The 72089-nt window shown below is 40.5% G+C and overlaps 2 protein-coding genes across 6 annotated transcripts in view; one reads left to right on the plus strand and one right to left on the minus strand.

The window, feature by feature from the left end:
* Nucleotides 1-2878, plus strand: part of LOC131235154 (transcription factor TGA2.2) — a 15540-nt gene extending 12662 nt beyond the window's left edge. For all 5 annotated transcript variants that reach the window (XM_058232292.1, XM_058232293.1, XM_058232291.1 and 2 more), the window contains one exon: nt 2563-2878. In XM_058232292.1, the coding sequence (XP_058088275.1) occupies nt 2563-2650 (88 nt within the window). In that variant the 3' untranslated portion in view covers nt 2651-2878. The remainder of the gene's footprint in view (nt 1-2562) is intronic.
* A 6089-nt stretch (nt 2879-8967) lies between these two features.
* Nucleotides 8968-38793, minus strand: LOC131234813 (uncharacterized). The gene is made up of 3 exons (XM_058231789.1): nt 38522-38793; nt 20546-21132; nt 8968-9358 (listed from the first exon to the last, which is right to left on the minus strand). The coding sequence occupies exons 2-3, from the start codon at nt 21081-21083 to the stop codon at nt 9132-9134; spliced, it is 765 nt and encodes a 254-aa protein (XP_058087772.1). The 5' UTR covers nt 21084-21132; nt 38522-38793; the 3' UTR covers nt 8968-9131.
* Between the last annotated feature and the right edge of the window lie 33296 nt (nt 38794-72089).

Genomic DNA, 72089 nt, shown 5'->3' on the forward strand with positions numbered 1-72089 from the left:
TATATATATATAAAGAGTGGGCCTTGAATTTTTTAATAATAAAGATGGTTTGTGTATCCATCACCGTTCGGTCAATGTGTCGTGTCATGGCTAAAAAATTCAATATTTAATGGTTGCTTGGGTAGGTTAACCGAAACTTCCATTCTGTCCGTTGCGATACACTGAATGCTATTATTATTATTATTTAATCACGGGAAGGTCTCAAGCCTAACCAGTTAGACCGTAATTCATGGTCCACCAAGCTGATAACTTTTATTCTATCGTGTGCATACGACATCAAACCCTTCCAATGGGTGGACCATGAGGATCAATTTGTGCAAAAAAAAAAATCAGATATATCCATTCATCAGGTGGGCCATGTAATAGAAAGCAATTTCTATCCATTGATATGTAAAAAAATTACAAATGATCTACACTCCATGAGAGGATGTAGCTGATTTTTGCACAAGGTAATCTTCGCGATGTGGACAAGCTATTGGACGGGTTGGATGCTGAATACACGTGAACGGTACGGTGCTTGAAGTTAGTTTGTGTGGGGTACATGGTGAGTCATCCAATCCATTGATCCGGTGGTTCCCATCAAGGATATATCACGCCACCAAAATCTCCGAAACTGGAGGATCCTAGCCGTCCAATCTTTGTCCTTTTTTATTCAATTGAATGTGGATTGTTGGTATATCTCTTGTTAACCATGTATCCGCATGCCGGCAATTGGATGGTTGGCATTGTATGATGAAGTACAATCTCAACGATCTGGATCGCTAAACCATGGCTGCATCACAAGCTAGCGTACAGCCGGCTGCAGGTGATTTTTTTTCATCATATACTTCATCCACTTCCAAGATTACTACACTAGTATGTAATTGAAGAGAGAACCTTTGATACTCTGATAGAATGTGATAGATGATGCACAGCAATTTAATTAGAAATTTATTGCATGTCAGATGCAAGTAAGTCAAGTTAAACTTTCCACGTCATTGTTACCGGTTCAGATGTACCATGGAACAAGGATTAGCTTTATTTAATGATCTGACTATCAGATCGGTAGACATTTATTGGACGGTTGAAAATGAAAAAGATCCAATGCCTCTATTTCCACCGACAAGAGTTAACGAATCAGAGGCTAGGATCGTTGGACGCGGATTAGGTGGTGTTGCCAACACCACCAGCGGCAGCGTGTTGATCCGTTGGGTGCTGTGGGGCCTAACATGATGTATGTGCTTTATATCCATGCCGTCCATTTGTTTTTCACCTCATTTTAGAGCATTAATCCAAAAACGAAACAGATCCGAAGCTAAAGTGGACCACACCACAGGAAATATCGGGGATAATGACACCCACCGTAATTGATAAGGTCACTTTTGTGGCCCCAAGAAGTTTTTAATGGTAGGCATTCAATCACCATTATTTCCTACCGTGTGGTCCACTTGAGCGTCCGATCTATTTCATTTTTGGGCTCATGCACTAAAATGAGGGGGGAAAGCGGATGTACGGCGTGGATATAAAACAAATACATTGCTTTGGGGCCCATAGCGCCCAACAGCCTAACACATGGACACACCACCGCTGCTCTGGTGGTGTTGGCAACACCACCTGATCGGCGTCCAGGATTGTTCAAGCAATCTAACATTAGGACATTGAATTTGCGACAGTGGGTCCCACAAGATGGTTGGATTTGAATTAATAGATACCACGTGTACAATTTCGGTGCCTGTGTGTCAAAGGTGATAATCTGACTGAGTATCATAAACTTCTCCATGGTTCAAACTCAGTTTTACGTGTATGCATGCATGCATGCATCTGTATATATACACATGTACGTATGTACTTACAATTTTCATGGCAATGCAATTTCTCAGGAGATTTTCAAATGTTGATGTTTTTCTCGGGATGATATTGGAAAAATCTTACTGAAAATAAAATATAAAAAATATTTATTAAAAATTAATATAATAAATGGTTTCAAATTTTATAGGTAGAAAATTATGTGTTTTAAATTTTGAAAAAATTTGTGTTAAAAAAATATAAAATCATGAAAATTTAAAATTTGTCTAGATTTTGAAAATCTCGTGATCTTATCATAAAATCTCGTTATTTTTATATAATATTGTTTGATCAATTTCATGTAAAAATATCACACAATATTTTTAACATATTAAAAATATCAATATTATTTTTAATTGCATATGGCCATTATATGGTTCAAGTGAACTCATAAGTGCTTTTCCCACCTCTTGCTCGTATTATAGCGACATCATAAGGTGGGCCTGGTTGTACATCCATGGCTCCATTCATGTGTGCTTTTATATTCGGAAGATGCTATCGGTGGTCCTCTACCTTGTTATAATTAACCCATAAAAATACAAACATGCATGTATGCATATAATCATGTCCACAAGCAACCATCTATCAACTTATTCTGATTATGGTGCACCAATGGAATTGATATACACACCCACCTTATTTGATAAATACACCCTTTCCTTTCTACTTTTGGAAATAAAATGCACAAACTTTGTATCATTTGAAGCTAATAATATTTTTTGCTCATATTCTTCTCAGGAGCATGATCGTTGATGACAATGTGTGCCAAACATCCACGGATTTACAAATGGTCCAATCTGCCCACAATCATTTTTCGAGCTTTTGATCAAAATCTGATGAGATGACAATAGGCATGCACAAGAAATCCAATGGCCCACCGATCTCCGGCCCACCCCATTTCTTCGAGGATATAGGAAGTGGGCCATGTTGATATCTTACCATTTGATACAATTTCATGTGGGGCCTAAAGAAGCTTTGTACCTAAAGATGTTGAAAAAAAGAAAAAGAAATGATGAAAATATATATACATACTTAGGAGTGTAGTGTTTTCTCATGGGATTTCGTATTATGTATGTGTGAGAGAGAAAAATAAAAAGGCTAAATAGGTTTGTTTACTATAGGCGCATTGTTGCAGGATGCGTAGCGACTATAGCGGCTGGATATGGGGTCTGTTCATTGATCCAAACCGTTAATCTGGAGAGATACCCAACCAACGGTGGCTGCCTCAAAAATCTCCGACATTGAAAGATCCTAATGGTCCGTTTGGATAAGGTATCCTGCAAAATCACAATTTTGGTGGGCCTATGCCATCCAAGTAGGTTTGGCCGGGCTAAACCAACTCTTTCCTCCTTATAAACAGAATTAGCAATGTTTTCTTCTTCTTCTTTTTTCTAAAACTTCTTTAATTGCATTTATGCAGAGGAAAGAGCGGCTTTAGTACAATCAATCCCATGTGGAGGGCATGGCCCATATCTAATCCCTATTTTGCAGGATCCCCTATCAAACGAATCCTAAACTTTCAATAAATTACCCAGAAAATAACAGTTATGGAAATGATAAAATGATTAAAATACCACCTATACTACAACAATAAATGGGGGCTATTGTAGCAAACCTTAAAAGGTCGTGGTTGCTTTTCATTTGTTAGTAGTTTTAAATGAAATTATTAAAATGTAGAAAGGATAGAGAAGGCCAAGAGAAGGAAGTTTCAAATCTTTCTTATTTGTGTGTGTGTGTGTGTGTGTGTGTGTGTGTTCTCTTGTCAATAGACATGTTTGGATAGACAATTTGCAAGTTGAATAGATACATGACAAAATAGAGCAGTTGGACCCCTATATTTAAATGGATACAATAAAGGTGTGGCTAAAACCAATTCCAATTTCCTAAAGACAAGAAGATTATATAATATGGACCTGTCCTCCCAATAGAAAATGAGAAATGGTAAGTGGGGCGGATGCTGATCTGTCATCTTTACGGTGGGATCTGGTATGCTCATCATGTGGGACTCTCCATGAGCATGCCCAGGCAGAAATCAAGATTGCTAACTAATAAGGTGGTGAATATATATACATTTAACATTTAACATGGAGTATCTATATATACATCTTTTTACACATGTGGCCCATCTAACAAGCGTAAGCAAGGGTAGCCTTTCACCTAAAAAGTAACCTAATTCATGTACACCATAAAGGAATTGAAATTACCTTCATTCCCTACTTGCCAGATGTGCTATGGAAGAATCATTCAAAGTCATAACACTCCGTTTTTTTTTTTTCCCTTAAGAAGTGTATGGTACCACCCATATTTATTAATATAGAAAAAAAAAATAATAATAATAATAATAAAAAAAAAAAACCAACCTAACCGTAGAAAACTAGAACAACAGGGACTCAAAAAGAATAGTCATCTTACTCTAATATAAACAAAACCATTTCTTTTGAAAAGCAAGGGACAACTTAGTCGACTATGGAGGTTCTTTATTTTGCGACATGGTCGCAACTATATATATATATATATATATAGTCGCAACCATAATTGGCCAATCAACCTGATTGCTTTCTCTACGTAATATAATATGGACTTTTGCTAAGGCCACACGCACATACAAGTCAGCTAATGCACATGACACTGAAGATGCCCGAATGACTAAACATAGCAATGTATTGAATTCAAGTTAAGTTAGGGTTAGACCAAGCCCTACCTATTTACTAAATGAGGTTTTCAAACCTAGCCTATGACCCACATTACCTTAGACATCGTGCCCTTCTATGCTATATTGACCTAATGTATTCATTGAGAGCCGGGATATATTATACATAATGTGTATATTCTACTACATTTTGGAGTGCAAGTTTTTAAGTTCAAAGAATCATTTGATCTGCATGCTACATAAAGAACATAAGCTAGATAGAATAAGAGAAGACCTTGTGCTATATGACCTGAATATAAATGTATCTAATGTATCTCTTTCATAAAGGATTTCTCCATGGCTATCATGACATCATATGGTTCTAACAACAACTAAAGCTGCGAAAAAGACCCTGGTGAAGGACAGTTGCAATATTGGCCATATGTACCTGGCCCCACCCTGGCCAATCCATTTCACTGTAAATGTGCAGACCCAACTAGCCCGACCTACCCCATTGAGACCAAACTTAGGTTTTTTTGGGAATGGAATATGATGCTGAGGCTATATGCAACCTAGCCTAGTTATAAATATAAAATTGGTTTTCTTTATTTTGTTTTGGGTTTTTGGGTCAGGTTAGGTCATCTCTCCTAACTCATTCATTAATAATCTATATGGGCAGGTTCAACTCAAGCCTGGTCCGTTTACTTACATGGGTTACATTCTAAGCCTGACCCACTATCCATTTAGCTTGGCCTGAACTCACCTCACAAGCGGTTTGGCCAAGTTGACCGGTGGGCCAACCCCACCCATCGCCGCCCCTTAAGTGTGCCGGACAACAGAAATATCCAAGCCATCCATCACATGGATACCATTGTATGGATTCCTTATTCCATTAATCATGTGGGTCTCACTTCTAACACTTGAGCCCAGTGAGGACACTGTGATGTCTGTCTTATATGCACTCCATCTATCAGTTGCGCCAGCTCATGTTACATCACGAAGATTGCGCAGATTCAGGACTCAGGTGAGCCAAACCATAAGAAACAGTAGGGATTGAACACCTGCCATTGAAACTGTCCTCAGGGACATAGAAGCTTCGGATAGGGCAGTGGGCCCGGAAAGGTTTCAACGGTGGGAATCCCCATCGCCACAGTTCTTTGTGGTGTAAGCCACTTGAGTTTTGGAGCTGAATTATTTTGTAGCTCATGTCTTGACTCGGGGGATTGGGTACTGCCCCCACCAGGACCTTGCTACAGTACAAATGGTTCTGACAGGGGATCTTTGGGCCTACTGTAATGTATATGTTTTATCCACGCCGTCCATCCATTTTGAAAAGTCAATTTAACGAATTAGGCAAAAACCGAGGCAGATCAAATGCTCAAGTGGACCATACCACATGATACAGTGATGATTAAATAACTACTACTGAAAACCTCTTGGGGGCGGAAGTTTTGGATTTTTCACTTTATTCAGGAAGGTTTCAACGGTGGAGGTCATTGTCACTACTTCCTCTAGTGGTGTGATTCACTGGAGCCTTCAATCTACCTCCTTTTTGGAATTATTCTCTAAAATTATCTTTAAAAATGGATGGACGGCTTGGATAAAATAAATATATTATGGTGGGCCAACAGAGCCCCTGACAGGACCGTCCATCTCTAACTGGGACCTGGCGGGGGTAGTACCTAGTCCGCGCCCCGCGTTTTCAGGTCCTTTCCGTCCTTCATGGGACCAGGGGTGTGCTTCTATCACTGTTTCGTAAATGGTGGTGACTCTTCTACCATCCATATGGCATGCATACAAGCCCATCAGAAACATCCAAAATCATGGACTGTTCAATCTAATAATGTTATCCACCATGTTCTATCATCCGTTCAATCTGTGAACCTGAAATTTTTGTTTTAAACCTTCCAGGGATGGAGGCACTTCTTGGATTGTTAGGATTAACCGATAAATACAAATTTCATGTTCACCAACCACATTGGGGTATGTACGGTCTAGATTGATGGGACGCATTCCATGTCTAGCGGATGGGCTGACTACCGTCCAATAAATTGCTTAAAACGCACACAAGTCTTTCAGTAATAGTCGTGGCTTCTCCCGTAATACGTTGGGTCTATGCTAAGCAAGTACTTGAAGCTGAGTTATTATCCGGTGCTCTCAGGCCCAGCAATCATACAGTGCTCTTCGGGTTTATAATTTTATAAGTAGGCCCATTGTTCAATGATCCAAAGCGTCCATGTTATGGCAGCGGCATCAATACTTACCTACCAAAAATTTACAGAATGAAAAAATTATAAAACCATGCATGGGTGGACAACAAAAAAGGAAAGAGATAGCAACGGTTCACATCCAACTCAATAAAAGGCTAACCATTCTATAGTTAAGATCTTCCAATCTAAGGAATTTTAGGTGCCTCCCACAATTAGTCCCATTATATCAACATTTTGGATGATGGAAACTGCCTGTTTAGCAGGCATTTGGATAGTAACTTATGCCTTAAATAGCTTATTTTGGTTTTTACTTATTCAGCCCATAAGTATGTTTGTAACACTACTTATCAACCAAAAAGAAAAGAAAATTAAAAAAAAGCAAGAAACTCAAGTTTGTTCAGTCCCTCATATCCACCATCCATCATGTGAGGCCAACCTTTTACGTGGACTATTCATTGTGTGGACCCCACCTTTGATGTGTAGGGCTGTCCATCAAACGGGGCCACCTTGGATGTGGGTCGTTCATGATAATGGCCTGACCTTTAACGTGCAACATTCATTATATAGGTCCCACCTTCAATATCCACGCCCATCATGTGGAGCCGGCCTTTGATGTGGACTGTCCATCATGTAGGGCCACTTCAATATGAACCATCGGAGCCCAGCTTCAATTTCCACTGCCCAACAAGTGGAACCAACCTGTGATGTGGACCATCCATCATGTAGACCCCACCTTTGAAGTGGGTTGTCCATCATACCAACTCGCTTTGGATGTGGACTTTTCCTCATTATGGGCGTACCTTTGATGTAGACCATCCATATATGGGCCCACATTAATATAGGATCATTCATCAGGTGAGGCCCGCCTTTTATGCAGACCATCCACTGTGTAAGCTCCACCTTCAATGTGGACAGTCCACCAGGTGGGGCCTCTTTTGATATGATCTGTGAGAGAGAGCTTCCTTTGACCGGGACTGCCAGATAGGAGTAGAAAAGTCCTAATTTAAAAAGCTAAAAATGACGACTTATCAAGGTAAGTAGCTTTTGGCTGATAAGTTACTTTTACCATGATGCTTGCCGAACAAACTTAAGTGAAAAAAAAATAATAATAATAATAATAATAACTTAATTACTTAACATAAGTTAAAAATTAACTTATTTGGTGGTATCCAAACGGGCCTTAGCGAGTGGGCCGCGCCAATCAACATCACTACCCTTAGCACAAGGGCGTGACCAATCAGACCTGATATAATGGTCGCACCAAAAACAAAAGAATGTAGAGTGCAGTTCACATTTTCAGTTTGTAGAAACCGGACCGATCCAGGCAGTTGATATTATGGGCCCCCATGAACATAAGAATCCTAACCATTAATGAGGGGTGAGAAACTAGGCGATTAAGAAAGAAAATGCAGCAACAATTCACAAGTCCAAACAAGAAAAAGACAATATCATCCCGATCTGTGATCACTGGACAATGGAACCTGATTGTGAGGCCCATCATTTCAACGGCTTGGATCACTTAACCATGTCCCCCACTTGTACCAACTGAAAAACCATATACTGGACAATCCAATCCATCTAAACTGTCCATTAAGTGCATAAATAACACATTCCATAAGCCATGATGCAAAAATCGCACTGATCAGATGGACCAAAACTATCCTTTATTTGGCCTTATTTTTTAATAGCTATCCATTTCCCAAGCCATAGATGGCTAACACAAGTGATTCTTTAGAATCATAAGCATTTCATGATGGGTTTTAACAAATGGATCAAATTGTCTTACTGGACCGACTTTTGTGCAAATGTTCTTCACCCTCTATATTACAGGCTACTGATCAAATGGCAATATTCGTCGAATCGGCGTGATGTTCGCATAGTAGCCCATGAAATGTCCGCCATGAAATGTCCATCATGCATAATGAACGGTCTAGAGTGATGGATTGGACTGTCTAAGTGTCCCAATCCAGCTAAGAGCATTTTACTATAAAAATTATTAAAATTAATTATTAAATATCAAGTAAAGATTCAGCCGAGCCTTTGAATCCACCCGACTCGAGCTGAACATCCAGTCAAGTTTTTGAATTACTTGTTAAACATTAGAAATTTGCCATATATTCGAGCTGTGGGGCCCACCACTACAGATGCATGGATATGCACATGCACATTCAACAGAAATTAGACAATCATGATCCAGGAGCTGCAATAGGCCATCACATCAATGGTTTGGATCACCGAACCACAGTCTCGTGCTAACAGAATTCTGCATTCGTTCTCAACGAGCAGGATCCTCATGAAAACAAATTGGGAAGACTGATGACTTTTTATTTTTCAAAAGAACTTCAATAACTGATAGCTGAGAAATAACTGAGAAAAAACTGAATAGTTTCTCTTTCGAAAGAACATAAGATTTCAATATGGAAAAAAGAAAATGCCACTTGCCTTCATTTTTCCAACATTTCTTACTGTCAATCACGCGAAGCACTGGACTGGATCACCGAACTCACACCCAACTCTCCATTTGCTTTAGGAGAAAGACGGAATTTTGACCACTCTTCCAAGGTCTTGCGGTGGAGAGCGTTCATCCGAATACAAGGCCGCCGTTCTCGTATGATCTTCTCAGCTTGTTTCCAGTCCTCAGCCACAGCCCATGCAACTAAAACCGCACACGTTACTGCAACACTTCTCCCATGACCTGTGACATGTTAAGGAATGGTGAGCTTATCACTGACAATCAAGCAATTCACGAGCAAAGGACCATTACTGCTCCCTTGATAGATAGATTCATTGCATGAAATTACCAAATCCAACAAAGACACAGCTGATGGCCCATTGAAATCAAGGACAGGAACATTGGGATAAATATACGTCTAATCAAGCAATTCGATCAGACCAATAAAATGTGGGTGCAGAGCCTATGTTTTGGCCAATCCAAACCGTTCATACAGTGGGGCCAGTCACGGATGGAAGACCAACCAAATGATCCTAACAGCCTGAATCAGCCTTCGATGAATGCAGATCATTTGCTGTATTTGTATATTTGCAAGCTATCAATCAGATGGCTAGTCTCATGTGGGGGAGGGAGAGAGACTAGTTCTCCTAGTAGCGAATATCTTTAGAGGATGGATACGCATATGACGTGCAGATCTGAGCTGCAAAAAGGCAGGCGCCATCACGAAGATTGCCTGGCACGAAAATCAGGCAGATCCATCCATCATGTGGACAACATCATCAAAATCAATGGGCAGCTGAACATATGACCCAACTACACTTTCTGATTTCTGCACCATTCGATGTTCATGACGGTTCTCACCTTTTGCATGCCTAGGATGTCCAACACGGGCCATGTTGGTGGGGAAGCAGTATAACACTGTAAGATGAGCAAGACATGGTTGTGTTATATGCAATCATTCTCTCAATGAGAATGTATGATAGTATGTGATGATGATGATGATGATGATGATTAAAAAGAAGAAGAAACAACATTGGTCGAAAATTTAGCAGTTTGAGGAATGATCTACTGAGAATTGAATATATATGTATAGATTCTTGGGAATTTATTCAAGTCATTCAATGGGGATACAAATGAGAGATCATATGCAATGCGAAGTATGTGCATGCTACACAATGCAGGTATTTACCAAATCATCATCATCATCATCATCATCTAAGCCTTATCCCAACTAATTGGGGTCGGTTACATGAATCCTTTTCCGCCATTCCATTATCAAGGGCCAAAACTTCAGTTAGACCATATAGGTCATCAAGTCTTTTCTTACTACCTCCACCCACGTCCTTTTGAGCCTTCTCATTGCCCTTTTAGAGCCTTCAACTCATACAAACTCACTCTTTCTAACAGGTGCAATCCTTGGTCTCCATTGCACATGACCAAACCATCTAATGTCTACTTTTCCTCATCTTGTTACCTATTGGTGGTACTCCTAAATTCCCTCAAAAGCATTCATTTCTAATTCAATCCTTGCTTGTCTTGCCACTCATCCATCTCAACATACTCATTTCAGCTCTCCACTCAACCTATGGATATGTTGTTCCTTAACTGCCCAATATTGTCTAGGCATGTACCAAATCAACTCCTAGTTGTCCATTGAGTGTGGACTATAGTTATGCTTTTTCCTTGACAATCCATTTGCAGGATGCTAATTAAGGGTTTGGACTGTCCATCCACAGTAAACCAAACCATGAGTCCCACTAGTACACACTCATCCTCAGGCTAATAATGCCTCTTTGGGTAAAGGCATTGCTGCAAATTACAGAGAAGAATGTGAATAGATATTGCTAGTCTTAATATATTTTGGCAAGATGGAGAAACAAAATGGTGAACAAGCACAAGAATAAACAAGCGCTGGAGTGACCATAAGTGTAGGTTGCATACAGATGATCTGAAATTGAATAGAAACAGATGGGAAAATAGAAGGTATGAGAAATCGAATCCGATCTTAAATCATGGGATTTTTTTTTTCTTGTATTTTTAAAATAAAAACGTATAAAATATACTAAAAACGTAAATTAAAAAATTAAATTAAAAAAAAAAAAAGGTAAATAACATCATTGTATTATGAATTAGGAAAGGAGACACTATCCATTAAGATACGGATAAAAAATAAAATACAATACGGCCAGATAAAATATTCTATAATTTCACATAAAACCTTATTAGTCCATTGATAAAACTGCATTCCCATCTAGTAATGAACTACATAGAACATCCAAAGAACTAGACACTGGAAAGTAGGAGTGTAACTTGGGCAGATTGTATCGGGTTGAGGGTCAACCCAACCCAAACTCAAGAGGACCAAATGCGCAACCTGGCCCAAGCTGCATCCCAACCCAAGGCGCCCAACCTGAATTCCTCCGTATTCAACCCAATCCAACCTGATCTAAACCCAACCTAAATACATGTGATTATTCCCAGCACGAACTAACCCAACCTGAATTTGCTCAACCTGAACACAAGCCGATTTCAAATTGGGTCAATTGGGCTGGAAAGAGGTCAGTACATTAGTTGCAAGTCTATTTCATCTCTTTAGCCCAAAAGAAATAAAAAATGGAGGGGGGAAAAAAGACTGCATTTGACTGCAAAACCGAACAGAGCTGTGAAATCCCATTCACTACTGAGAAATGACATTTCCTAGCATTCACAATGAGGACGTACCCCTCAAATTGCAGCTGCAGTCCTTTCAAGTCCAACTTGTTAATAATAAAATTGCAATTTGGAGCCCACTGCATGCACAATTTGATCATTTCTTCTCTTTTGAACAAAATTATTGCAAATTCAATCTAGTGGTACATCAAAAGTCAAAACACAATCTTGACAACTTCAGAAACCATGAAACCCTGTGAAATTCCATGTTTGAGCTAATCATGCATTTCAGGTATGAACTCTATCAAATAGGATCACCCATTACCTGCGTATGGATGAACATTAAGCACCATGGCGACTAGAGGTGCGACTTGGGTTGGGTTGGATAAACCCGAGCCTGACCCAATCAAACTCATTTGTTCACCTAAACGCAAAATCAAACCCAGCCTGATCAAAATTCATGGGTTTGGGTAACAGAACTTGATCCAAAACATTGTTATGAAGATCCCAACAGCAGATGACCCAAAACTCTTCTAGATTGGAGTTGCATTGAGATTGGGCTGAGTAAGCATGGGATACTTGAGTCAGGTTATGAGGCAACCTGAAGTAACCTGAAGTTGACCCGAACTTAAATCGGGTAACAGAAATACAATCAGAACCTAACAAACCCAACCTGACTTGGGTAGGGCCATCAGGTTCGGGTTGAGCCCAGGCCAAGTTGCATATTTCTAGCAATTCTTGTGTGGTAGAATCTACCTAGGCACGTGATGCAATTGGAATGTGAATCTAATAAACTAATCTGCAAAAGAGAACAAAACCAACTTATCAAGAACTAATGCAAGAGAAGAGAGGCAAGCAACAAAATAAGGGCTTTCTACTCCGTATAGCATAGTTCAAAAACTAGAAAAATCAAATTGATGTTCAGCCGGGTCAAGTTGACTCAAAGACTTGGACAAGTCTTTACTTGACTCGATATGCAATAATTACTCTAATATTTTTTATCAATATTTTACGTAGTTAAGGATGAAATGTAAAATATTTGAAGAAATACCAAGTAGCAGTGCTTGCATTCTGGTAGTCTCAGCTTCGAATCCTCCCTCTTACTTTTTATTTTAACCAAAAAAAAAAATTTCAAGCAAGTGACTCGGTTCTAGTCATGGCAAATCGGATCAAGTTGAATGAGTCATCGAATCAACTCAGTGAGTCATTATGAGTAAAAATGAGTCACTCTCACAATCAAGTTTCATGGTGACTTGGCTTGAACTCTCATCGAGTCAAGTTGACTCAACCATGTTTCAAGTCAAGTCACCGAGTTCTATAACTATGCGATGGAGCAAAAACCAATTCAAGATTTCATCAACTTTATAAAGAATTCTATTGCAAAACCTCATTTCTTGGATTGCGTAGTGTGCCACACACCACCGACCTCGGTGGTGTGTTGACATGGCAAAGTGATGTGGGCCCCACCATGATGTATGTGTTATATCCACACCATCCATCCATTTTGCCAAATAATTTTAGGGCATGAGCCCAAAAATGAGGCAGATCCAAAGCTCAAGTGGACCACGCCACATAAAGCAGTGAGGATCGAACGCCTACCATTGAAAACTTCATGGGGGGCCACATAAGTTTTGGATCAAGCTGATATTTGTGTTTTCCCTTCATCCAGGACTGTGTGACCTTATGAACAAATTGGATGTCAAATAAACATCATGGGGGGCCCAAGGAAGGTTTCAAGGGTGGGCATCATCGTCCCCACTACTTTCTATTGTGTGGTCTGGTCCACTTGAGCTTTGGATCTGCCTCATTTTTGGGCTCATGCCCTAAAATGATCTGGCAAAATGGATGGATGGTGTGGAAATAACGCATACATCATGGAAGGGCCCATAGAACTTTGCCACATCAACACACCACTGAGGTCGGTGGTATGTGTGACACCACGCAATCTGCATCCCAAAGAAACTTTTATACTGCGACCAAAGTATTTAAAAATGGTTACATATAGGCCATAACGATAATGGTGATAACTATTATGTGTTATGGGGCTGTAACGGTCGTTACGGAAAAGGTTGCATGTGACGGCTCATAACAACCTGTTATAGGGCAAAACAGATTTATTTTCAGGAAAAAAAAAAAAGTTTTAATGGTCGTTGCAGCCTATATCGTAATGGTAATGGTGGTAGCCATTACGCCACCATTACCATTATGGAAACCTTGACTACAACGTAAACCCTACAACTAATTTAAACCATCAATATTGCTAAACCTAATAACTTATAATCCTAACCATTAACAATTCCAACAATGTCTAGACTACCTTCAGAAATCCAAAAAATGAAGAAATAGAAAATAATAACTGTGATAAAAATAAAAATCTATCATTAACCTCTAGGGTCAAGTTTGAGGCTCCAAGGTCAATTTTGAGGCCCAAAACGATTGAATTTGCAAAACATATAGAAACAGCCTTCATGGATCTTGAAGAGGCCTTAAAACGAGCCATTGACATTCCAAATGGACAAACACACAAAGTTATGCCTCTTTGGAATCAGTCAGACACACGCATCCTTCGGGTTTGATCGAAATGTTCGTCTTCTGCACACTTCCATGACCTTGGATCCTCTTCATTTCCAACCCTTCAATCAGCATTGACCAAGTGTTGACCATTTTTGGCCCGCGGTTGACTGGGACCCACTTCTACCTTTTAAGTTCCTGTCTCATGTACCTTTGAAACCCATATTTGTTTGATTTATGGGTTTGTTTTGGCTTCCAGTCCTGTTGTTGGGCTTGTGGATTTTATCAGCATCAAATCACCATATAAGGCCAAGATGTCAACGAAATCCATTGTTGGAGTGTTAAGGTCCCTTAATATACATTGTCACACCATCCTCTGACAGCTCAAGCTTTTAGAGCAAGTGGTTGTTTGACATGGTATCAAAGAGGAAGGTCAAGTGTTCGAATCCTGGAAGTATCAAATATGCCACCGGAATATATTCTCTCACAAATCCTCATGTGGAAACGTGCAAATAGGAATGATACGTAGATCTTCTGCATTAAACGTCAGACAGTTTCACTCCTCGAGTGGGCCACAAAGTAAATTGACAGTTAAATTTTTTCTTCTAGCCATACATATGTTTTGATATTCTGGGGCCCACCTGAGGTGTGAAACGGCCTGGTATTTATGCCAGATAAACAGTTTAGAGCACTGCACACCTGATGGAAAGCTCAGATTCCACACTTGTGTCACGTTATGACACATGCGCCCAAGTGAGGAAGCGTAAGGCTCCCTTGAGTGTGGAATTAGAAAACCTCCACATTCTAATTGGCGATATATGAAAGCCTGGCAAACAAGATATAGTTATATTTTCACCTCCCATTTACTTCATCCCCCGTCGACAACCAAGGTAACTCATGCTACAGTTGTGTGATCTGCTAGTCATTGTTACATATATTGTCGAGATTTCGAAAATCTTGCGATATTTTCACAAAAAATGAACTGAATGATATTGCTATGATAATATTGTGATATTTTCAACATCTCTGATTTTATTTTATTTTATTTTGATATTTTCCCTAAATTATACTGAATTCATAATAAATACCTTTCTTTAATTTATTTATTTTTTAGCTTTAGAGAGATTTTCATAAGAAAAACTTCAAATTTTAAAAATCTCGCATGAAAATCCTGTGATTCTAAAAATTCGTGAGAACAACAGTCGCCTTAATAACAGGCAGGGAGGGGACACCCTGTTGTCATCAAAAAGAAAAAGAAAAAAAAAATCCTGAGAACAAGATTTATCTCTATGCTTCTGGTCATTGCATTGCCTATTATGAGTATATGACTCTCATTGCAGACAACTGCATGTTAGCATATTGGTGATTGCACAAGATATTTAACTGTGGATGCACTAAGATGACCACAGCTCGATCATCAAAATTCGGGAGCCATAAGCTGACCTGGTGATACTTTATTGGTTGTATCTCCAAACAGTAGTGTGCTTTGCCTTTTTGTTCTTCAATCAGTTACACAAAGTGTCATCAGCATTCAGCAATAAAGTGGTTGTTATCTCTCAAAAAAAAATAGTGTCATCAGAGCCCAGTTTGGGTGTAGGGGAGCGGCCATCTTCAAAATGAAAGGACATGCAAATTCCTAGGAGGGGAGCACGTGAGTGGGGATTCTGATGTAGGAGAGTGAGGGGAGCAACACTGGGTAGAAGGATCTCACAATTGCAACTAAGGATTTTTCACATAATTGATGAAAAAAAGAGTAAGATGGTCATAGTTAATGATACACAACACTTTCCATTTTCTAACCATTTCTCTTCTTTGCAAGTCTGGTCCATGTAATGATTTCTTAAAGTCAAAGGTTTGAGGAGTTGGGTGCCATCATTTTCAAAAAACACTTTCCATTTTCTTCTTCTTCTTTTTATTTTTCTCAAGGTTTGCTCATATACATCCTGATGTATTGCAATATGATACATCAAGAATTTAGCCTGTGAATCTAGGTCGTCTTCCAATGATCCAAACCATTTATATGATGTTTATCACCTTATATGGTGGATGGACAACCAAGAAAATCTCTCAAACTTGATTATTTCAACCATTTGAAATTGGCTCCTTTTGCTTTGAAAACGGACAGTCACCATGACCTTTGTATAATCAAATGGTTGAAATATTCAAACTGAAAGATTTTTGAGAAATTCCTCATCCAAGGAAATTCCTATCAGATTACTGGTCAGATCATTGAAAATAACCCAAGTCCAATGACTAAAGTCCCAAGTTATCATATTGCAATACATCGGGCTGTATTCAAGCAAACCAATATTTCTCCTTTTTTTTTCTTTTGAGATCCTTTCACTCATTTAGATGAACCACTCCACATGTTCAATAACATGCACCAAACACGGAACAAGTAAGCTGACAAAATCATCAGATCATGTTCTATCCACTAATATTTCAGCTAGCTTCAATCTTGAGTTCTACCTTGCTAAATCACAGACGATTGTTCTTCAAAGAGAAAAGCCCAAGATTGGTCTCAATGACTAAAGCAGCCACATATTACATACAAAATAAATGTCAACTAGAAATGTTTCACTGAGATATGTGAAGATCCAAAACTTGTCACAATATGAGAAACCATGGGCATATAGAAGCTTATCCTAACATTAGTCAACCAAATCTTTCTTTCCCTTCTTTTTTTTTTTTTTCTTGAACACCAGCAATGAATACATGCATGTCAAGCTAATGAATAAGATGAACCGAGACAAACAAGGTTTTAAATAGCAGTGTCAGTCGGCATATCAGCCAGTTCCAAAAACGATATGACGCAGGGCATATCAGATCGTATCAGACCTGAATCTGATGATAAAAGCCCGTATTGGCTGAGTTTTTTCTCTACCCAAAATAAAATTAAAAAAAAAAAAATTACAGAACACTGGAATCTATATTTTTCTACAAGTTTTTAACATGTATTCAGTAGTGTTTTAGACCTTTATTTAATAAGAATGTTGTCTGTCGGCTTGAACTACTGAAAGTCAACCAAATATGCCCTAGTCGAACACAAATCAAGCATTGTTTTATAAATTAGGGCCCATTATCATATTAAAATACAACAAAAAAGGAACAAAATATGAAAGTTTTCCCATTCTTTTAATTTTTCCCACAATGGTTTATTCCGCTTCAATTCATTGAATATCATTGAGATGTTGTGTTTTAATCCCCAAAATAAGCCTAAATCTAGTAATAAACTGAGGTTTTTAAGCTTCTTCCGAGAAATAAGTGAAAAGAAACTAGAGAAAAGTTTTTTAAAAATAAAATGGACCCTTTATGGCCGTATTGGCATTTATCAACCATATCAGCCCCATATCAATCCCAATACTGGCGTAACATCCTGTATCGGCCGATACAGGCTGTTGAAACGGACCAGTTCACTTCCCGCATCACATAATAGGTGTATTCAATATGGTCACAATACAACTGATATGGCTGTAACATTACCGATTTGATGCTCCTTCGGCAATGGTGATGGCCAAGCTATTTGCCTCACTAACCCAATGGAAATATACTTCAAAATCCATATTACCAAAACTCATTAACAAGAAAGGACTACCTCCATGATTCCTTGTTAACTCCCAAAGCCCAAACAAGGAAACAAAATCTAGCTCATTAACAAGAAAGGACTACCTCCATGATTCCTTGTTAACTCCCAAAGCCCAAACAAGGAAACAAAATCTAACTGTCTTTTTTTTTTCTTTTTTTTTTTGGGTGGGGGGAGGTTTGAAAGATGAAACAAAATCTACCTCCTCAAGCTACCCTAAAAGATAAAAACTGTATGATGATCACTTGTAACCATCCATGCGACGATGATTCGTGAATTCAACAAGGTAAGAAGAACAAAGAGAAGCATCCTCTTCCCTAAGTTATTTCCATTTTTACCAAAGTGCCAAACAGGATACTCCAACCATCTTCGAGCAGATAACATAGCAATTCAATAGGAGAGAACGGAATGGATCTCAAGCAATTCGCGACAAAAGAACCATGGTAATGATTCAAATAGGAAAAGAGGAAGAGATTTTTTTTTTTTTTTTTTTTTTTAACAAAACATAGAAAATAAGCAGTAGAGGAGCTAACAAGAATAGCGAACCTCACTTATTATCTATAACATATATAGTGAGAGCAGTTTTTGCACACTTTGCCTCGAGGTGGAGACCTTTGGATATTGGAAGGACATAGGAGGACATTTAAAATGAAAGGGGTATTTGGGGAACTAAAAATGTAGTTGTTGTCAATCAAACAGTTCAGATTTCCCCATAAAAGGCCTACAACAGCTTAGATTTTACCAACAAGAAGCACCCTATTACTCGATGTGAGTAGCCTGCTCCCATCTTCTTTGCATTTAGCCTGCCCCGATGGTACTACCAGTGTTCGAGTTGTCGGTATCGCTACAAGTTTCGCTGGCCGGAGATAAAGATATAATATCGTTATCACCGATAATATCGCCGATAATCGGAAATGCAGGGAAAAAGGGGGAAATATGGGGAAAATGATGGAATTTTTCAGTGAAACTTCAGGACATGCCTAAATACACATATTTACATATTCAGGAAAGAAAATTTTGCAAAAAGAATGCATTAAATTAGAAATTTTCATTTAATAGGGGCCAAAAAGTATGCGTTGTCGTAAGAAATCACTTAAATAGTAACCAAAATTAGTTTATATAATACAAATGCAGCTGGTATACAGTAATTAAGACATGTAAAAGTAAATGAACTCAAAGATGCCAAATCAAGGATGGATTAGATTATCCAATCAGTGTGGTATTTGATACTTTGGCTGTGTATGACGCTTGATACCTAACATTTGAAAATGGTACATGTGGCAAATTTTAACATAATCTAAACAGTGTTTTCGCTTCATCAAGATCTGTGTAACCTAATCAAGAGGTTGGATGGCAAGAAAAAAAAAAAAAAAAAAACCATTACAATGGCCCTATGAAGTTTTTAATGGTGAGCATTTAATCGCCACTGTTTCCTTTAGTGTGGTCCACCTGAGATGCAGTCATGCAGATCTGTCTCATTTTAGACTCATGCCTTAAAATTATCTATCAAAATAAATGGACAACATTGATAAAATATTTATCATTATGATGGCCCCACATAACATTGACCCATCAATCCACGAATACAAACAAGTGACACGTGCGCACCCTATAAATCAGTACGCTTATCACTGTGTGGGGCCCATCGTGATTTATGTATTTTATCCACCCTGTCCATCCATTTTACAAGATAATTTTAAGGCTTGATCCCAAAGATGAAGCATATCCAATGCTCTAATGGACCACACCACAGGAAACAATGTGAATTGAACATGCCTACCATTGAAAAATTATTAGGGGCCACAAAAGTTTTGGATCCATGTCATTTTTGTATCTTACTTTCATCCATCCCCGTGTGATCTTATGAACAACTTGGATGACAAATAAACACCACTGTGGGCCATGGCGCCTAGGAAAGTTTCAACGGTAAGAATCATTGTCCCCATTGCCTTGGCAGTGTGGTCCACCCTAGCTTTGGATCTACCTCATTTTTGGGTTCACTACCTAAAATGGTCTCGCTAATTGGATGGACCATGTGGATATAACACATACATCATGGTGGGGTCCACAGAACTTGGTGACGTCCACACACCACTTATGTTAAAAGGAAGAGCGGATTGCGTACCGAGTAACTCAATAGGTTAAGCGTGCTGTGTAAACTTTGTGGGTCCACCATAATTTATTATTCATGAATAAAATGAATTGGGTTCAGAGTTCAGTCGACAAAACTGTGGCTTGTCATTCATGATAATGGATGGTTCAAATGACATGACATGACATGAATTATAGGGTCTTGCAGATCAGCAAACATACAGTTGGTTTGTGCAAAGATTCCATACATGTGGATCCATGGTTCAGCGATCTACACCATTGACTGGATGGACCCAAATGAGGATGGGAAATGCCAAAAAAATCTCCCAGATTGGAAGATCCAACCATTTGATCTTTGGGCTATTTTCTGTTCAACATACCTTTCTTCTTTTTATCTTTTCTCCTTAACCATATGCTTGTAAATGCCATCAAGCAAAAGTCTGGAAGATTTTGTGAAACATACCCCATTCACGGCATTGATAATGAATCATATGAACGGTTTTGATTATAGAAACATGGGCTCCACATCTATCCAATCTTGCTGGTCAGCAAGATGAAAATCAAGTAGTTTTCCACAGGAAAAAAACCATACTTACCATATGCACAATGGATGTATACCGGCTTTTTCTGAGATCTCTTTCTGCAAGCCCAACGAACTGCTGATTCAATTTCTGATAGTTTGGGAGCCCTCGTATCCCAAGTAGGAATGCACATATAAGCATTCTGCGATAGAGCAGAGCTTCTCGGAAGCTCGCACGTACAATCAATGATCGCAGGCTCACCGGGAGGCAATTTATCCAACGAAGACGGCCATCCTCCAACATACAGACCTTCACAAACCTCATTATATGGTGGCTCCTTGCTCCTCAATCTCCTCACGAACCCAACCATTCGAACACCCATTAGAAACGGACCAAATAAAAGCATCGACCAAAGCGGAAACGTCCCGTCGGAGGTCTTCCCCAAGAGGAGAGGAAGATTCAAAGCAGGAAGAGATGCAATAGCAAGCAGAAAGCCCACCAAAGAGCCATGTAAGAAAGGTATTGAAATCAATGTCATGCCATAGCCTCTGAGGCAAACAAATGCTGCGAACGAAATAGTGGAAGCCAAGCCGACGAATAAGGATACTCCCATGGTCGTATCTTCCGATCCTTGATTTGGGTCTTCTAAGAAACACTTCAACCTTAAAATAAATAAATAAAGGCTGAAACCACCTTAATAAGCAATGAGGTATTATGCAAGAGATGATTGAGTACTCTGGGAGCACTATAAGTCACAATGCTCCTAACAGCCAAATTGATTGATCTGAACTGTCCATTAGGTCCAGCAAACATTTCATGCGCTATACAAAAATCACACTGATGAACAGTTCTAACCATCCAATCAATAGACTGTAAAACAGATTGTTGAGATCTTTAATATAAAAATATGTCCAAGGGACAATTTGAGGCATGCATTTGTTTGGGTCCATCATGAGCTTATGCTTCTGAAGAATCATTTTTCTCACACAATCCTAGTCATCCGATTCATGACTTGAAAAATGGATGCTATAAAAAGAAGGCCAACATATGGACGGATTGGATCTTCCAATCACTGTGATTTTTTCCCCGCAGTGCATGAAATGAATGTCGGACCTGGTGGACAGAATTGATCAACTGGACTTTCCAAGTGTCTGAATGCAATTAGGAGCATTGTTATTTTTATTTTTGATACATAAGCTGAGCTCGAGCCCAAGTCCTAAATGTTGAAATGCCTAGTTTATTGTTAAGCTATGGGCTCGAACCCACAATTAGGAGAATTACAACTTAGTGTGTTTTGAGAGCAGCGGATCATTCTCATTATACAATGCTCAGCTGAGAACATTAATAAGACACGTTTTCAGCTCATATGTGGTTTGCAGTTCAGTGATCCAAGACATTGGTATGATTGGGCCCATCTACTAAAAATCTCCCATGTGGCAAAATCATAACCTTTCAATTAGTGGCCATCAAATAGACAATTACGAAAGAGAATACAACAATTGACAAGATTAAACCCATTAAAAACAAAAACAAAAAAAAAAAAAAAAAGCCTGGGGAGGAGGGGGGATTTTTTGTGCTTGAGCTATCCATGGTAGGACCCATGACATCAACTTTTTGGATCACTGAAACATGGGCCCTACTTGATGTTTAAATTAGTAAATCTAATTTGCCAATATTCCCAAGAAAAACGAAAATCTATAACTGGAATGGAGAATGGAGAAGAAAATATTAATCAAGCTCATTATAAAGAAAAAATACAAAATCTCTAAAGCCTTCAAAATCTAGCAATAACACAGATTAGCACCATGAGAAAAAGAGCAATATAGGATCCTCAAGCCAGGCTTTGCAGAATATATTCAGGCTTTCAATTATGAAAAGTGTGGGCGATGGCTTGGTAATCAAGGCCATTAGTCTATTGCCTCATTTATCTGTTGAATTTCTCTTCTTAACTATCTGTTGAAGGCCACAAATCGAAAGGTTAGGATTATCCGATCATGGAGATCTTTGGGACATGTTGAGACGTAGACTGTTGGCCATCCATGGTCGGTGTAACAGACCAATAGTCTCAATTGTCCTAAAATAGACAATAAAGAAAAGAAGTAAAGATAATGATGCAAGACATGGAAATTAAATATAACATGCAAGATTTCAGACTTTAGATCATACTAATTTAGAAACATTCACAAGAATTCCACATCCCACACAAAGTCAAGCATTCAACAAGGGAGGATCTACAAGGGTCTAAGCCTACACATGCTAGGGCTGGATCAATTAAAATTATAAGCCAAACAATGAATAACGGAGAGTAGATTCATCCACACATACAAAGGAATATTTTCTCAATCCAAGGGATTCACATGTTTCAATTCGAGAAGCCCTAGGGTTGTAAAAGGGGAATAGAACTTGGAATTTAGGATAATCTAGGGTTAGGGTTAGGGAAATAAGGTGATAGAGGAGTGAAAGAGATGAGAAAGAGAACCTGTAATCAGTCAACACGTGTGGACAGCAGGCTGGCCTGACGCACGTGCGTGAATTGCTGCCCGCACGTGTATGAGGCCCACGAACCCAAAAAGGGCCAACTAGGGGTTGGTCGGCCAAGGATGGGTCATCCACACACCAAGTTTCAGGGCAATCGGATGACTGGTTTGAGCACGGTGCTCAGCCGAATTTTTGGCCCTCCTGTAGAGCCTAATTTTGGAAATCTGTTGTAGAAAAGGATTGGCTGCAAAATAAAGGTGGATTTGAAGAGTATATGGCTGTGAGAGATGATGGATATAGAGGGTGGGAGGTGGGAGCGAATCGGAATGGGTGTGGCTTCGCACCACGGTAGTTAGCCCTTCAAAGAAGGGAGGGCTTCGCACCTAATTAGATTTCCTCAACTCAAAGAATTAGAGAAGCAAGAAAACGCATAATTTTATTCATCATCTTCATTAAAAAAAAAAAACTTACAAGGGGTTGCCTATTTATAAGAAAAACCTATACCCCAAAAGCCGCGCTATGTGCACACCCTATTACTTAGAGACGAAGTAACAAAAATAACAACTAATCAAAGCAATCTAAACCATCCATGATATTCCCAATAACAATAATAAGCAAAACTCAAAGTACTAGATCATCTAGAGTAGTGGGCCACGATCATGAGATCCAATGGTTGGATCCACATGACGATCGGGTCCACTCCAAGGAACCAAAACACCGTCCTCTAACTAAGAGGTCCTCCCTAGACGTCGTCATCAATCCAGATCGATGGTTGGGCCCTCCTCTTCCTTGCGTACGTGAGTAGGGGGCGTGTGTGTGTGCGAGATGTCCCCATCAACTCTCCCCGGCTGCGAAGATTTTACCACTAGCAAAACAAAACTCCCAAACCGCTCCAAAATGCTAGGATCAACTCGTTGAAGCTCCTCCTCAGTGAGCCACGTACTATCTGAAGCTGGGCGTGACTTCCACTTAACCAGGTACTTTTGAAACCCGCCGTCCGACGTTGATACTATTTGATGGTCCAAAATATCCTCTATCTCCTCTCTGGGTATAGGAAAGATAGGTATGGGAGGTAGAGGTTGGGAAAAATGGTCGGGGAGAGGCCATGGATCAAAGGAAAGGTCTGGAGAATCAGGATGGTTAGGAGAAAGGCTAGACAATGTATCAGGGGTCCCTTGAAAAGCAACTAGATCCTCTACATTGAATGTAGAACTAATTCTCATGGAAGGTGGAAGATCTACCACATACGCATTGAGACCGTTTCGTTTTATAATTTTGAATGGTCCAGCGCTAAGCGCGTGTAATTTACGAATAGCTCCCTGAGGGTACTGCTATAGCCTGATGTGGACTATCACAGTCCCCTACATTGAATTCCTTGAAACGTTTATGTTGGTCTACAAAAAGTTTGTAATGTTCATTACTAGTAGTGATCTTTCACCTAATTTCTTGATGTAATGAATGAATGTGATGCGCAAAAGACTCCACAGACTCTGATGGCCTATGGGACAATGACATAGGGACAAGATCAATAGGCTTCCTAGGTTTACAACCAGTAACGACTTCAAAAGAACTTAAACCTGTGGACCTATTGACAGAACTATTAAATGCAGACTCAGTTATAGGTAGTACGGTGTCCCACGTCCTGGTGTGCTCTCCCACTAAACATCTAAGCAAACTCCCTAGGCTCCTATTGACCACCTCAGTCTGACCATCAGTCTGAGGGTGGTGGGCAAAAGAAAATTGAAGCCTAGTTTTCATCATATGTCATAGTGTCTTCCAAAAATAACTCATGAATAGCACGTCACGGTTAGACAATATGGTTTTTGGTAACCCGTGAAGTTTAACGACCTTACTAAAGAAAGCTTGGTAACATGAGATGCGTCAGAGGTCTTAAAACAAGGAATGAAGTGGGCCATCTTAGAAAAACGGTACACGACGACAAATATGGAATCGTGTTTCCGAATAGTCTTTTGGGGAGCCCAAGCACAAAGTCTATACTGATGTCCTGCCAAGGGATGAATGGAAATGGCAAAGGTGTGTATAGTCCCGTATTTTGCTTTTTCTGTTTTGCCAGTTGACAAGTACGACATTACCTTATAATTTTGGCCACATCCCGCTTGAGACTTAGCCAATAAAACCTATCTTCCACTAAGGCAATGGTCTTGTCTCGACCAAAATGACCCGCGACCTCTCCTGAATGTAACTCCCGGACAAGAAAATTGCAGAGGGAGGTGCGCGGTATGCATAAGCGATCACTCTTAAACAAGTATCCGTCTAAAATCAAGTACTCACTACTAGCTCCTGACGAACTCTCTAACAACGATGCGTACACAACTCCAAGATCTAGGCACTCAGAATAATCATCTCTGACGCACTCGAGGCTCGTGACTTCAACACTCATGGAATTAAGTAACGCGACTCGACGACTCAATGCATCGGCTGGCTTATTCTCTACACCAGCCTTGTACTTAAGCACAAAAGTATACTCTTAAAGGAATTGAACCCATTTGTCGTGCCTAGGGTTTAATTTCTTTTGAGAGTTCAGATATCTCAAGGCCTCGTGATCTGAGAACAAAACGAATTCTTACGGCAATAGATAATGATGCCAGTGGCACAGTGATTGCACTACCGTATATAATTATTTGTCATAGGTAGAATATTTTTGCTTCGCCTCATTCAGCTTCTCACTAAAAAAAGACGACAGGATGCCCTTCCTGACTAAGTACTCCTCCTATGCCGACTCCTGACGCGTCGCATACGACTTCAAAAGCTTTTGAAAAATCCAGAAGTCGCGTGACTGGAGCTTCGGTCATCCTGACCTTTATCTCCTTGAAGGCTTTCGAGGCTGCCTTCGTCCATTGAAGCTCTCCTTTTTTTATACAATCCGTAATGGTAGCCATAATGGAACTGAAACCTCGAATGAACCGCCTATGGATGGTGGTCAAGCCGTGAAAGCTACACACCTCGTGAATATTGCAGGGTTCAGACCAATTGACAATGGCTTTGACCTTCTCGGGATCCGGCGACACACCCTCAACTAACACAACAAAACCTAAGAAGATAACACTACTAGACATAAATGCACACTTCTTTAGGTTGGTGTACAATTTCTCGGCTTAAAGGATCCCACGAACTTGCCTCAAATGGTTAAGGTGTTGCTCCTTGGTCATGCTATAAATCAAAATATCGTCAAAGTAGATGACCAGGAACTTCCCCATGAAGGGTCTCAACACTTGGGTCATCACACGCATAAAAGTACTTAGGGCATTAGTCAGCCCAAAAGGCATGACTAGTCACTCGAATAGCCCATCCTTCATCTTGAAGGTTGTCTTCCACTCATCACCAAGGCGTACACGGATTTGGTGATAACCACTTTTGAGGTCAATTTTTGAGAAGATAGTAGCGTTGGCCATCATATCCAACATGTCATCAAGACGCAGTATAGGAAACTGATACTTTACTGTGATTTTGTTGATGGCCCTACTATCAACACACATCTTCCATGTGTCATCCTTCTTAGGTGTAAGAAGGGCGGGCACGGCACACGGGCTCATGCTCTCTCCAATGAAACCCTTTTCTAGGAGCTCATCAATCTGTTTTTGCAACTCTGCATGCTCCTTTGGGTTCATTATGCAAAGAAGGAGGTTTGGTAAAGTCGCCCCAGGGACTAAATCAATGGCATGTTGTATATCTCTCATAGGGGGAAGCTTATTCGGTAGATCCGCAGGAAAGACATCACAGAACTCATCCACTACCGAAATGGCTTCAATGGATAACTCTACACTAGCCTCTAGCACACTCCCTAGCCACAAGGGCGTACACCACCGAGTCCGACTCAATCTCTCGTTCAAAGTCTTTGGCATTTAGAATATGGAGATGCTTAGACTTGGACTTCAACTCTTTCAATTCCTTCGAGCCGTTCGCACCACTCTTTGTGGTAGACTCCTTTCTAGTCGTGTTCTTGGGTGGAAGTGGATTTAGCTTGACTTTCTTGCCCTCAAAACAGAATTTACACACATTTGAACGACCAAATATGGTGACATCTCTGTCATAGAGCCAAGGCCTATCCAAAATAATATGGCCAACATCCATGGGAACAATATCACACCAAATGTGTCTTTGTATGATCCAAACTGAATAGGAACAAGATAACGGTGCGAGACTGGAATGAAAGTTTCATCAACCCAAGACACTCTATAGGGTTGAGGATGGGCTTCAAGCTTCAAGCTTCAAGCCCAAATGGCTCACAGTGCTAGTTGATGCTAAGTTGGCACAACTACCACTATCCACGATCATCTTACAACTTTTTTCACCACATTTTGTGTAAGTATAGAAGATCGTGTTGCGGCGCCAATCATCAGTATTCTTGGCTTATGCAAAGGCGCAACGCACAATTGCGAGAGTCGCAGACTCTTGCGCTCCCTCTTCCTCATTACTAAGTATTTCTGATGGCTCATATTCTTCGCCTTCGCCGTCACTTTCTGGGGGCACTACTTCTACATGCCCATCAATAAGGAACACCTTAGTGCCCTCTTTTGTGCCACACTGGTGGGCAAAGTGACCAAACCCCTAACATCTAAAACACCTAGTTGCCTTACTTTTGTACAAACTAGACCCGACAACCTCTTTACCCTTATCATCCTTGGGCCTAGACTGAGAACCACTGGAAGGCTTGTGTTGATATCCAGTGCTTGGCTTAGCCCCAGATGTGTTGGCCTTAGCGCTAGAATCAAGAAACTCAAACCGCCTTACCACAAATGCTTTGAGGTATTGCTCGACCTCTAACACTACTTGATACATCTGTTCAAGAGTATATATCTTTGGCGAGCAACTTTCTCCTAATGTCAGAGTGAAGGCCCGTCTTAAATCGAGCAAGAGAGTACGGGGTCCTCATCAACTTCACATTGGGTCAAATACTCTTCGAACTTCTCAATGTATTCTGCAACATCCATGGAAACTTGTTGAAGAGACTGCCATTTCTCAACCAACCTCAAGTGATAAAGAGAAAGGGAATGATGAGGACATCGTGCACACGCACGCCCGCACACCACCACCCCTACGCACATACGTACGCAGAAGGAGGACCCCACCATCGATCTGGCTCGATGACGACGTCCAGGGAGGGCCTCCTAGCTAGAAGACAAGTTTTGGTTCAGAAAAGTGGGCCCGATAGTCAAGAAAAGCCCATCATGGGATCTCATGATTGTGGCCCACTCGTCGGATTGATTTCATATTTTAGGTTTTGCTTATTGTTATTATTTAGAACATTGTGAACGCTTTAGATTTCTCTGTTTGGTTTTTATTTTAGTTTACTTCATCGCCAAGTAATAGGTTGCGCACATGGTGCGAGTTTTGGGGTATAAGATTTTCCCTATAAATAGGCACCCCTTGTAGTTCTTTTGATTCATTGAAGTTAATAAAAAATTCCTGCTTTATTTTTCTGCTCTCTTCGTGAGTTGTGGAAGAATTCAAAAGTGGGTGCGAAGCCCTCCCTTTTCGAAGGGCTAACTACCGTGGTACGAAGCTACATCGATCCCAATTCACCCCTATCTTCCATAATCTTTTTTTCCATCTTCCCCCACCATCCGTACTTCGAATTTGTCCTTTTGTTGCATCAGATTTCTTCATTACAGCAGGTTTCCAAATTTCGGCCCGCAGGCGAGCTGAAACTTCGGCGGAGCACCATGCACAAACCATACATCGGATCGAGCTAAGATTTGAAGGTTTTGGAGTCCATCCCTGGCCGACCAGGGCCAAGGTAGCCTTTTTCTGAATAGTGGGCCCCACACACGTGTGGTCGGGATCACACGCACGTCCATCTAGGCCATTGTTGCTGTCCACACGCGGGATCATCTTTTGGCTCAGGTTTTTATCCTCTCATAGCCGTTTTTCATGAATCCTAACTCTAGATTACATGATCCTTAATTGATTTACCCTTTTTTATCACCTTAGGGTTCCTTAAATTGAAATTAGGGAATCCCTTGAATTAGGGACTGATTTTTATGCATAAGTAGTTGATTTTATTTCCCTTTGACATCGTTTGGTTTATAATTTTTATTGGTCCAGTCGTAGCCTGTGTCGGCTTGGACCTGCATAGATTCCCCTTTTTAATTGTATGTTTGGATTTTCATGTGGGACGTGGAATTTGTGTGATTGTTTCTGAATTGGTAGGATCTAAGCCTAAAATCTTGCATATCATATTTAATTTTCCATGTCTTGCATCAGGGAGGTATTTTTCCTCAAGAGTTTCTTTCATTTCTCCCCAATGGGCTATTGGGAGCTCTCTCGACCTTTCTTTCTTTTGCTCTACAGTAGTCCAAAACTTCTTTGCTTGGCCCACAAGCTTCAACTTGGCGAATCGGACTCGACGAGCATCCGACATGTTATATCAGTCAAAATAGTGGTCCATATCCGCCAACTAATCTAGAAAAGCCTTAGGGTCCAAGTGGCCATCAAACGTAGGGGCCTCTACTCTAACTCCCTTGAGGAGTTGCACATCTGGGTCATAATGATCATGATGCCCCTCGCGGCGTGGGTGCACGGGCATGCGCCCATGATCAATTCCTTGGCCACCTTCATTCCTTGGTCTATCCTGTTGACCACCTGCCTGAGATTGGGCATCATCCTCAATGGTGGGGTTTGCCCGGGCGGAGGTCTCTAATTGGGTAACGCGCACATTAAGCTGTTCAAAGCGTTGGTCAATACGTTGTTCCAAGAGCTTACCCAAAGACTCAAACTGTCGGGTTATATTGTCCATTGATTCTTGCAATTGCTACATGTTTAATGTAGGGTGCAAGCCAAAACCACGACCAATACATGTAGGCATACAACTACTCACTCAACTCAAAGACCCTCCAACACAACTATATGCACCTAAATGGGACTAAATGATCCTATTAGACTCTATATGAGGGGAACTACACAATGCTACTAAAATTCCAACAACCTAACTGCCCAAAGAATCTGTCAACAGAAAATTCAGCCAAGAAATTTGGGGATTTTCAAACAGTAGAAAATTCAGCAGCCCTTAATGTGAATGATGGGTCCTAAATAGCACTATATAATGAGATTTAATGCAAATTAAACATGAGTAGACTAAACCCTAAACAAGCAATGCAATCCCCTATGAAAAACCTAAGCTCTGATACCAAATTTGATGCAGGACATGGAAATTAAATATGATATGCAAGATTTCAGACTTTAGATCATACTAATTTAGAAACATTCACAAAAACTCCACATCCCACATAAAGTCAAGCATTCAACAAGGGAGGATCTATAAGGATCCAAGCCTACACATGCTAGGGCTGGATCAATTCAAATTAAAAACCAAACAATTATCAAAGGAGAGTAGATTCATCTACACATGCAAAGGAATATTTTCCCAATCCAAGGGATTCACATGTTTCAATTCGGGAAGCCCTAAGGCTATAAAAGGGGAATAGAACTTGGAATTTAGGATAATTTAGGGTTAAGGTTAGGGAAATAAGGTGATAGAGGAGTGAAAAAGAGAAGAGAGAGAACCTTTAATCAGTCCACACGTGTGGACAGCAGGCTAGCCTGACGCACGTGCGTGGATTGCTGCCCGCATGTGTGTGGGGTCCACAAACCGAAAAAGGGCCAACTAGGAGTTGGTCGGCCAGGGATGGGCCATGCACACACCAAGTTTTAGGACAATTGGATAACTGGTTTGAGCACGATGCTCTGCCGAAGTTTCGCCCCTCCTAAAGGGCCTAATTTTGAAAATCTGTCGTAGAAAAGGATTAGCTGCAAAATAAAGGTGGATTTGAAGAGTGGATGGCTGTGAGAGATGATGGATATAGAGGGTGGGAGGTGGGGGCGAATCGGGATGAGTGTGGCTTTGCACCACGGTAGTTAGCCCTTCGAAAAAGGGAGGGCTTCGCACCCAATTAGATTTCCTCAACTCAAAGAATTAGAGAAGCAGGAAAACGCAGAATTTTATTCATCATCTTCATTTTAAAAATAAAAAAATTTAAAAAAATAAAAAACTAGAAGGGGTTGCCTATTTATAAGAGAAACCTATACCCCAAAAGTCGTGTCATGTGCGCACCCTATTACTTAGAGACGAAGTAATAAAAATAACAATTAATCAAAGCAATCTAAACCGTCCATGATATTCCTAATAACAATAATAAGCAAAACTCAAAGTACTAGATCATCTAGAGTAGTGGGCCACGATCATGAGATCCAATGGTGGGATCCACATGACGATCGGGTCCACTCCAAGGAACCAAAACACAGTCCTCTAACTAGGAGACCCTCCCTAGACGTCGTCATCGATCCAAATCAATGGTGAGGCCCTCCTCCTCCTTGCATACGTGCGTAGGGGGGGCAAGCGTGTGCGTGAGATGTCCCCATCAGATGATAATGATAATAATAAAATGATGGCCATACATGGTGTAAATGCAACAGATGACTTGTCTAAATTACCAAACTTGGGGTCTCACTTGTCACAACTAACAACCCAAGTATATTGTTCAAAGCCTCAGGTTGATTATTATAATTCCTCAGGAAACAAACCCATAAAGCATCTTAAAGCCCCCAAACATAACTCGAAAGTACTATTAAATCTTAGCCCTATGTCTAGTGTCATCTTAGCCACATATTTTCATATAAAATAAATCTAAATAGACCTTAAATAAAGAGGTCTTTTTCGAACTTTGACTGATGTATCACAATAGTCTAGTGGTACTACGACATTACTCTTTTTGCGAAAATAAGTGATGGGCCTCGAGCCATACACATGATCAGTATTCAAATTATCTCCAATATTACCGAAATATCTCCGATATTATCTTTATCTCTAGCTCAGCAATACCGATAACACTGGTAGCGATACTGATAACGCTGGTAGTATCAAAAATTCCAAGTATTAGCAATGTATCACTAAGTATCACCAACGTATCGATATGGCTAATGTAATCGTCAATATTTTCAACTATGTAAATTCTAGGTGTCACTTGTATTGGCAATGCATCAATAATGGCAATGTATCGCCAATATTTTCGACTAAGTAAATTCTAGGTAATGATTGTATCATAAGTGTATTGATGATATTTCAATAATATCGCCAACGTATTGATATCATCAAATTTTGGTTTATAGGGAAAAAAAAAATCAATTATTTTTCATGCACACATGGTTGTATGTAGTGTTCAATTTATCATTGATAATATCTCGATATCATCAATATCGCAATATGCAAGTAATTGAGACCACAATCTTTCATTTCCTTTCCAATTGTTGATGATTTCTTGATGAAATATCATGTGTTGTTGATATTTTACAATGTGAATGTTTGGATGGTTAAATATGTTGGAGGGCATGGTTGGACTAATTTCTTACAACAACACATGCTTTTAATGCCCCATTAAATGGAAACTTGTTATGTATGTATTCTTTTTGCAAATTTTTTATTTCTAAATATGCAAATATGTACATTTTAACATCTCCTAAAGTTTCACTGAAAATTCCACCGTTTTTTCTATGTTTCCCCACATTTCCGGTTGTCACCGATATTATCGACGATATCGATATTGTTTCAGTATCCCTAGCCAGCGAAACTTGTAGCGATACCGATACTTCGAACACTGCACGTGATTAGATGAAAGTCCATTTATAGTTGCATCCAATGCATTCAGTATCGACAATATCGACTGATATGTCCCACGATATATTGTGCATCCCACTTGTACAAAACAAAACGCACAAGTAGTACAGATATATCTCACCTGTTCAATCTAGTGAGTATTTTCGATTTTCAATTCTTTTATATATATATATATATATATATATATATATAGATCATGTTAAATCAATGTCAAATGGTTACAAATCCATGATTCTTCATTTTTTGCATGAAAAAACATGGATTGGAGCTTTGATTTTGAGATTTGGGGGGAGATGGGTCGAGTTGCGAAAAATTGAGAAAAATCAAATTTTCCCAATTTCTCACAAATCGATTGCAATCTTTCTATCCAAACACAAAAATCAAACATTTATATAACCTAATCTAGTGATTTTTCATAATTTGGAAATTTTATTTATTAATTAAAAATTGTTAAAAATATTTTTTTTCAAAATTAGCCACACCATGTCAGAGTATTCAGAAGTGCTTGATAAAATCATCATCACATATAATCTAATTTTGGGATTTAGGAGAGATTAGCCGATTTACAAAAAATTGGGAAATTTTCAAAAAAAAAATCCAAATTGTCTCAAATCAGAGAAGATGAATGACAGCTTTATGTTAGAAAGTATCTTCACTAGTATCATTCTACTAAAATATGGGCATAGTATTGTCGATTTATGGAGCAACAATACTTTGTCCAGCCCCCCATCAAAATGGAGATGATGAGATTTGAGCCACCACATAGCTTTCAATGAGTCTGAGCCATAGCCACACATTATTCACAGGCATATTTCTAGTTTTCTACTTCTTCTTTTGCTTTTAAATATATTGTTTGTGTTTCTATACATGTCTTCTTACATTTATAACATATATGAATAGACTTTGAATATACTTGCATCAGTTCAATTAGACAGTGCATAGATTAGGACCCCATACAAAAGAAACCTATTATGTGCACTTGTTTTTTGTGATGTTTTGATTTCTAAGTGTGCATTGATGTACTTTTTAGCAATCCCTGAAGTTTCATTAAAAAATTCGACTAATTTCCCAATGCTTCCATGTGTTTACCAACAATAGTGACACATTACATGATACAACTAATATATCACATGTGATAATCAATATGTATCCATATCCCAAGGGTGCGATACACCATGCGATAACGATACAAAAAACATTGGTTGCATCAATATCTTTTGTTTGGATTTACTAAAAATTTACATGTAGAAAATCACACAAAAAAATTTGTTGTTGAGTATATTAGGGAAAAAAATAACTTATTCACTATTCACCCAAGCAATTAATCATCATCATTATCCACATCATCTAAGCCTTATCCCAACTAATTGGGGTTGGTTACATGAAATTTGTTCTGCCTTCCACTCTATCAAGGGCAACCCCCTAGCATGAGTTTGGAATTTCATATTGTTGGGATTCATGATGAAAAGTCTTTAAATTATTGTTTTTAGTAGTTAGACCAAAACTCTAACATGGGTTTCTGGCAATCTATTCTTATTTTCTTCTACCAAAAATTCAAGAGAAAATAGAAGGTTAGGGCTACTTTTTATCCAAGAACTATGTTGGGCTTTAGAGACTTCTTATTCCCCCCCTCTTCAAAGGTACTCAAAGAAAAAATAAGATTGATTCCACTGGTTAGACAAAATCCAATGGAAGGAATCATTCTAATCCATGTTTTAAATATCCTGTAATATGACTTGGTCTGAGTCATGTCAGTTTCAGTCTGCAACAAAACAAGTAGAGGTGGGAATGGGCTAGGTTTGTGCCCGGCTAGGCTAGGCCGAGGCCCGACCCGACCCTTAAGACCGAGGGTCCAAACCAAACCCGAGCCCAAAAAAAAAAATTTGATTGGGCCTGAGCTCGACGAAACCTGAAAAATGATATATAAAAAAAAAAAAAATCATATTTCCTAATTGAATGTTCCTAATGTATCCATGGATCAAGTGGGCCACACATGCATAAAGAAATAGGCATTTTAGAGGAATGAAACCAAGGGTCTAAATTCAAGATGGGTGGGTTGCTTAGCCAAAGATCGGAATGGCATATTTGTAGGACATAAGGCATGTACATATGAAGTCGGGTAGGATCAGGCTAAAATGACTTGAGCACAAGCCCGACTAGAAGATTGGTCAGGCCATGCATGCAAGGCCCAATCCTGGCACCCGGATCAAGATGGTAGATCCAAGCATGGCCCAAAGCCAAGATGGGCCACCCAAACCATTACTATCTTTAGGAATGAGTCACCACACTGAGATGAGAGCAAAATCAACTGATGCTAGATCAAAGCGGACACATTGAAGCAAGTCATACTGGTTTTGGTCGCCGGGTATGTCGCACTACAAAACCTATATTTAAATCCTTGCTCTGATAAAGTTAGCCCTCTTAAATATGCCCATTTACTTCACAAGAATCATTCTAAACAAATTAGCCGTCCCCAACATGCCTATTCAGTTCACGTCATTTTGGGAAGCACAGTGGAGAGACTGAAGAAGCTTAGGAGGTTTTTTTTTTTTTCTTATGTGGAGGGGAAAAGAGTAAAAAGGTAAGTAACATCTAGTGGGACGGAAAAAGGTGTGCAAATCTAAGAATTCAGAAAGCATGGGTATCAGAAATACCAAGCTTATGAATGCGACGTTTTTGGGCAAATAGTTGAGCTTCTTGCAAGAGGAAGACAGTCTCTTGAAGAGAAGTTGATTGTAAAATACGGGGTTCGGACTGATGGGTGGGAGATGAGTCCTTGTGAGGGCATGGACAACCATTCATAGAGCAGAAATCAACTTCAATCTACCCATCAGAAATGGCCAGGTGAATGGATCTATAATCCATTCTAAGAGGATACACGGTGTGATGAGCATCATCTTCAAATTTGGTCTGGATATCTGTATGGTCTAGCGCTGCACAGGACACCACAGCAAATCATTGTTTCTAGTGAATGGGAGGCAAGCAGTCGAAACCCTCCTTGTAGAAGAAATCACAGATCTTGTCAACCTTCTCTTGTTAATTGAAGGTGTTTTCTTCACTGAAATGATGAGGGATAGAACTTAGACAGATATGGAAGTGAGATTTAAAAGAAGCTTTTCAGTGCAGTCACTTTATTTGATGCTCCAACGCAGTTGGGAAGCTCTTCCCACTCCAACAAGGAAAGTGCAAGACTCGGTTTTTCCATAGTGAATATGCTCTTTGGGTTGCATAAAAGTTTGTTGTGGTGGGCCTCAAACTGAGCCTAAGTCATCATTTCCAAATGCCTATTTAAGAAAAAAAAAAAAATTCTACAAAATCACGATTTTGGTTTGTTAAACAGATGAAGGGATAGACTTTCAATCAAGTGTTAAATAGACAACTTTCCCATTCAATGCAGGTCATTGCTATACTTCTCTCTTAAACCATCTACTTTCAATCAAGGGTCAGAGTTTGTGACATTGGGGAGATGTATAGGCCATGATCATCCCTGGTGGGGCACATCTAGGGGTGGCAATTGTCAGGCCCGGCCCAATTTTGAAGTACAGGTGTGAAGCTTGTCAACCCGGGCCTATTCAAAATTCGTCACTTGCTCAGACTGGCCCAGCACATCGACAGCTGTAAGCAAATCAGATTTTTTTTATTTTATTTTTAAATGCCTTGGGCACATAAGATCAACATTATACATAATTAGCAGCAAGATGGCTTCGACAGAATCGATTAAAAGACAATTATGTCTCTCATCAAGATGGTTGCTGTCTTGGTAAACCCTAATCTGTCTGAAGTGAATGGCGTTTGTTGAGAAATGATGGAGGGATCCTAATGGCTTAATCCAGTCCATAAAGCAAAGTTGGTTCTAACATGGCAGAGATTGTAGCCCTAAGGGAAGGTCTATGTATTATCGCAATCTCTTTTTAAAAGAAATCCAGTCGTCAAAGGCGAATTATGTACAACCATTTCACCAGTTTCCAACGATGACAATGGTCCTTGGAGATTTGCTTTTGGTGCTTCCAAGTTCCATCAGATCCATTTTGGCTAACATGAAGCTTCAACTCGCTAATGTCCCAGGGTTGGGGTAAAAGGCCGTTGATTCTCTTCCAAAGAGGAAGTGACAAAAGGGTCAGTCAATATCAACTCCTTGCCTTCTTTTGAGTTTTTTTTTTCATTTTCTTCTTCTTTTCTTTTATTAAAATTTTCAAAATAAATACGGATAATTGTACCAAGGATCAAGTTGTATGGATTGGGGCCCCCGGTCTATTATAGATATCTTGAGCCTCAAGACATAAATGTATGACTTTCAACAGGAAGGGTCCACAGTTTGGTGATCTCTAATGTTGGTCTGACAGGCCCCACCATCGATGCCCATGCCACGAAATTGTCCTATGTGAAAATCCTAACCCCTTAATCAGTAGACTGCAAATATCCAAGTTACTTAAAAAAGAAATAAATAAAATAAAAATGCAGCAGCCAGCAATGATCTACTTTCAACCTACGAATACCAAAAGGCAAAAGATTAGATGATTAAGATCTTCGAAACCAGAATATATTTCGAGCATGGTCCATGTACCTCATAGGCTATCAGATCAACTGTCCGGATAACTGAATGGCAGGCCCCATTGAAGTAAACTCAGGAACCACACGTAATTTGCAAATAATAATCTAAAAACAAAAAAAAAAACAAAAACAAAAACAAAAAACAAAAACAAAAACAAAACAAAACAAAACAAAAAACAATTCGCCTAACAACCAAACACCCTCTAAATCATCAAATTACATTCTAAAACAGCAAATCTAGTACTGTAACGATTTGGATGTCTCTAAAAAAAAAACTCTTCTTAATCTTTTTTCTATGAGCCATTGATTAAAAACGTAAAAGAAGATAAAATATACAACTCTATTCTCTACCAAAAAAAAAAAGATAAAAAGGGGGAAAAAAAATCCAACAGCCAAAAACTCTTCAAATCATCAAATTACATCCTAAAACAGAAACTCTACTATTATATTGATTTGAATATTTTTAGAAAATTCTTCCCGATCTCCTTTTCTACAAGCTATCAATTAAAAACATAATGGAAGAGACAAAATACAACTCCATTTTCTACTAAGAAAAAACTCCCAATTCACCAAATTACATCCTAAAACAGCAAACCTACTATTCTATAGATTTGGGTGAGTTTAAAAAAAAAAAAAAAATCTTCCTAATATTGTTCTCTATCAGCTATCAATTAAAAATGTAAAAGAATAAAAGAATAATGCAACTCTATTCTCTACCAAGTATTGGGAGCTGCACAGGGAGATTTCCAGCGAGCTGAGCAGGTATGGGGAGCTTCAAGATTTCCGGCGACAGAGAGAGAGAGAGAGAGAGAGAGAGAGAGAGAGAGAGAGAGAGAGAGAGAGAGCAGGTAAGAAAGCTCTGGATTCCGGCGATTTTGGAAGAGAGAGAGAATGTCGTGGGGATGAGAATACCCTTTCTAAAGGAAACACCTTCAATGTAATATTTTTAAATTTTTAAAAAAAATAAAATAAAATGTAGCCATTGGAGGGGATTCCGATTCGCCCAATTCACGGGTTTTAGAGAGGATTCCAGAAATCCATATTTTCAAGGATTCCAATTACTTCCAATTCCAAGCTTCCAAACGCCCCTGATTCTCCAATTCCTCCCAATTACTTCCAACTCCAATCTACCCAACGACTCCTTAAAAACATCAATAGAAGATACCAATTACAACTCCATTTTCTACAAGAAAAAATTCCCAATTCATCAAATTACATCCTAAAACAGAAAATCTACTATTCTATTGATTTGGGTGTCTCTAAAAAACACTCTTCGTAACCTCTTTCTCTATAAACTATCAATTGAAGAACATTAAAGAAGATAGAAAATACAACACCATTCTCCACCAAAACAAAAATTAAATAAATAAAATAAGATAGAGAGAGCATACCTTGTTATGGTTCTGAAAACAAGCAATTCCCACGAAAATCTACAACTCCCAGATCCTCTCTCCCACAGGACGCTGTTTTTGTAATGTACGAAAACCAATATATTTTCAAGGACAAGATGCCGCTCTCTCTCTCTCTCTCTCTCTCTCTCTCTCTCTAGTGGCCCTGACACCAGCCATCTAGTGTCAAAGCTCTTTGGATTATTTTTTTTTACGGATCATCTCAGGGCATATCCCAAAAACGAGGCAGATCTAAATCTCAGGTGGACCGCACCAAAGAAAACAATGTTAACCATTAAAAACTTTCTAAAAGATCGCTATAATATCTATTTTTCATCCAACTAGTCGATAAGGCAATAAAAACCTGCATAAAGTATTGAACGAGGACTTTCATGGCCTCCAAAAAGTTTTGGATGGTATGATTTAAATCTCTACTATTTCCTTTGATGTGGTTTACCTAAAATTTAGATTAACCTTGCGTTTTTAACACGTCCTTAAATGAGATAGACAATGTAGATTTAACATATACATCATAGTGGGACCACATAACTGATGTCAGTTAGCTGGTTGGTCCATGGGTCACCATTCAAACGTCCTTAAATGAGATAGACAATGTAGATTTAACATATACATCATAGTGGGACCACATAACTGATGTCAGTTAGCTGGTTGGTCCATGGGTCACCATTCAAACTGCCTCCCAGAATTTAGGGTGTGTTTGGTTAGTGGAATAAAACCGCATTGATTTGTATTAGATGGGATTAACATTGTTATTGTATTATAATTGTATGTCTAGAAATATAATAGTATTTTATCCATCCAATCTCATATTTGAGATAAATTTCTTGTTAAGTCAAGATACTGAATTAAGCAAAATTTTGTTTGGTGGACTGTGAAATTGTAATTAATGGACTAAATTCACAATTGATGTCATTTACTTGTACACATATATAACTAAATGGTGCATGTAGATGGACAGCATGAATAAACACATGCATTAATGAGAGGCCCACATGTATGGTGGATTTCAAGATCCACGAAATCCCACATGCCACCTAATGCAAATCCATGCGACTAAATACAATTCCATGCCACCTAATTTCAACCTTTCTCATCCTCCCTCAAATATTGAATGGAATTTGCACGGGACAAATTTCTCCCACTTAATCCCATCTAATACCCTGCACCGGCGGGGATTAGGCACCACCCCAACCTGTTTTGAGCTCAGGCCCCCATGGGCCACCATGATGGATGACTTCTATCTGCACCGTTCAGCCATTTTTCCATAACATTTTAGAACATGGAATAAAAAATACAGTAGATTCAAGGCTTAAATGGACCACATGGCGGGGATTATAATCCTACCATTGAAATTTTCTCAGGGATCACGGAAGCTATGGATCAGGATGATATTTATTTTTATCTTCACCGAGGTATATATGACCATATCAACAGGTTGGATGGAAAATAAATGACACGGCGGACCCTATAAAGGTTTCAATGGTGGGTGTCTATAGCACTGCTACTTCTTGTTGTGTGGTCCACTTGAGCCTTTCATCTGTCCTAATTTTGGTGCAGTATTTTAAAATGATATGGAAAAATGGATGGACGGTGTGGATAACAGTAATACATCACAGTGGCCCCTCAATGGGGATAGTTTCTAATCCGCGCCCGTGCAAAACGCCCCCTTAGAGACCGGATCATGGAAGATGGCCTACCAAAACTCAAACTTGCATCTAGTGTGCCCCATCTATCCATATTACTTGGCACACCTATTAGTTGCCGTTGGATGCCAGGAATGAAGGCAGGCAGTAGAGCCACCTCTCCACAGTAAATGTGGCTGATATATGTATCGGTCGGGCATCATAAATCACACCAATTGGACAATCCTGTTCATCAAATTCTCTAAATTCCCTCTGTTTTCATCTCCCACCATTGGTTTTTAAGTCTACCTTTCAGATCGATAGGATAATCCGGTATTTGTATATTTGGATGCATTTTTTATCCAAAATATGGGCAACTAGATTGATGGATCAGATTGATTCAATATCCTTCCAGTTGAGCTGTGGATAGTTGGCTCTATCGTATTAGTGTTCTACCCGATGTACCGTATCATTTACCTGAAGATGGTGAATGGTTATTTAAGTACGCGGATTTACCGCGAAAGCCTTTGCAGTAAGCTCCTGGGTGGAAAACTAGGTGGGCCCATTATGATGTTGCTGAGAAAGCAACTCCGTCCATCCGTTTTGTGAGCCCATTTTAGGACATGTGGCCAAAAGTCAGACAGATCCAATGAAGATTGTCGTGCTTTAATGCGTTAAAAAACTTTATATGTGACGTGTCGGACGCGGATTTTCTACCAAAGGATACATAGGAAGTTTTTTTTTGTTAGCTTGTTAGTACACCCCCACTCTTAGTTCATGCTACAATTTTAGCTACCCCACTAGGTATCGATACCAAGACCTCAATGTTGAAACGAGGATACACAAGAAGTTACTTGGCTGGTATGCTAGTTGGGTTTGCCGTGATGTTTGTGAGAAATCATTTCTCAGATCAATTTCGGATACGAAAGAAAAAAAAAATTTAATGTGAGTCCAAAACTCGAGCCGGTTAAAAAGAGTTTTTGAGACCTTCCTGGCTCTACTTTTATGTTTATATGCCCTTCAAACTGTTTATAAGGTTTTTGCCATTGCGATGAAGTGAAAAATAACAAAATTTTAGCTGATACGGAAACTTTTGTGGCGGATTTTAGCCATATAAATGTTTCAACGGTGGTCACTGAATCTCCACTGTTTCCTCTAGTGCAGCCACTTTGAGCTTTGGATCCACCTGATTTTTGGTCCCTTCAACTAAAATGACTTTAAAAAATGAATGTACGGAGTGGATTTCTCACAAACATCACAGTAGAGCCCACCTAGCATCCGAGCGCAGGAACTTCATGTAAATGGCTTTTGCAGGTAATCCTCGTCCTGACATATCTTAACTCAAGTTAAACCACCCAAATTGTGGGGTCCACAATAAATAAGTCGTGCTTTGAAAATTGAATTGTTTTAACAGTTCTAATTTCGAATCTGGGGAGGGTTTTTTTTGGGACGGGTGGATGTTTCTCATTTTAACCGTCAAATGAATGTCCACCAATCAGATGATTATAAAATCAAATTAAATCAAATCTACCCTTGCAAACACCTGCACCTAAATAACTTCCATTTTTTAAATCTTTATTCCTATGCCTCTTAACGCATTTTAGATTTTTTTAACGAAAATGCCATGCATGCAAAGGCCTTTGCCTTCTTTTCTAAGTCATGACTTTCTTTATGGCTATTCCCCGGCTATTTTTTCTTTAACGCTTTATTCCAATAATTTTGCATGCTTTTGTATCTTATTTTAGTAATTTTTTATGCTTTTACACCATTATCTATTGGTGACCGCAAAAGCACACGTAGATGAATCAAGAGAAGTAATCCAATCGCAATAAGCAAGTACAATGTGAATACAATAATTTTAATGTGGAATAACCCTTGTGGGAAAAAAAACACGGCACAAAGTGACAAAAAATATTATGAAAGTAGAAATTATAAGTGATAGAGAGTATCATATTTGAACAAGCCTCGAATCTGCATTGCAAGGCCTTTGAAACCTTACGAATGAATTAGAAAGCTGAAGATACCTCCCAATCCTGATTACATCCTATATATAGCCTTAGGAAGAATCACAATCAAAATCGAAAACAAATCCCGCAAATGCGCAACTTTGTGTAACTTTGCGCATAGGCTCCATACACCTTCGATGGGACTTCGATGGCATCGAATAAGCCGTCAATGGCATCGAACCCACTTCGATGGCATCAAACTAATACCAAAACATTCCAGCAACCAAACATGAAAATCTGAATTTTACCGATGACATTGACTAGAACTTCGATAGCATCGAACAACCTTCGATGGCATCGAATGGCTTTCAATGGCATCGAAAAGGGCACCTAAAGTGTCCAGCAACTGATTCGATTAATTCCGGATATTTTCGATGGCATCGAGTCGACTTCGATGGCATTGAAGCCAGCTCGATGACATCAAAATTGTCATCGACAGACTGTTAAATTTATAGATTCAAGACATCTATCAACAATCTCCACCATGTCTTCAATCGTCATCCTTCAAAGCTCATTTTTCTCCTTCTTTAATCATGTCTTGCATCATAACTCCACCATTACTTCTCATACACACTTCAACTTCCTTTATACCTTCGTTAAGCCTAACGAAATTGCACAAAACTTGAACTTCTCTGTGGGAACCACTTTTGTGAGCATGTCCGCCAGATTCACGCTCGTATGAATCTTCTCTAGAGTCACACCTCCTTCCTCAAGCACCTATCGAATAAAATGGTGATGAACATCAATGTGTTTAGTATGCGGGTGATAAACAGAATTTTTAGCCAAATTGGTTGCGTTTCACTGTCACAATTAACCAGCATGACCTCCTTCTAAAGCCCCAACTGATTTATCATTCCTCTCAACCAAACATTTTCCTTAAAAGCTTTCGTCACTATCATATACTCAGCTTCAATCATGGAAAGAGCCACCACAAACTAAAACTTTGACATTTAAATGATCGCTCCACCCGTTAGTACAAACGAGTAACCTGAAGTTGATTTTCTAGAGTCCACATGGCCCACGTAATCAGAATCAACATATCTAACTAACTTGGCCCATGATTTATCAAAAGTTAAGACGTAGTCCTTTTTACCTTGAATATATCGAAGTAGTCATTTCACTGTTTTCCAGTATTTCTTTCCAGGGTTAAACATATATCTACTCACAACACCGATTGTTTGTGAAATATCCGATCTTGTACAGACTATGACATACATTAAATTGTCATTCGCATTTGAATAAGGCACACGAGACATATCCTACTTTTCCTCATTTATTTTAGGACATTGTTCTGAGGAAAGTTTGAAGTGAGCCATGTGAGGAACGCTAACCAGCTTTGCCTTATCCATCCCATACTTAATCAATACATTCTCAAGGTATTTTGCCTGAGATAACCAAAGCCCGCTCCTCTTTCTGTCCATGTGTATATCAATGCCAAGAACCCTCTTTGCAGCCCCCAAATATTTCATCTCGAATGTATCTGATAAATGATTCTTCAGTACATTGATTTCAGACGTGATATAACTGGCGATCAACATGTCATCAACATACAATACTAGGATGATGAATTTACCATCACTCAGTTTCTTGTAATAGGCACAGTGATCGTACTCACTCATAGTAAATTTCTGACTCAACATAAAATAGTCAAACTTTTTTATACAATTGCCTAAGTGTAACGCCCCGTATTTTCAGGACCCGAGTATACGACCCGTTTCCCAAAAACCCGAGTGTTAATACATATATACATATATATAGGGAAAAGGTACTATGCGCTCGACGTCACAATAAGCTCCCGTGAGGTCGAGCTGTGTGGGCCCTACCGTGATGCGTGTCCACCATTAACACCGTGCATTTGATGGGTCCCCTCTAAATTATGGGATATCCCAAAAATCAGCCGTATACGAAACTCAGGTAGGCCATACCATCTAAAATCATGTGAAGACACCGTTAAAACATATAAAAGCACTTGGTGGGGCCCACTTAAGTTTTGAATGCTGCTGAAACTTGGTCTGAACCCTTATCCAAGTGGGACACACATAATGGATGGTCTGAATTTGCAAACCACATCTCGGTGAGCCCAAAAAATAATTATGAATGTTTTAATGGTGCACGGCCCCTCCCCACTTCTGTATGTGGTGTGGCCCACACAAGTCACAGATTGACTTGATTTTTAAGACCTAGGCCCATGATGGAATGGTGCATCTGATTGATGGGGTAGATGTTCGAAACGCATCACGGTGGGGCCCACACAGCTCAACCTCATGGGACGGACTCGTGAGGTCGAGCGCATAGTACATTTTCCCATATATATATATATATATATATATATATATTTCTTCATCAGAGTTAACAGATAAGCGTAGAATGGACAAGTTAGCATAAAGAAAAATTTGCATTTAAATTTAAAATATACAAAGGTTGCCCATAATGACTTATACAAACCAATGTCTCCACATTAACAATTACAAGATTACACATATAAGAAATTTAAAAGCATATAAAACATGTAAATGAAAGCCGCAAGATCGCATAGCTTCCTTGACAGGTACAGTCATGCATCTTTGACCACCATAATGGCTCATCATCAGTCTAAACCTGCATACCACTTAAGTCACCTATGCTACCTGTACGGTTATAAATTTGATGGATGAGTCGTCAACTCAATGTGAATTCCCCTCAAGATTACACACCGCTGCATTAGGCAAGCATAGTCATAAAACAAAGCATACAAAACAATACATGATACAGGTCTTATTAGATGCATGGATGCGTAAATACAGTCATCGCCCCGGGGATGCACATCCGTGCGAAAGCTGGGCTCATCACCCATGCAATCATCGACCTGGGAAAAACATTCAGTCGGACAAAGGCTAGTCGTCAGCGAAGCATACTAAGTGCGGCGTAACGACTACCTATCGTACATTACGTACGTTAGCGATAGACACTGGTCTGTATCATGTATGAATGATTAGTCAAACCATTATTAGTCCAATTACAATCAGTCAATTTAAATAGGCTCAAGGTCACTACGGGGGCTCGTCACCAGTGTAAGCCGACAGCTCGGGCATAGGTCTCATACCACTATCCTCGGCTCATAAGACTACCATATTAGGATGTTTAATGGAACCCGTTGACTAGTGGCCAATCATATTACAGTATATGGGGCTTACCATCGCATGGTTGCACAGTATAAAACATCAAACCCATATAAGAAAAATACTAAAACAAAGCCACATAGGGCAATATCAAAACAAACCACATAGGGCAATTATCAAAACTAAGCCACGTAGGGCCAATATCAAAACCATGCGATAAAATACCATCTTTGAAAACCATTGGATACAACAATCCTGGATGGTAGGCCCACATCAATGGTCAATTTAAACCACCATTCAATAACCACTAAGCCGAAGGTTCATTATAATCACAACCAGTCGGGTTACATCCCAAGTGTAGGTGTATATTTATAGGTGGGGGTTTTCCACTGATGTACCAGTTTAAGTTTCATAAGCAATCCACAAATAATCTACAAACATGAATAAATATGCAGGATAAACATTAAACATATAATGTAACAATTCAATTTCAACAATTAACACATGTGACTATGAAATAGAGATATCAATTATAAATTAAAATAAAAACTGTAACTTACGCTAATGGAAAAATGGAAAGCTCAAGGAGAAGAATCATCACCTGATGAACCGAATCACCTTCTAGTGTCGCTAAGTGCTTGCGCCCTTAGAATCGGACCCTATCATAAATGGTGAAATTTTACATGAGATCAGTATTCTACAAAGTATCTATGGCCCGGGTTAATATAACATAGGGCTTGAATTTACTTATTTTTAGGGTTCTGGCGTGGAATTAGGTTTTCATCTTAGAGTTTAGTTAGATGCTTAGATTCTAGGATTTGAACTATGATGTTTGTGTAACTTAAATACAATATAATAATATGATTAGTTATAGTTTAACGTTAACAATACCTCTATGTAACACGCTGGTTTTCAGAACCCGAGTACACGACTCGAATTCCAAGAACCCAGGAGTTAGCTAATGATCAACCAATAAATCAAAGTGCAATATAGCGAAAATGAGAATCATGTCATAGATATGGCTTCAAAATAGGAACAATATTCGGGCCCACCCAGTTGGGGGCCACTTACAAAACCTCAAGTTTCCTTAAAATCCGAATGTACTGAAATAGAATAGATGACTAAACTACTGATTCAGCCCGTAGTAGGCTGCCACCTCCTGCTGCATCTCATCATATGGCTCCTCCTCGACGGCCACCGCCTCCGGACCTGCCTCGTCCTCAACGTTTCCCGTACCTGCATCCTCTGTACGGTTGAATATTGATGAATGAGTGGCCAGCTCAGTGTGATCTCCCCTCAAGATTACACACCGCCGCCCTAAACGAGGAATAGCATAAAGCACATGGATAATCCAAAATACAGTATATGCAGTCTTATTAAATGCATGAATGCATGAATGCAATCATCGACCCGGGTAAATCATCCGGACAGTCGGTGCCCCAGGAAGAATATCCAGACAGGCAATGAGGTCGTCACCCATGGATGTGACTGGTTGTCAGCGCAACACTCAGCGTAATCGCATGGGCATGAGGATCCAAGTCATCATCATAAATCGATCGGCTGGTCATTAGCGCAACACGCAGCGTAATCGTATGGGTATAATGATCCAAGTCGTCGTAGTATGCTGTGCATGCATGATTTGCCAGCCCATTATTAGTCCAATTTCAATCAGCCGTTTGAATAAGCTCACGGTCACTACGGGGAGCGCAAGGCCCAGCGTAGGCCGACGGCTCTGGCATAGTGTCCCATTACCACCGTCCTCGGCCCATGAGACTACCGTCTTAGGGTGTGTGTAGTGCCCACTAACATGTGGTCAATCAATTTAACATAAGGGGCCACCACCAATGCCGACCGGGTATGAAACGTTGAAATCATCAAATGTGGTGTTTAAAACATGACGGTATGAATGATATAAACCGTGGTATTTAGAAATATTGTAAAGTTCATCCCGAGTCAATTAGGTGAAATCCCACATGGATGGTATACCCCATGGTCAACACCACAACCCAAAACCTCCATGTCAGGGACCTACATAGATTACAACAAGTCCAATTACACCCCAAGCACGAACTCTCCTTTGATAGGAATTCCCATTGAGAGATTTTACCACTATGTGTGTCATAGCAACATGTATCACAATTTTGAAGGGAAATAAGGAACAACAACTGAAAACGCGTGAGATACATGACATAAATGACCGGATTATTCACATAGGTAGTACAAAGAAATAAATATTCTGAATAATGGTAAGCATGGGGATTATCATGTTAAACAGATAAATCAAGTTCCATACACAATTCATCATTAGTCTAGTTAACCATTTACACCACTAAAACCACTAAAATTACTATTTCAAGTCTAGTTAGGGATGGAAAGCTTAAGGGGAGGAAATCATCACCAGACAAGGCGTAGAATGCTTCTATAGGCAAGTTGCTTTGAGAAGGTGGTGTACTTACGCCACTTACGTAACTCCCTGCACACATTAGTCAAATTAGTCAATGTACCACGAGTTTTAATACGTGAGGGTTGGAAGGCCCCATCCCAAAGTTGTTTGGGTCGTGGCCAAAGGGCGCTTAAGCCACCAACATGCGGCCTTATTTCAATTGAACTGGGCCCAATCAGGGCCCATTTCTGCCACACCTAAACGGCCCGATTCTGGCTAAGGTGGGCCTGCTGTGCATCAGCTCACAAGCAGCGAGGCTCACCGAGATGCATGGAGCAGACCTCAGATTGTATACATATTTAACATAGGTTCTGTGATTCAAACGTCCAGGTTTGGACGTCAGTTGGTGGATGGCCTGGGCTTACAACACTGCGCACAGCGTTGCAGCTGTACAGCTGGAGCATACGTACACCAGCCCTCCATTTCACAGGCGGGGCCCATGTGAGGCCCACCACATACCTTTGTAATGTATAGGTATACCATCTTGCATATATACTATATGTATTTATGTTTGTATATATACATATATATATTTATGTAACAAAAAAAGAAAGAGAAGGGAAAGAAAAACGTCTAGGTCTGGACGTCATTGAGGCATCGCCCATCCCAGGATATGTAACGTCCCTAATGGACGGTTGGGGAAATCCCATCATCCAGGTGGGTTCCATGTGTGGTCAACTGCTGAGGCAGGGTGTGGCCTGCTTGCTGGTGCAAGGTGCAGCCCACCAGTAACTTGGTGGAGTCTAACGTCAGGCAGCCCTCCTGCATTTTTATTTTTTATTTTTTTGCAGGGCCCAATGCCAGACAGCAGCAGCCCACCTGCATCTTTTGTGAGGCCCATATCCTGCGCAGCCCATCAGCATCTGTCCCTGCTGCGGGCTGTTCTGGAAGACTATCACCGGCCCTGATTTCTGGTCTAAACGAAACCCATTGGAGGGCTGCTTTCACCGTTTATTTGCAGCCAACCCATGGCCACCATCATGGCCTGATATCTGTCCGGAAACAGGGGCATGGTTTGGCCCATTTTCCAGCCTGACTTTCATCCAGTGATTTGTTTGGAACGACACATCTCCTTATCAACGTTTCAGTCCGAAGTGGAACCATTGATTGGCCCAACTTCGGCCTCCCTTTTCCGCCGGATTAAGGGCCCTATTCCAACTGATCTCTGGCCTCAAGTGTGACTTGATTTCTGGCTTGTTCATAGCCCAGACAGAGCTTGGCAAGGACTCGTTTCTCAACCCAGATCTCAGCCATTAATGTGGCTGGTTTCGGGGTCAGGATACAGACGTTGATCAGGCCTAGGATTAGCTTGGAACGTAGCCATTAGTTGGCTTGTTTCAGCTCGGATCAGAGCTCCAGCTCTACCTGGTTTTGGCCCGGCTTTCGGTCTGAGTACACAGCCATTGTTTGGCTAGTACTGGACTGAGACTTGTTTGTTTTCCGGCCTCGCTTACGGTCCGATTTCGGCCATCATTTGGCTGATCTCCGACTCGAATCGCAGCCACGGTTTGGGTTCGTTTCAAGGTGGTAGGTCGACCTTGCTGTCGGACCAAGTCACAGCCACTGTCTGGGCTGGCTTTGGTCCAGGCAAAGGCCTCTTACCCCAGCTATAAGGAGACTTAAGAAAGGGGAAATGGTCACCTGCCACTGCTCTCGCCGTCTCTTCCTATCTGCCTGTGAAGCTACAAGCCCAACTGATCCGACTCGGTCCAAGCCTCACTCGGACTGAGTTGGAGCAGTGGAAGCCAAGACCACACAGTCGGCCCACTCTCTCTGTTCACTCCCCAAGTATAGGGTTGTGATGTAGTAATAAACTCGGTAAGACCGAGGTCGAATCCACAGGGACTGATACCTGTACTTTATCTGAAACCAACCAGATCTAGAACTAAGCTAAGATGAAATCTAATCCAATTAGAATTTAAGAAATATTTGTGGGATAATTACTTAAGGAATTCAGAGAAGGGAAACTAGGGATTCAGAGGATCCACTTGTAGGGATCAGAGAGATCTTTTGCCTGCATCAGGAATCATGGAAATTAAACTGAACTTCCTCTGATATAATTTTAAAGGGGTGAAAAGTATATGAATTAGAATGGATTCCATCACCAAACCATGCCCAGGAGACACAGCAAACAACAGAATTAAACTAATTACCAACTAATCAACATGCTATGAAGGTTAGGAAGGGTACTGTCATCCTACCATGCCCATGGGACGATGGTGAACAACAGCGCTTCCTGACGTCATGCATATAAAAGAAAAGGAACATGCTTACAGTTATCACAGACCTCTTGTAATTTCAGTCACAACAGACCATTAAACACTGAAAACAATCCCTTAATTATACTCAAATCAATCTTACTTCAATCTAAACAAAAGGCACAAGCAGAAAAATCTCCCATCAAGCTACAAGCTTCACCTCTTAGCCCTAGCTAAGAGGTTTAGCCACACATGATTAGGCTAGATCCATTAAACAGAAATAAAATAAAGAAAAAAAAATAGAAAAATAGAAAGAAAAGGGAAAACAGCTCTACTATATCTGCTCCTGACGTCGCAGCTGTGGATCCCTGTCCTTCCTTCTTCTCTTCCTTCCTTCTTCTTTTCCTCTCTCAACAGCAACCCATGTTGCAATCTCAGAACCCAGTCGTGCACAGCAGCAGCAACTGCTTCAGTGCTCTCCTCGTTTTCCTCTGCCTAGCTCTCTCCCTGTCTCAAAAAAAACTTCACCTCCACCCCTCCTTTTGTTTCTCTCTTCTTCTTTTATAGACAACAGAGATGGCCGTGGGTGCATGCTGGAGTCGGTGCGAAAGTTAGAAGAGAACAAGGAGTCACGCATTCCTCTTTCGCAACGAAACCGCAAACAGCCTGTTTTTTGGAGTGATTTCTGGAATAGCGAACCTCCTCACCTTGGAATCTGACTGCATGGTGAGGTTGAAGACCCAGCTTTGTAGTGTTTGGACGGTTCGGATTGGCCATCCGACCCTCTCTATGGATACACAATAGCTCGGAAAATCTGGGTTTTTCCGGACTGCGTAAACAGGGCTTGCGTATTCTTTACGCTGTGACAATGGTGGGGTCCACAATAAGCTTCAAATGAGAAATCCAAGCCATCCACCAGATTCCTCTCGGAATTTCGGTCGGGAAGAAGTAGTTTTTGCCGTCCGTTGATGCGGTCCACTGAATTTCCCAATTTACCGTCCATCTTCCGTTCTGTTGAGATCTCCACACAACTGCTTGTAAGGTGGCAAACGGACACCTATACGTTGGTCTTGGCCGTCCAAAGGATCGAATAGACGGACCAGATCTGCATTTTGAACGATGTATGGGCCCCACAACTTAAAACCGGATGGCCGCTGTCCGTCCGCTGGCTATCTTACGGAGAGACGGGTCAGCGCCCGTTTTGACCGGGCGGCTAGCCCGGTGTGTTGCGGGAGTGCACCGCCTGTGCACTCCCACATGTACACGTGGGGTCCACTATGATGTATGTGAAAAATCCACCCCGTTCATCTCTTTTTCCATCTCATTTTAACCGTGGGGACCAAATATGAAGCGTATCCTGATAGCAGGTGGGCCCCAAATCAAGATTTTATGGACTGATCTGTTAGTTCAGCCACTTTCACGAGGATCCAATGGCTGAAATTTGACGTGTGCGGTTAATTTTTGGTCCTCAGGCTACGTATGGAGTTTCGAACTGATCAGATGGTGGGAACCCTATGATCTTGCATTCTGGACACTTTTCAGGCCATTTGAGCTTCAATTCCTCGATTTCCGCGGACCCCTGGTGTATAATTCCGTCGCTCTTGGTCTTCTAGAGTCCGTTCCTTGCCTTGGTGCTCCTGGAGCGTCAAATCCATGCATTTACCACCCTTTTTTCAGTCCATGCTTGTAAATACATTCTGCATCACAAACACAATTAAATCAACCATTAAACGGTATTATGTTTGTAAATCCATGCACTAAATGGGTCTGATATGCAATATTTGACCCTCAACACTCTCTCTCTCTCTCTCTCTCTCTCTCTCTCATTGGTGCGAAACCCAAGGCTACAAGACTCCTTATATAGAGGGAGAGGGAGGGCACCAACGGCTAGAAGTGCACTGACTGTGCACGGCTGAGATCTAAAATCAGATGTGCATGGGGTCTATCCATCCGTTTGGATGAAGAGCTGACCTTGAGGCCCACCAGAAAAGCACTCTTTCAGATCTGGTGGGGCCCATCTTGTCGTTTCGTGTGGGTTTTCAATGGGGAAAATGATCCGATCTTTAATGGCGGATCGACGATTAACGTGCATGGGCACGATCTGATCCATCAGGTCGGTCCAGATGGGACCCAGGATAAGCGTGGGGCCTACTTCTCGTTTCCCAAATGCCCATCTCCTCATATCTCACGAGAATCTCCAATTCTCGTGAGATGGAGCTCGAGTTTTCGTCTCCATTGGTTCTCGCCTCGCACCATCGACAGGGATGGAGCCACGTGTCCCCAGGAACGGCTAGGAGAGATTCCGTATCTCTTTCCCGGAGTGGAATGCCGCTCCTTGCTTTTTCTTACACGGCCCTTGCCGGCCATTTCTGGAACAGAGGGAGCACGCCTCTCTGTGGAAGTTGGATGGCTGAGATGGCGCCATCGGGCCGATCATGAACCGTCCAAGTAATCCCAGATGAGTTCCATTCAGCGGATTTTCGCCACATATAATGCAATGGACGGTGGTTTCCCATCTTTCTCGTCCGTTTACAGCGGCCCACAAAGCTATACGGTTTTGTTAAGCTGGGCCCCTTGGAGAAAATGAACGGTCCAGATGGCTCGGAAAGTGGCTAGGGTGGGCCACTTAGAGGTCCAAAGATCCATCATTCAAAAAAAGAAATGGCGGGAAAAACGCCATTTTTCGATTTTTCGAGAGAGGGTCGGTCAAAGGCCGTTTGACCGACCCCATAGTTCCAGCGCACGTCGTGTACATGTGCTCTCGATGTACACGCACTGCGTGGGGTCCCAATGGGACGTCAGTGCTCCCATCCACACCGTCCATTCGCACTGGGGGACCCTTATAGGGGTCCCTACCGACTTCTGGGCTGTTGGTAAGGCCCAGGTGGGCCGCTATACTCCTCTTTAGGCTATTATTGGCCCATATAACGCGACCCGACGGTCCAGTGGGTCTGATATTTATTTTCAATGGTTAATATCCCATACTGGTCGTGATGAAGGTTTGATTGCCACTAACAAATCCTCAGACATTGGAGATAAGTGTGTCGTAGCAGTTTTCCATTAACATAAGTGTTCTAATTTAAAGTGTTTTGGTAATCTCACCCTTTGCGTATTATGGGGCACGTTCCGGCACCTGGAGGACTTGGATGGATGACTTTGATTTCAGTTAGAACTTCCATCCTACATGGACCAAGTTCAAGTCAGCTGATTAATCGAACTTAACTTAAGTTAATGTGGGTTTACAAGGGTAACACCCGAGTACCAGAGGTACGGGGTGTTACACTCTAATACTTGTGACCATTAGTACTAAAGTTGCAATAGTATAATCTATTATTAAAGATAATGTTTTCAAATGATGGGTACCATGCTAATATCATTAATGGTATTTTCATTCATAACAATTAATATTAGCGTAACATGTTAATAGTAATCATTATGATGATAATTAATATTATGATCGGCTATCATGATAATATTTAGGGACGGTTAGTAAAATACAACTATCTACTAATTGTAATTTCATTTAAAATAACTAGCTAAACATGTGAAGGTATCATTAGATTCTTAATCAACAATCCAAACAATGGTAATCTGGTTGTTTCAACTGAGTTGACTCTGCAAGGCACCCACTCAAGTTGATCCCAACTTGGTACTATTCGCCTAACTGAGTGGAACTCCACCCCTGGTTGTGACCCAATCCCAACCCAAACTAAGTTGCTTCCAACCAGTGTGGCACCGGTTTGATGACTCAGTGAGTCAAAGAATCCATCTCTTTGGTTCTCGATTGCACTTCAAAGGTCAAGGTCGGTCCTAATAGGATGTCATTGGAGGAGTCGACCCACGACCCGAAATACCATTTGAGCAGCCCGGTCGCTGCCATACAAGTTGCTGAACTCAGCGGCTATACCACCGAGTTAAGTCAATCTAGTTTTAGAAATCAATCGAGCATTAAAGGGGGCATGAGTTCGAACCTAACCAAGAAGCCTTCTGAGCAACTGGACTGAGTCCAACTCGTCCACTCGGGGGCTGCCGGTGGAGGGAGACAAGGACAGTGGCTCGACTGGCTCAAAACTCGGCCTGACTCGAGTCCACGACTCAGCAGCGAGTCAGGCTCGGCTCGGTTTGAGTTGGTGCAACTACGCACCCACTCCTCCTCCTTCTCTTCTTCCTTTCCTTCTATTCTCCTCCTTTCTTCCTTCTTTTCTCTTTTCTTTCTATCTTCCTTTCTCTCTACTCTCTGGACCTTCACAAGGTCCAGACTCAAATAGGCATCGCCCCAAATCGCGATGACTTGGTGCAGCTCCAAACAAGGGAGATGACCGGGCGTCAATGGCGGATTCTTCCCCTATACTTCTTTCTTCTTTCTGATTGCGTGGGCTGGTTTAGATTGGTCCCTGGAAGCTTCAGGAATAGAAGGAATGAAGCTCCAGTGTCATTTGACCGGTGGGTTCGGATGGAGGGAGAAAACGCCCATTTTCAGGCCACCACAAGAAACGGGAGGGGATCCTGCTGCTGCTCCCCGATTTCTCCTCCTCTTTAGTGTTGCCCTGGCCTTTTTAGGCAGTCGGATTGACAACAGATGGTTCGGATGGGGTCTGGCAGGAACCTCCAAATGCGGTGGCAAAAACCGAAACCGTCTGCGGTTTCTCTTTACCGTGGGTAGAAAAGAAAGAACCCAGAGCGGTTTGGAATGGACAGCTAAGATACCATCAGATGGACGTCCGAGATGAGAGGGATTTCCCTCACTCGGACCGTCGAGCTGGCGTGTGGAAGACGGAATTTCCGTTTTTGGCCAAACAGCCGCACGCACAGGGGTTTGCGCCCGAGATTGTGCACATTTTCGGATACCCAGATGTGTAAGAAATGCGTAGATATGTTCGGGCACACCTCTGGGATCATATGGACGGTCTGGATCTTCCATATGGATAGATGAGGTGGGCCACAACCCAATCAAACAAGAGTAAGAAAACACCTCTGTTTTAAACGCCCGCAGCGGGAAAAATTCCCATTTCTAGACGAGCGCGGGTCAGCGCTCGTCTGACCGCATTGGAGGTTGGGTGCTCAGCGGGTGCACGCCTTTCACGTGCACATGCGCACTAATATGGGGCCCATTAGGATGTATTCTCCAAATCTACTCTGTTCAAACGATTCTATGGGTCATATTAGGCCATGGCTAAAAATAAGGTGGATCCAAAATCTAAGTGGGCCATACCAAGTGATTTTCGGCCTTAAGTACGGATCCTTGCTGATCCGCTAGTCGGATTATCTTGAATTTGGACGTCAACGGCTAAAAGAGTCCAAGGGACCATTTAAGATAGAATTTAGTGGCTTTTCTATGAATCATATGGCCTAATACATGCTTATAGTATGAGCTATTTGTTTCAATGCTTTTAATATCATTAATATTATTATCATTTTTATTATTATTACTATTATTATTATTATTCTAAGTTGTTTATCGTGGTTTGCATCTCGACCCATGCCATTCATTTACTCAATCAGTCGCCTGTAGGGCTTAATTAGATTATTTTCAATTTGTAAGTGAGTCATACCTTCTAAGTACATAGGTTATCTTACAATTTATGAAGATCTGACGGTCAGATCATCTTCAGATCTGACCTTCATGATTCCTAGTGGTCCTTAGTTGAACCTAGGAGAAATTTATGGTTATTTAGGGATTGGATGTCCTAGTATACGTTACTAACCTTATTATCATTTATCACTTTTATTATTATTATTAATCTGTGTCATTTCTTCCATTCCTCTATAATTTGTGGGTCCACCCTTATCCAAAAGTTCCTAAACTAGTTCAGGTGTTAATTTGAATGACCCCACATGATTCTTAAGTCGCTCAGTTCACAATTGTCTGATCAGCTTATTCAATTAAGCTATTTTAGACAAACTCGTATCTTCTGTGGTGTTTGCTCTATAATCCAACGGGCGGATTGATCTAAAACCACTGATCAACGATCCTGGTATCCTACGAGCCATGCAACGGGGATTTGACGCTTGATTTACCACTTAGATCATCGATCAAGTGGCGGACCGCTCTATGGGACGTTATGGGCATGATGGACAATTTGATTGGTCTATCCAAGTGATTGAAGCACCAGAGTAGGTGCCCCTGAGGTTTTGATGGACTATTTTGAGAATCATTCAAATGGATAGTTTAATATGTGGGTAGGGATTGCATTCAATGGTTGGATTTAAATTGAAATGCACGTGGTCGTTTGCTTAGGCTAGACTTGCATTTATTTTTAAATTTGGATATACGGTAACACCCGAGTATCAGAAAGTACGGGGTGTTACACTAGGCGATTGTTTCAGGTCGTACAATGACCTCTTTAACCTGTAAACATTGTTCTCTGCCCCTTATACTTCGTAGCCCTCTGGTTGTTATATATAAATCTGTTCTTCCAATTTTTGGTGCAAAAATCCAGTCTTCACATTCATCTATTCCAGCTCGAGATCGTATTGAGTAACCAGCGCCAACACAAATATGATAAAAACTTGCTTTATAACTGGCACAAATATCTCTGTGAAGTTGATTCCTTCTCTTTAAGCATATCCCTTCGCTACTAACCTTGCCTTATATCTATCATATTTCTTCTTAATGATTCACTTGCACCCGATCGATTTTCGGCCAACTGGAAGTTCTACCAACTTCCACGTCTCGTTCTTGTATAGAGAGTCCATCTCATTGTCCATCGTTACCTTCTACTTTTCTGCAACAGGCTCATCAAGAGTCTTTTGAAGAGTAAACGGATTCTCCTCATCTATAATGAGGGCATATGCGATATTAGAATCATCGTTGTATCTTGCCGGTAACCTACAATCCTGCGGCGGATTCCTTCTCACAGGTGGCTACTCCACTTGCTCTTGTATCTCTGTCTGCGAATCTGTCTCATCATGAGTATCACATATATCAACCTGAACGTCCATGATCAGTCTTTCCGGTTCCTTCTGCTCATTCGGATCATTCTTGCGGAATAAAGACCCTTTGTCGAATTTAACATCCATGCTAATGATGATTTTCCGTGTGATCGGGTTATACAACATGTAGCCTTCACACCACCACTATAGCCAACAAATATGTACTTTTTCACTCTTGGTATAACTTATCTCTCAACTGACGGTACATGAGAATAAGCTTCACAACCAAATATACCCAATTATGAGTAGTCTACCTTCTGACCATCCCATACTTCCTCTGGAATCTTACAATCAATCGCCGTAAAAAGGAACCGATTCACCAAATAGTAAAATGTGTTAACGGCCTCGGTCCATAGGTTCTTTCCCAACCCAACATTACTAATCATGCATCAGGCACTCTCAAAGAGAGTATGATTCATCTGCTCAACCACACCATTTTGCTAGGCGTGTGGCATACTGTATTGTGCCTTATGATTCCTTCATCATTACAGAATTAATTAAATTCAGTTGAAGTAAATTCACCACCATTATTTGTCTTTAATACTTTTAACTTTTGCTCTGAATGCTTTTTAACCATGGCCTTCCATTATTTGAAATTTGTGAAAACATCGAATTTATTTCTCATGAAATAAACCTATACTTTTCTGGAGTAGTCGTCGATGAATGTGACAAATCATGAAGACCCTCCAGTGAAAACCACGAGCGATGACTCTCATACATCAGAATGCACATAATCAAGCACACCCTTACATACATGTTTTCCAGTTTTAAAAGATAACCTAGATTGTTTACCATATATACAATGTTCGCATATATTTAAATCAAGACTTTTTAAATTTGGAATTAAATAACGATCAAAAAGTACCTTCTTGCCTCGTTTGTTCATATGGCCCATAGGTGCATGCCGCATACGTGCAGATGTGGAATTCGCTATAGCAGCTGCAGCTCCACCGATTGAAGTGCTCTTGATTAACCTGTAAAGATTTTTGTGCTTCTATGCTTTTCTTCACTACGAGTGCCCCTTTTGAAATCTTAAGGACACCATTGAAACCGGTGAATCTGCACCCAATCACCTCAAGTGCACCAAGAGATATCAGACTCTTCTTCATGTCAGGAATGTCCCTCACCTCAGTCAAGGTATCCTCCATCCCATCAAACATCTTGATGTGCACAACATCAACACCCACCACATTACAAGCATTATCATTACCCATAAATATTTGACCACCATCGCACTCTCTGCAACTGGTGAACCAACTCTGATAAGAAGTCATGAGATATAATGCCCCAGTATCTAAAATACACTCATCTCTATGATCATTGTATAAGTGTCTAATCCTGGACATAGACAACACATCACTTCGCTCGCACCTTTATCATATGTGGCAGTATTGGCCTCCCTTGAAGAAGCCTCTAAGTTCTCTTTCTTAGCTTAGGGTTTATACAATCATTCTTCATATACTCTGACATTCCACAATTCCAGTACTTCAACCCTCCCCCCTTGCCTTTAGATTTGGATTTGGATCTCGATCAAGAAGATCATGTGTCCCGCTCAGAATTCTGACCCCTCGTAAATAATGCATCAATAGAGGCCCCCATGCTACTATTTTTTCTTTCTCATCTCCTTTCCCTGAAGGGTTAAGATAACAGTGTTGACACTAAGGGATAAGTTACCGGTGCACAACGTGTCTTTAAAAAACTCATATGAAGCCGGGAGTGAATTCAACAAGATACATGCCTAATCTTCATCCTTAACCACTTCTTCTATATCTAGCAATTTACATATCATCTTGTTAAAGTTACTAATGTGGGTCTCAACATCTCCTCCCTTTGCCATCTTAAAGTTGAACAACTATAACTTCAAGTGTAGGTGATTTTCAAGAGACTTATTCGTATAGATGTCCTCTAACTTCGCCCACAAACTCGCTGCAATTTTCTCCCTCATGACATTGTAGAGAATCTCATCCGTTAAGTACAATTGGATGGAGGTTTTCACTTTCTTATCCAGTTTGTTCCATTCATCATCTTCCATAGTTTTAGGTTGCTTTTCAAGGACCTCATCCAATCCTTGTCGAACTAATATGTTAATCATATTGACCTTCCATAATTCAAAATTATTTTTCCCGGAGTAGTTCTCAACATCAAACTTAGGATTGACAGTCATTGATATGTACTTTCATATTCAAGCATGCGCCCCAACGTTATCTCTGATACCACTTGTTGGGGGACTGTGGAAGCACACAGAGATGGATCAAGTGAAGTAATCCAATCGCACCAAGCAAGTACAATGTGAACACAATAATTTTAAAGTGGAAAAATCCTTACGAGAAAAACTCACGGCACAAAGCGATAATAAACACCATGAAAGTAGAAATTACAATAGATATAGAGATTACCCAATTCAAACAAGCCACGAATCTCCCTTACAAGCCCTTTGAAACCCTAGGAATGAATTAAAAAGCTTAAGATACCTCCCAATCCCGATTACATCCCTATATATAGCCTTAGGAAGAATCACAATCAAAATTAGAAATAAATCTCGCAGATTCGTAACTCTGCGTAACTCTGTGCATACGTTCGATGAAACCTTCGATGGGACTTCAATGGCATCAACTAAATTGTTAATGGCATCGAACCCACTTCGATGGCATCAAACTAATACCGAGACATTCTAGCGACCAAACATGAAAATTTAGATTTTACCGATGACATCGATTAGGACTTCGATGGCATTAAACAACCTTTGATGGCATCGAATGGCCTTCAATGGCATCGAAAAAGGCACCTAGAGTGTCCAACAAGCAATTCGATTAATTCTAGATATTTCCAATGGCATCGAAGCCTGCTCAATGGCATCAAAACTGTTATCGGCAAACTGTTGAATTTACAGATTTAAGACATCCATCAACATTATCTCAAGCAGGAACTTCCACCTTAGAAAAATAGGTTCTTAGCTTGTTTAAAAAGAAAATAAAAAAAGAAAAAAATATGATAAAGATTTCACTTTTAAGCCCTGTTTTGGATTCATGGAAAGTGTGAGAAAAAAAAATATATAGCTTGCAGTTGTTGGTCGAGACGTCGTTGTTTTCTCTAAATACTCTGTACGACTTATTTTCTGGTGGCCGTGATATTCCTAGGTCGACTTACTCCCGAAATGCCTTGATGTTTTGCTTGATCATTAAGATCTTGTTTTCAGATTGGCATCAGTCTTCCATTACGCTGATCTTTAAGGTGTTGGGTCGAGTTTCTCAGAGGAGCATTATGTCCATAGTGTTAGTTGAGCTATTTCACGAGCTGACAGACTGTGCACTAGGATGTACACGGGTCCTCCGTGGCTATTGGGCATTTCTCCAGGTATTTTCCTTTACATTTCATTGCTTTATATGCTGATTTGCTTATAGTTCGTGCATTGATTGTGGAGCCCATGTAATATGTGTATAACATCCAACCCGTCTAATATATGAAACCCACTGTGATGTTCACACCACCAAAAAATCCGGTTAATTGAATCACCCAATGGGCTACACATGAATTTAGATGTTTTTTAGTACTGTATAATAGTTTTTATGATTTAGCCCATTTTATCATTTCATCTGACAAAGTTTTCGTCCTTCTTGTAATTATGGTACGGTGCATTTGTTGAATGAGTTGGATGTCATACATATATCTTATGGTCCCACAATTCTCTATTCACCACTTTTTAAAGAAAAATTAAAAGAGGAATTATTTGGTAAAATCTAACTTTTTGAGCAATTTTGTCATAAAGAATTCATATATAATATTATATATTTGTATATATTTAAATTTTCAATTAAAGTCCTTAAATATATCAATAAATAAGGATATTATTTCTAAACTAGATCTGGCCCTAATAGCTATTATTAGCTCTACTTGAAAGAAGTCTATTAGGAAGCTCATACATACTCCTTATCTTGAGTGGATGGTCTCTTTGGTGGATATTATTATCTTTGCCTAGTGCCACTTATTTATTCTTCCTTGTGGTTGTTTTGTTTCCTTTCTAGTTCGAGGTGTGGGCGGTTGGCATTTATATTTTCTTCATTGCATCCAACTATTTTAATCTTTTTCTAATTTAGGTGTAGGTAGTATTTTTTACATAACACGATGCACAAATAACGTAGGATGTGGACATTTTACTACCATGACTAGGATGTACCTCTACTCTTGATGCATCATTTGTATTTCTTAATGGTCCATAGCAAAGTGGAACCCCTAGGCTCTTGATTTGTATCAAACTTTACTATAGCCCATTAGATTTTTGCATCAGGCAAAAAAAAAAAAAAAGAGCCTTGGGTTTCATGAAGTGACTTATCCAATGGACCATCCAGATTTTATGCCCACATCATATGCCAAAAGTTCTCACAAAGTTCTATGGGAACTATCTCTCGCGACCTCTCCTCTCTCATCTCAGCTCTATCTCTCTCTCGAGATCTCTCTTCCCAACTCTCGCTTGCTCACGATTTCTTATCTCAGCTCTCTCTCGCTTGCTCACGATCTCTCATTTCAGCTTTCTGTCGGTTGCTCGCGATCTCCCATCTCATCTCTCTTGATCGGTCTCATTGAAGCTCAAAGATCCGATTGGAGCTCCAAATAGTCGGCATTCGCAAACCCTCTTCTCGTGCTCTTCCTCTCACCTCAAAAGCTAAAAATCCTAACCCAATGTAGTTGTAATGGCATGAAGTGTGAATAATTATAGAGTCGTTTTGCACATATAGTACCCTCATGCTTTTGAACATTGGAAACATTTGTCGCTTTCGAGATTTGCAACTTCTACTGTACTTGTAGGGGCCCATTTGGACTTTTTCATTTTTTCATTTTTTTACAAAGTAATGTGTCAAGTGCGTAGGACATGATGACCTGAGTACGCACTAACAAAATGAAGGTGGGCCCTTAGGGAAAAAAACCCTCTTCAAATTTGGAATTTTTTTATCTTAATCCCATTTCAAATTTGGGGTTTTGAAATTGGGGATTTTGATACCCTACTCGTACTTCGAATTTGGATATATTGGTACATTAATCCCATTTCGAATTTTGGAGTTTTGAAACTGGAGATTTTTGTCATGCCCCAAACTCGGAAACTGGGCTCACAAAATTCTCAATCGCTGAATCCAGTGCCGACAACCTCCGTAGTGCCCCATTCTCGGATTCCGGCACTCATATGCCAGATTCCGATCTTGGGATCCTATAAGGAGGATTTTCCAACTTACTTTTTTTTGTAAGAAGCATAACCACAAGTTTACCTAAATCACAAAGGTAACATCGTCATCACATGTCCACTAATATAAACATTTGGATACAATGCTGAAAGAGAAATACATATATCGAAATCAAAGCTCCAGAGGACCGCTGCATACTCCAAGCTCAACGTTGCTGCAACCTAACGCTACTTGCACGCATCTATCGTGCATAAACTTACAAAAGCTTAAAGGGTGGTGAAAGTGTGTGCCCAAGATAAGTGCCAAGTATACCATAAAGCCCATAATTCATACATCATCGGAATAAGCGGAAATACTGACAAGATCATGAATCATACGATATCAGAGTAAGTAGAAATATACTGGTAAGTCCATCAGTGCTATAAGCCGTACCAAGGCTATGCAATGCAACACATAACAAGATAATAACAGATGCTGAGGATGCAATGCAATATGCAATGTGAATGAAATGACCATGCTGGAATGTGAAGTCGGAATGATAGTACGTAGTATCACAAGCTATGGGGTCCACCACAATGGACTTCTATCCAAACCAGTCCCATACCTAAATTTGGATAGTTAGACTCAATGTGGTAAACTCCTGATCTCAGGTTAGTCGCGTGCCCGACCGAAATCCTGGCTATGCGATGTACACGTAACAAATAGTTACACACCACCAGCCTAAGTGGATAGTGAATGAATGAATGAACAGATATGCAATCCTGCTCAATAAGTCCACATATCAATACGGTTGCTCTCTAGAAAAATCACCGAGGTCTATTACACTTGACACCGACTGCCTCCTCCCTAGCTGCATAGCCCAACGAGCGGAATAGACCTCACTATCCGCCCGACCAGTAGTCTGCCAATACCTACCCAGCTTGTCGATAGCGGACCCATTTACGAGCTGGTCATACTCAGCCTAGCTTATAGCCCCCTCACTCAGGCGGATAAGGCCACACCCCCTTCCAACCGACCACGACACAGTGGGAGACATGGCCTCATAGTATAGGCACCGGCGCTCATATTCCACTCGGTCTAGACGTTGGAGCAACTCCTGGTACCAAGGAGGTTTTGAAATTTTCACCCAAGGACATCCTAAGTGCCCACAGTGATAGAGCCAATTATTTTCAGTATCCCATCTAGCCATCCACGATGTGCCTGTGGAGGCCACGACCCTGATGTCGCTAGCGCGTACAATGATCAAGTCACATATATGCGAGATGCATGAGTCACCCTATTCAGTCATGCAGCAATCCTACGCGTACGGTGCGATAATGTGGGCACTCTGTCTCATAAGGAGTCCCATAAATAGTCTGTCAAATGGCGTATGCTATGATCAAACATTCCTCATATCAGGCATACATATGATGCGTATGGGCATGAATCATGGAGTTATTCTAAGCATTTTATATGATGATAAACTATCATCACAATGAAAATGGGCCTTGATGGCCTACACACAACAAGTATGGGCCTATCAATGGGCCCTAGGGAGAGTTATAATGTGGACATTTAACCAACATTATTCTTACAATGTGGACGTCAAATCAACATTGCTCCCAAGGCACGGCCCGCCATAAACATCATTACCTGCATTATAGTGAAATCACACATTACATCGGGTGCACATTCCTCGCATTGAGCCACATATACACCACATCGGGCCTAACCATGCGGGCCACAAATACATCGAGATGGGCCTCATCACATGTGTTGAAAATATATCACAATAGGCCACAACATATGAGCCGGAAACACATCACAATGGGCCTTGCCAAATGGGTCGGAAATACATCATAATGGGCTGCAACCCACGAGCCCTAATACATCACAATGGGCCTCAACCCATGGGCCCCAAATACATCACAATGGGCCTTAACCCATGGGCCCTGATACATCACAATGGGTCTTAACCCATGGGCCCCAAACACATCAAAGGTGGGCCTCACAAGGCAACCCCTATAATGGGCGCATAACTCATACGCCATGGTGGGTCTATACGGCAACCCATGGCCCCCAAAATGAGTGGGCAGTGTGTATATAACACATATATCACGGTGGATCTCACGAGACAACGAAGCCCACATCCCTGGAGGACTAGTAAAATGGAAGGGTGCTGCATATACAACACTTAAATCATGGTGGGCCTAAAACAGTGGGACACCCCAGCCCAGCCAGTCCCTGGTGGGCATTCACCTTAGATTTGGATATGTTGCATCATGATGGATCCCATCAGCGGGCTGGCTGCTGGGCTGCAAACAAGCATCACAGTGGGATGGGCCTACTCATGCTGCAGGTGGGCCCCGCTTGTACACAGCAGGTGGATCCTGCACGTCCCGCATACAGGTAGTCGGCGTGGACATGGAACACATACATTTTGGTGGGGTCCACGCGCAGTGGACTGGACGGCTGGATGAAACACTTGCAGCATGGTGGGTCCATAAGGATGGACGGTGTGGAGAGGACAGATCAATGGGGTCCCACCGTCCAGCGCTGGGACGGTGTGGACAAAACACAAAAGCACCATGGTGGGTTCCATCGTCCACGGCAGTGGACAGTGTGAATAAGGTACATACATCAGTGGGTCCCACGTGGGGCCCACCGCAACGTTTATTCGCCACTCAATCTGTTGATAAGGTCAGGAAGACCAGGTGAAGAGGGAAAACAAATTTCATTATGATCCAACGTCTGTGAAAAAAAAAAAAGAGATTTCAAAGGCAGCCGTTCAATCCAACTGTTTCCTACAACGTGGGCCACCTGGGTTCCTAAAACACCTGATTTTTTGGAGGGCCCACTGTCCCAAAGGGGACCCAATAAATACACGGTGTGGATGTGACCACACATCACGGTGGGGCCCACAACTGGGACCCACGGTCCAGCCAACCCGCCAGACGCAGAGCGTCCTGCTGCACAGCGGCAGCAAGCGCTGCACCCCATTCCTCTTTTTTTTTTTTTGAAAAATATTGTTTTCTTATGGTTTTTCATGCGTGTGGCTCGCATCAGAAAAATTTACCCCATCCACTGGTTCCAATAGCTCAAGACAAGCCAAACAAGCCCAATATCGGATATATTTTGGGTACAGAAACGATATGGAGTATTTCAACGGTAAAAACGTTATTTGCTATGCTATTGCCCGCCCAAAAGGCGGATTGGCCCCATTTTTCGGCTCAACGCCTAAAATAATCTGGTGAATGGGATGGACGGTGTGGATTAAACCCATACTTCAAGGTGGGGCCTACATAAGCAACCCACCCCAAACTTTTAAATCAAGCTAAAATATAAGTATTTATTACCTCGTCAGGACACCACACTGACCATTTACACTTCACGTAGTTGCCACATCCAGTGTCCCCGGATGCTGCATATAACACATTTAAAGGTGGGCCCCACTTACAGGCGCGCTGCCTAGGTGGGCCACCAAATGGTTGGGTGGTGTGGATAAGATATACATCAAGGTGGGGTGCATCCGAGTGGGCCACATAACCACATCATCATACAACAATGAAAAAAAAAAAGAGGGAGAAAGAAAAAGAAAGAGAGACGGGACACGTGTGATGGAGGGACCTCGCCACTATGGACCCTCCCTTCCATACATCACAATATAAATCAAGTGGGTCCCATTACATGTGAGCCCATCAAATCAAAAATCAACGGTGGAGATTCCTTCTCTACCAAAATGGAAGGTCTAGATGACCTCTAGTCATGCAAGGAAAACAAACATCATGATGAGGTCCATGGAGAATGGCCCCATCATGGAATGATTATGAGAATCAAGGTAGGCCATCGGCCATACCTAGGGTCCAAAGTGAGATCCATACCATCAATCGGTAGACCTCACTTGGCCCTTCAAAAAAAAGAAATCTAGGCCTAATAGAGCACCCACCGTTCGATCTTCTCGGTCTGTTGGGACGTCGGTCTCCTTGTGTCTCTCTTTGATAGTGGAAGATGAGAAATGGATTGTTAGGATGAAGGTTTTTGGGATGGAAAGGTGGGCCACCAAAATCATTTTTCTCTCCATAGGAAGCTTCGACGTGAGCTCATTTTGGTGCTTGGAAAATGTGTTGGAGAAAAGAGAGAGAGAGAGAGAGAGAGAGAGAGAGAGAGAGAGAGTTATTGCAAGAGGAATGATGGTTGATGGATGTGAGGTGATGGTGTACTTGACTAGCATGGGTATGTAAGAGAGAGGGTGAGAAAGAGTTGACTTTGGGGTTGCTTGACTTGAGGAGAAAGAAAGCATTGATTGATTTATTGATTTGAGTAATTGATTAATTGATGGGACATGTTGTAGAGATTCTCGATTGCAAACACGCTGTGTTTTCTTCGAACTGAACGCCAGCCCACATCTCCCTTTCAGGGTATCGGATTGGTATGCAAGACGCGGCGTTGGAATCGCGGCGCTGGTGCCATCGCAATGGTACAAGTCTCGGATTAAGCTGACTCAAATCAACAGGATCTGACTTAGGTCGTGCGCAAACGTTGATCATAGGTCGCAGGTTGCCGGAATTCGACGGGAAGGATCGCGGGATTCGATGGAACAGTATGGATTAGGGCACGGGTCTTACATTTTGGTACCCTACTCTAACTTCAAATTTATTTATTTTGGTAACCTAATCCCATTTCTAATTTAGGAGTTTTGAAATTGGAGATTTTGGTACGCTAATCTCATTTCGAATTTGGAGATTTTGAAATTAAAAATTTTGGTACCTTACCCTCACTTTAAATTTGAATATTTTGATAGCATAATTTAGAGACTGTGATACCCTAATCTGCTTCTTGTAAGTGTAATTGATAAATGGTCTGATACTTCTTGCTTGAAATGTGTACAAATGTAACTGTATGCATTCCATGGGTTTCTTGTATCTGTTTTCAGTATATGTCTACTTCTTCTAATTAATATCCGGTATGCAGTTCATGTATGATTCTTGTAACTAATATATGGTTTAATGATTCCCAATTTAAATGTGTACAGTTGTACATGTATGCACTCGATGGGTTTCTCGTATCCGTATGCAGTTTGTATATGCTTCTTGTAACTGGTATCTGGTATGCAGTCCATATCTGTTTCTTGTAACTTATCTTTGGTTTGATGATCCAATCCATGTTTGCTTCTTGTAATTGATATAGGTCTATGCACTCTATAACTTTCTTGTATCTGTATACCTTCCATATCTGCTTCTTGTAACTGATATCTGATATGCAATGTATGTCTGCTTCTTATAATTGATCTTTGGTTTGATAATTCAATCTATAGCTAATTCTCGTAACTGATATACGTTTATGCACTCTATTGGTTTCTTGTATCTGTATGCAGTCTATATCTAACTCTTGTAACTGATACTTGGTAGGTAGTCAATATCTACTTCTTGTAACTGATCTTTGATTTGATGATTCGTACTTTAAAATGTACATTTGTAACTATATAAACTGTAAGTATCGGCAATTATTTGTATGTAATATGTGTATTATTGTCGTTGTGTAACTACTATAACTATTATAACTGTTTTAAATGTGGTAACTATTGTACTATTTTCCTCATAGTGTGTATCTATATAAAATATGTAATGTTGTAGATTCACGTTAAGTCATTTAGTAGTGTAGATTCATCATAAATATACCTAGCATTTAAAAAATCTTGTAGAATACTACTTACAATCCAATATCTAAAACAAATGTATGTAATTAAGAGATGATATTGGACTGAGAGATGGTTGGTTTGTATAGATTTTTAAAATGTCCAAAGTGTGAATAGTTCGGTACTATATCATGTACATAGGTTTTTCTATTCACAATTTACAAGCGATACTGAGATTCAGTAATCCACCCTATTATTGTCTGGATATATGGTTCTTTACTGATTTAATACTGCCATTGTGAATAATCAATAACGTGTTTAATATGAAATCAATAGAAAATTCTTCATATATTTAGAGAATTACGGGGAGATGTTACCAAATTTTTTACTTGCATGTAAATTGTAAGAGGATAGTATATTATATGTTACTAGATGAGTTAAAAAGTGAAACTGAATCTAGAGTTAGAATATTAGTACCTAGATTGAAATAGATCAATATGTATTTCATATAGGCGAATAGGATGGCTTCACATGAAGACATTGTTGTAACCCAAATACACTAAATAGAAAATTATGTGTTGACCACATTGAAAAAGTTAGAGTATGTTTGTGGATATATGGAAGAATTTGATTTAGACATTGACAAAACTTCTTTTATGGACCTAAACTATCAAGCACGTAGTCTAGCAAACTGTTTAGAGAATAAGAATTGCAATGAAATACAAGTTGATAGGAATATGTCTAGAAAAGAGGATGGGAGTATGTCGATCATATGTTGAGATCACGAACATGTTCCATCTCTATCAGAAAAAAAAAGAAGATGAAGTTATATTTGTATGTTACAATATTGGGTGCAATATCAGAAGCACGTGGAGGATGATCAAGTGTACAACAAAGACTTAAAACTGACGAAGATAGTGATGAAGATTGAAATTATGAATGAGATCAAGTAGAAGGCTTGGAGGATGATACAGTTCTGTCGAATTGGGAGGATAATCCTGAGCTCTCTAGTCCACAAGCTACAAATGAAGATCTCGTCGATGATCTATCTTATGAGGATAAGGAAAGTGATGAGGAGGTCGACATGCATGGGTTGCTAGTGATGATCCAAACTTCTATATTATCCAGGAGTTCGATAATGTGGAAGCATTTTGTGTGGCACTTCGACACTGCGTTGTACATGGCATTGAAGTGACATAGATAAATAAGGAAATGAAGTGTGTAACCGCAAAATGCAAAAAAGAGAACAACTGCCAATGGAGAATACATGCTAGCATTTATTAGAATGACATGAATTTTATAGTCAAAACACGTATGGATGAACATCCATGTACATCCATCAATGATAGGAAATCAAATGGCTGCGTCAACATGGTTTTGAACACAAGTTAAAGACAAGGTACGCGAATATCATGATGGATAAATTGATTGCACATTTGAAGAAGCGGCTCAGGGTTGAGTTACCTTATCAAATAGTGTGGCACAAGAGAGAATTGGCCTGTAAAAAGATTGTTGGTTCTGTGAAAGAGTCTTATAAACTGATACTCGAATTTTCTTTAGCTATGTCGATTTGTATGGCTGCTGATTTAGGGATTCAAATTCAGATTTTGATTTGTATGGCTGCTGAGGATTCAGGTTCAATTTTAGATTTGTATGGCTGTTGATTCGATTTGTATGGTTGCTAATTTTTGGATTTGAGATTTACATATGTTGGTTCAGTTTTAGATTTGTACGACGGTTGATTTCAGCTTTTAGTTTGTAACATCATACCGGTATGAGTTGATTATTTTGTTGTTTCTTACAAGTTTCAAGTTTACATATGTATTTTCAATTTTAGATTTGTTTGATTGCTCACCTTATCATACAAGTTTGAGCCGATTATTTGGTTGTTCATCAAAGGTTTCAAGCATACATATGCATGTTCAGATTTATATTTGTTTGCCTGCTTATTTAAGGTTTCAGTTTGTACCATCATACATGTTTGATTTGTTCATTTACTTGCCTCAATGGTAGACTCACGAGAGTTTCAACACAAGGTCATGGGTTGAGTACCCATTGTAGTAAAATCCCATTGTGGTGTGTATGTGAGGTTGTGTGTGTGTTAAAAAAAAAAAGTTTTGATATATATGTTCATTCAAGCTTGATTGGATTGTTCCACCGTTTATTCAATAATGACATTTTTTGTTCTTTTCTATGATAGGTTGTACGAGCTATGTGTTGAGTGGATGTACGAATAGAGTGGTTGTCAATTTTTTTTCTATTTTCTATCCCTGTACATCACACGACAATCAAACCAACTCCAGATGATGACTAACAGATGAAACCTTCCTCCCTTCCTACGACACAGGTGATCAATTCATGAGATGGCTTTACAAACAAATGGATAATGTGGATAACTTTATATGTATAAAGGTTCGCCCAAAAATTCTCACAAACATAAGCTCTAAATAATGGAATCCAACCATGAATATGATTTGGCAGCAAGGGTAAAATGGTCTTTCAGACATCCTCATAGTGTTTTTCTGTCTACATAGTCGTTAGTCAAAGTCAAATAAGTTGATTTTTTCTACCATATTTAAATATAGGACGAATTTTATTGACATTTTTATATGCATTGTGTATTAAAAAATGACCATTAAATAGGCGAATTTTCATAAAAGGCTTAATATTTTTTAACATCTTTGTTATTATTATTACTTTTTATATATATAATGGTTGATGACCTATACTGGCCCATTTATATGCAAGATCCATTCAGCAGGTGTGCCAAACACATAGGCTGAAAGTGGACCGTTGATCATATTTTACAACTGTACGCTTTGACGCACGTGCGGCTCAACATCATCAGTGTATTGGAGTGATGAAAACAGAAAAAAAGGAACCCTCAACATGGAGATTCTGGGTTCACATGCCATCAGGACACCCGTGTGGTCCCACCCACCGCTTTTACTAATTGGAGGGAGATCATTTAATTGCATGCTCCTGCGGAGCACCAAACCCAACCTCCCCACCGTAAAACCCTCCTCTCTTGTTACCCTTACCGGCCTCCTCTTCCGCTCGCCCGGAAACCGCCGGACCGCCTTCCCGGTGGGGTCCACCAGCCCCAAAACCACTCCCTCCGTCATCAGAAAACCGCCTTTGTCCCCGCCGCTCTCGCATCGCGACCACCTGCTGTACGGCCGCCCGCAGCCCGCCGATCTTCCCGGCCACGTCGGCGGTTGTTTTTCGTTGGCCTGAAAACAGCCCCCATTCCTCGGCCCCCGGCGCGAGGAGAGCTCGGCCCTCTTCCTCGGCGATCCCACACTTGTGTAGCCTCATGTACTTGCTCATTGGAAATTCCTCGGCAAGTTCTAAAAAAATCGTCCTCCTTTGGAAATCCGGGGATGACTTACTCGGCGAGTGAAGGAGAGAGGGAGAGAGAGAGAGGGGTTTAAAAAGATATCTCGCGAGAATAGCAACGAGAGAAACGACGAGAAATCCTCAAATCTTTTATTTTTAAAAGAGCAGGTACTCGGCTGTGTATGACGTTTGATACACAGGCACTGAGAAATTGCATACGTGGCATATATTAAATAAAATAAAACCGACTAGATTGTGCATCCCACTAGTTCCAAGTTATAACCCCAAGATCATATATTGGACAGTCCTAAGTTCTGATTCTGCACACTTGTTTGTGAGGGCCGTTGGCTTCTTTCATTTTTAACTGTTAAATAAAAACGTATACTAATCAGATGGTCAGATAATCAAACAAGATTTTAACATAATTTGGACGGTTTTATTTGACTAATTTTATGCCACATGCAATTTCTAATAGCCTGTGTATCATCTATCATACTCCGCCAGAGTATCAAAGTTTTTCTCATTTTTAAAATCGCCGATTTGCCGTGACGGTAGAGTAGCTCGGGTTTGACATCGTGCCCATATGTGCGCAGTACGCAAGCCCGGACCCATGGCGCTGCACAGTATAAGAGAAAAGGACCGGAATCGTGTACAACACCGGCACTCTGTGGGGCCTACCATGTTGTATAGATAAATCCATTCCGTCCAAAAGGTGATATCTTTTATTTTAACCGTACATAAAAAATATTAAATTTATACATAACTCGAATAGCACACAACAATAGGAACATTTTAAAATTTCTCTTGTATACTCTTCTTTCTGCTAGGTTACTCTTTTTTACGAACCTATGGTTGAAATCCTATCGCTATCATTTTATTTGGTGGGGCCCATATGGTCTGTGGATCTGACAGATATTTATCTTCACAAACTAGAATCTAGACAGAACTTGATGGACGGATTGGATTTTACATATACAACTAGTGGGCCCCACAGAGCTCGGGTGTTTGCAGAGTATTTGGTTTATGCGCCAATGCCGCGACGGACGAGGAATTAAGGAGTAGGATATGATGATTTACCACCGTACACGTGTCATGGCTGACTCGACCATGGTTTGACGACTCG

This window comes from Magnolia sinica, chromosome 19, assembly GCF_029962835.1.
Source record: "Magnolia sinica isolate HGM2019 chromosome 19, MsV1, whole genome shotgun sequence".
Lineage (NCBI taxonomy): Eukaryota > Viridiplantae > Streptophyta > Magnoliopsida > Magnoliales > Magnoliaceae > Magnolia > Magnolia sinica.

Coding starts and splice junctions, on each gene's coding strand:
- LOC131234813 (XM_058231789.1), bottom strand. CDS start 21,083: ATGGGAGTATCCTTATTCGTCGGCTTGGCTTCCACTATTTCGTTCGCA. Junction 9,359..20,545: donor ATACATCCATTGTGCATATG/GTAAGTATGGTT, acceptor AACATGTCACAG/GTCATGGGAGAAGTGTTGCA.